Source organism: Alligator mississippiensis, chromosome 1, assembly GCF_030867095.1.
Source record: "Alligator mississippiensis isolate rAllMis1 chromosome 1, rAllMis1, whole genome shotgun sequence".
Lineage (NCBI taxonomy): Eukaryota > Metazoa > Chordata > Crocodylia > Alligatoridae > Alligator > Alligator mississippiensis.
The window spans coordinates 475536879-475607976 of NC_081824.1; the positions used below are offsets into that span (position 1 = coordinate 475536879).

The following is a 71098-nucleotide window of genomic DNA, read 5'->3' on the forward strand; positions in this document are numbered from 1 at the left end:
ATTGAGTCCGACCCACTGCCTAGGCAAGAAAGAGTGCTGGGATCAGATGACCCCAGCCAGATGCCTATCCAGCCTTCTCCTAAAGACTCCTAAGGTAGGGGAGAGCACCACCTTCTCTGGAAGCCCATTCCAAATTTTGGCCACCCTTCCCGTGAAGAAAGTTTTCCTGATGTCTAGCCTAAATCTGCTCTCTGTCAGTTGTGACCATTGTTCCTTGTTACCCCAAGAGGCATCCTGGTGACCAGAGCATCTCTGGTTCCTTGCTGCGCCCCCCCTAATGAATTTGTAGTTGGCCACAAGATCACCTCTCAGCCTTCTCTTGTGGAGGCTGAAGAGGTCCAGAGCCTGTAAACCCTTCACCGTACAAGTGGCTCTCCTCTGGACCCTCTTGAAGCTGTCCGCATCCTTCTTCAAGTATGGCGCCCAAAACTGGACGCAGTACTCCATCTGGAGTCTGACCAGTGCCGCATAGAGGGGAAGTGTCACCTCCTTGGTTCTAGTTGTCATGCATCTGCTGATGCACGATAAAGTGCAGTTAGCTTTGCTGATGATTTCGTCACACTGACGACTCACGCTCATCTTGGAGTCCGCTAGGACTCCGAGATCCCTTTCCGCTTCTGCGCTGCTGAGAGGGTCATTTCCTAGCCAGTAGGTGCGCTGGATACTTTTACGTCCTAGGTGCAGTACTCTGCATTTGTCCTTGTTGTACTGCGTCCTGTTGTGTTCAGCCCACTTTTCCAACCTGTCCAGGTCTGCCTGCAGTCATTCCCTACCCTCCAGAGTGCTTACTTCACCCCACAATTTGGTATCATCTGCAGACTTGCACAGAGGACACTTCATGCCCACATCCAAGTCACTGATGAAGACACTGAAGAGTACAGGTCTGAGGACTGAGCCCGGTGGGACCCCACTACCCAGATCCTTCCAGGTCGATACCGACCCGTCTGCTACCACTCTCTGGGTGCGACCCGCAAGCCAATTTGCCACCCACCAGACCGTGTAAACATCTAAGTCACAGCCTCTTAATTTATTTAAGAGAGTGGGATGATATACCGTATCGAAGGTCTTCCTAAAATCCAAAAAAACAACATCCACCTCTACTTCTGCATCAGCATTTTGTGACCTGGTTATAAAATGAAACCAGATTAGTCAGGCATGATCCACCTGCTACGGATCAATGCTGGTTGCCCTGCTGCATTATTTTTCCCGCTGGACTCCCACAAATTTGATCCTTAATAATCTTTTCAAAGACTTTTCCAAGGATGGAGGTGAGGCTGACTGGCCTATAATGACTTGTATCCTCTTTCCTCCCCTTCTTGAAAATGGGGACCACGTTGGCCCTTTTCCAGTCCTCTGGGACCTGACCCGAGTGCCACGAGTGCTCAAACAGCCGTGCCAATGGTTCTGCAATGACACCGGCAAATGCCTTCAGTACTCTCGGATGCAGCGCATCTGGGCCTGCTAACTTAAACACATCCAGTCCATCCAAGTGACTCTGCACCACGTCAGCGCTGACAGTTGGTAGGCTGGTATCCCTCTGATCCCATCTAAGAACCTGTTAGGAGACTGATCTTGACCCTTGTTCAAGGACACTGAGGCAAAAAACTCATTGAATAGCTCAGCCTTGTCCCCCCTGTCTGTCACTAATTGCTCGTGTTTCTTCAGTAGGGGTCCTGTGCTGCCCTGCGCCTTCGTTTTGCTCCCTACATACCTGACAATAGACTTCTTGTTGTCTTTAATTTGTGTTGCCAGCCTCAGCTCTGTAGTTGCTTTGGCCTTTCTAACTGCCACCCTGCAAGTGCAGGCCAAGTAGATACACTCCTCCTTGGTAGCTTCCTCCTGCTTTCACCACCTATATGCCTTCTTTTTTTTTTTGCCCTTAGGCTCTTCTGGATGTTTGTGTTTAGCCAAGGAAGTTTTTTGGCCCCTTTCTCCCCTTTCCCTCGCACTGGGATCATCTCCCTCTGTGCCTGAAGGATCACTTCCTTTAGGAACGACCACTCTTCCTGGACTCCCATCTTGCCAATACTCCTCTCCTGCAGTGCATCGCTGGTTAAACTGAGCACACTGAAGTTAGCCTTCCTAAAGTCAAGCACCTCCATCCTATTATTATCTTACCCACTCGACGCCGTATGATAAATTTGATTGAGTGAGTGGTGGTCACTGTCCCCAAGGTGACCACGAATCTGTAGCTCCCCTACCAGGTCATCCCCCATAGCCAACACCAAGTCCAGTGGGACCGTATACTTCCTGCGTTAGGTGAGCGGTTGGATTTGGCTGACTGCTCTTCCCAGCAGATGTCAGGGTAGTTTAGGTCCCCCATGACAACCATGTCCCTAGACTGTACGGCCTCTGAGAGCTGCTGCAAGCATTCCCAGTCTAGCTCTGCTCCTTGATGTGGTGGTCTGTAGCAGACCCCCATCACCAGGTCCCTTTCCCCTTGACCTCCATGTGTCCTCACCCACAATGCTTTAAGTTTCTCTTAAGACTCCCTTCTGTGCACTCACCTGAACACGGTCTGAAGCCAATGATGCTGATGCGCAGTTCAGACTCCTCCTGCTCTCCCTTCAACTAAATAGGGATGGGAGAAAACCCCTTCCCACTTCCCTACAGCTGGCCCAGGTCACCTTATTGCTGCTGCTGGCTCCTTACCACTGAACAGGAGCCAAGGGCACACGCATGCTTGCTTCAGCATCCCAACTAAAAGTCAAATGCTGTAGGGGAGACCAGAACTCACAACCTTGGCATCATTTCCCAGTGTTGCTTTATAAGTACCACATGCTAACCCACTGCACCACCAGAGCTGAGCTGAAAAACTTTTTGTCACTATTTTAGAGCATTTGTTTAAAGTAATTGTATCTCTGCTGTTGGCTTTTGGATTTAATAAAGACATTTGAACTGAATTACTGACACGCTCAATCAAATTCTAACAAGATACAGGGCGCATCTACATGTGTCACTATGGCAACTTTACTGTGCTGTGTGTGTGGCACATGATTATTTTTAGCCGCTACTTCACCGTAGTGGCGCGCTATACCAGGGGAGTGTGTTGCAATGGGGATGTAGCTGCTGTTTGCATGTAGATGCCCATGGATGCTACATCGCCAATTTTGTTTCTTATACTGCTATTTTTCCAAATGTTTCTAATAAATCAGAGAAAACTAGGGTTGAAAGGGGTTCCAGTAACTCATCTAGTCCAACCCCTTGCTAAAAGCAGGACCATCCTTAATTTGATCTTGCCAGAGATTTGTTGAGCCAGGCCTTAAAATCCTCCAAGAGTCCACCACCCTCTAGATAAGCCGTCCCAGCACTTCACCAGTCTCTTAGTCAGAAAGTTTTTCCTAATGTCCAGCTTGTTCACATCCCTTCTGTAGTAGGGGGCACAAAACTGAGCACAGTACGCCACATGTAACCTCACCGGTGCAGAAAAGTGGGGAATAATGACTTCCCTCAGTGCTGACAACACTCCTACTAATGCAGCCCAGTATGCTGTTAGCCTTCTTGGCAACAAGCACACACTGTTGGCACCTATTCAGCTTATTGTCCGCTGTAACCCCCAGGTCCTTTTCTGTGGAGCTGCTGCTTAGCCAGTTGGTCCCACGCCTGTAGCGGTGCATGAGACTGTTCTGTCTTAAGTTCAGGACTTTGCACTTCTTCTTCTGGAGCTTTCCCTTCTTCCCCTGCATGGCTGGTTTTGGGCCTGGCCATTCTTCCTTCCATGGGACTGCCGTGGGGACGGGCATGCCCCCAACCTGCCGCTGTAGTGGGGCCTTGTCAAGCCCCTTGGGCTCGGGTTGAGGCTGACAAAGCCCCCTTTCTGCGCTGTCTTGGGGCTGGCGTGCCCCCTGCCTCCCTCTGCACAGATGGATGGGGCCCTGGCATGCCTTTGTTTAGAGCGATGTTTGAGCACCCCGTGGTTTGAGCACCCGTTTGTGTAGAGTTATGTTCTACCTGTGATGATCCAGGAAGTATGCAAGAGGCAAGGATTTTTGGGTGTGATCACTTTTATTGGACCAACTGAATGGTTGGAATTAAGTTAGACAAGCTTTCAAACGCAAAACGTTCTTTGTCAGTGTTTTAGAGCAGTTGCTTAAAGCAGGTGTTGTCAACCTGGGGTATGCCTACCCCTGGAGGTAATTTGAAAGGTCCCAGGGAATGTACAGGGGCGGGCGCAGATGTAGCACACCTGCTGCCTCACAGGAGCAGGGCCAGGGCGGAGGGAGAGCGGGGCCCACAGAAGCTGCGCTGCCGCTACTCTGCCACTCACCGTGCCCCTGCTCTGTCTGGCCCTTGCCCCCCCCCGCCATGTCTGACCGCTCGCCACCCCCACCTGCTCCGCATCCGGCTGCTCCCACCCCCCGGGGGTACACTTTTTAGTCACTATATATCTGCTCTTGGCTTTTGGATTAATTAAAGACATTTTAGCTGAGTTCCTGACACACTCAATCAAACTCTACTACAACATGCAATGTTGTTCTGGCTTTTGAAGACTTTGCCCAGAAAGCTGTGCTTTTTTATTAATTGCTGATCATTTTACAGCTTTTAGAGAAAAAGGAAATTAGTTAAGCTCTTTCTGAGTAGTGAGATACTCTTATGTTTATTAAAAACTTAATGAACTTTGGGACAATAACCAAATAATACCTTTAAAATATTTTTTTAAGTTATGAATTTATATTAGGGGTGTACCGATAGAGATTTTTGGGGCTGATATCGATAGCTGATATTTAAGGAGGCATATTGGCTGATACCGATCTGGTTTCCGATACAGCTACCTCCAGCTGGTTAAGTCCAGTCTGGTGGAAGGGGAAGGAGAAGGAGAAGGGGAAGGGGAAGGGGCGTTGCGGGGGTGCAGATCAACGCCGCCTATGGTGAGGGAGGAGGCAGAGGGAGGTGCTGCCCAGGCGGGGTGGAGGGGACGGAGCCACGACTCGTGATGAGGGGCCGGCTGTCACTGCTGCTTGCAACCCGGGAAGGCACCGGGGGGACATGTGCCCCCCTGGATCTGTGTGGGACGGGGCAGGCTGCAGCCAGGACCGCGTGGGGCTCTTCTCGGCAGGGGCTAGGCTTGGAGTGGGTGCCGGCAGCGCTGGGAGGATGCTGCATCCAGCCCAAATTTTGCCAGGGCTCTGCTTCCAGCGCCACCACCGCCAGCCACTCGGTGCAGCCCTGGCTCAACGCCCCACCTCCACCCACGCACCAGGAAAACCTGGGGCTGCATTGGGCTGCTGGCAGCGGTGGCACTGGGAGCACAGCGGTGGTGAAATTTGGGCTGGATGCAGCATCCTCCCAATGCCACCGACACCCTCTCCGAGCCCAGCCTCCACCGAGAAGAGCTCCACGCAGCCCGGGCTGCAGCCCACCCTGCCGTGCACAGATCCAAGGGGCACACCCCCCCCGCCCATGCCCTCCCAGAGTGCAAGCAGCAGTGGGAGCCGCCTCCCCCCACCACAAGCTGGAGCTCCCCCTCTCCACCCTGCCTGGACAGCGCCTTGCCCCGCCCCCTCCATCACCAGCGGGAGCCTTGATCTGCCCCCAACATGCCCCTTCCCTCCCCTTACACCACACCAGACTTGCCAGCTGAAGGCAGCTCTCCACGCTGCCAGATGTGCTCCTTGCTTCCTGAGTGCTGTGCTTCGACCGCGCATAGCACAGGCATTTATCAGCCAAATTATCAGCCCCATCGGGCCGATATCCGATACAGCCAGTTTTCTTTCTACTGGTACCGATCCGATATCAGACCAAGGTATCAGTGCACCTCTAATTTATATGATTGCTCACAGTGCTGCTAAGTGGTGCAAATCACAAGCTCTCTTATTGTACCTGTAGGCTTTCATATATGACTGCAAAGTTGCTAACTTTTCTTATATACAAAAAACTAGAACTCTGGGTTCCAAAATGATACCTTTTATTAGACCAACTGGAAAATGGCAAGAAAACTGTCCTTTTCTGCAGGCTTTCGGGATCAAAGTCCCTTCGTTAGGCTCTGGGAAAAGAGTAGATGTTACAAGATGGTAAAACGTCCCCATAGGTAGGAAAGAAACTTCATTTTTGCACAGAGGGAGCTGAAGATGGAGGGCCGTCCCTCTGGGTCCTTGAGAACGTCTTTGTGAGCTGTGCTGAGTAGCTCTTTGATGTGTAGGAACTTTTCTTATAACCTTTCAAGTAAAAATGCGAATTAAACAGATGCTTGGCTTGCATGTTAACATCCTATTTGTCAAAGTTGTAGTTCTTGTGCTGCTCCTTCTCCAAATTTTCCTCATAAAGATTTTTCATAGTCAGCTATTAATTAGTACTGTGTTCCTCAGCTTTTTAGACTGAAGACATAGCTTGGGAAATTCCAAGTCTTAGCTTCTACTTTTTTTTTACTACAGAAAAATAATGGCAATTTTCTGTTGCAACCAACTCAGAAAAGCCAGGACAGGTCAGAATGTCTTTAATATTGAATTCCTGCTGGAAATCTCTGACTTTACCTTATGAATATGGGGCCTACGTCGCTCGCAGGGGCTTCCCCCCGACTCTGTGATGCGAGTGCAGTGGTGGTCACCATTTTCACGGTGGCGCATGGCAGGCCCCCCCACACCTCTGGCTGAAGGGCCCCGGGAGTCCCAACCCATGGCCATCTCTCAATCTCCAGTGAGGGGCAGGGCTTCCAGGGCCCCTCAGCCAATTGGAGACGTGGGAGGGGCCTGTCATGCTCAGCAGAGAAAATCTCAGTCCAGCTCCCCCTGCTTCCCCCCCACTCCCCCCAGGACCAGGGCTTCCAGCCCGTTTCCAGCTCCCTCCTTCCCCTCCCCACAGCCCTGCTTGCTGCCAGGGTTTCAGCTTGGGCTTTTTCACAAGGCACCTACCAGATTCATGGTTTCTGCGAAAGTCCTGAATTTGGTAGACCCCTACTTCTGAATCCTGTTTTCCTGTCTGCCAGCACTAAGGGTGAGTGTGTGGCACCCTACGGCTGCCTTTAGAGGAACTCAAGACACCTTGGTGGAGAGTCACTGAATTAGAAGTTTGGGTATTTTGGCTTTCTTTAGCTATGGAGCTGTTGGGTTTCTCCCCCACAAAGTAAAGATGGCATAATGTGTTTCAGGATTGCTGCACAGTTTACCACTGAACCAGATTTTTGTTTCATAGTATTCCCCCAAACTAAAAACCTGTAATGGTATAGCTATACCAAGATATTCTGATCAGGAATCAAGGACATCTTTAGTGAAGATTAAGGAATATTTTTAGGCCTTGTGTTTGGGGAAAGAAAAACAGTTTATCTTATAAGATGCAGTTTTTCATTGGGACCTGAAGTGTCAGTTGTAGAAGTTTTAATTGAAATAAAATGTTCACTGCCTTAATGTTCCCTTCGTATTTGCCGGTATAAGCCGATTACCCTTCTAACTGGCTATTGCAGCACATTGGCCAGTTCACTGCCTCTAATTATCTGTCAGTCTCCTCATCTCAGACTGTAATTTAAAACTGGAAATAACGTGCTGAAGCTGCGGTAACGTCTAATAGTTAATTGTTCTGTATTAAGTATAATTCCTACCTTTGTCTTTATCACAGAAGGGAATGCAGTAATTGCCCTCTTCAGCCTGATAGTGCTTTTTTCTTGTCTGAAAAACTGTATTAAACAGAAGTTGGTAATTTTTATATAACCTGCAGCGTGCTAATGAAAATCTTTCGATAGAGCGAGTGGCCTATTCCCTCTACAGAGGACTGTATATTTTACCACGAAGAACTATTTTGCGCTTTTGTTTGCCATGACAATAAACTTGTGATTAGTAGGAACCAGGCTTTGGTGTTCCTCTTTTGAGCTTCATATTCAAATAGCAGGTATTTCAGTATGTGGGAAATGTTGATGTCTCTGGGTAAGCCTGCATGGTGCTTGAACTATTTTACTGCATTTCTTGTATCCTACAATGAGAATTCCTCTTCACACCTAGTTCACAGTTTTCCTCTGTGCCTCCAAGCAGACTGTTTGCATTTACATGGAGTCAGAGGCAAGGATTTTTTGTGCTATCTTTAGTATAGTTGGGAGAGCTGTTGGACAAGGTTTTTTGGACTTGAGGAAAGACACTTGATGTCTGAAAGCTTATCTAACAGCTCTGACAACACTAGAGTTGGTTTGATGAAAGACATCACCAAAAAAATCATTGCTTCTCCTGCTGTTGGAATGATGTTGTAGCTGTGAGGATCCAGGAGGTATGTGAGACCAAGGGTTTTTGTGGGTGATATCTTGAAGGATGCATTGCATTTGAAAGCTTGACTAATCTATTCCAACCATGCGGTTGGTCTAATAAAAGATATCACCCACAACAATCCTTGCCTCTTGTACACTTCCTGGACCTCACAACTACCTTAAGTATATAGGGTTTGGGTGTGTCTGCTTACTCTTTTGAAGACAAGAATGTATACCTACTAGTGTATGCTTAACTGTTAGTAATTAGTCACATTCACTTTTGCTTTCAAGTAACAGTTCAAAAAAATCAGAATGTATTAGCTGAGAGACTGCTCATTTTCAAATAAGAACAAAAAATAATCTTGTATTTTAACTTTTTCCCCCTCCAGATATGTCAGTTGACCAGTTTAATAGTGGATGGGATTCAGTTGTCCTTTTGGTGATACCAAGCGTACATTAGGTTTGAGTGTAACCTCCTAAATCCCTGTTGTGCTGTGCTCTTAATTAATAGCTCCACCAAGGTTTTGGTGTTAACGTGCAAGACTATTTTATCAACCTTTGTTAATTATAGAGTTCTGAAATTGTGCTCTGTCATGATTGATACTTTCAAAACTGTACATGTATTATTGATGAAGTACTAGCAGTAAGATGCACCGATAAAGATGTTTTGGGCCGATACCGATGGCTGATTGTAGACCATCCATATTGGATGATACTGATCCAATTGCCAATATGCAGCCTGGCAGCTTGGAGAACAGCATTTGGCTGGTAAGTCTGTGGGGGTGAAGGGGTGTTGGGAAGGAAAGAGGCATGGGGGCGCAGATTGAGGTCCCCCGCAGTGAGAGAGGGAGTGGGTCTGGGGCAGGGGCAGGCACTGCCCAGCTGAAGTGGGGCAGGACGTGAGACGGAGCCGCAACTCATCCGAGGGTGGCAGGGAGGGAAGGGGTGGCTCCCACTCCTGCACGCGTCCCCAGGGCGGGCTTGTGTCCCCCGGATCTGTGCGCGGGGTGAGGGCAGGCTGCCGCCGGGGGCTGGGCTGGGCTGAGGCTGCGCTCAGGCCAGGTGAGAAGGACAGTGGCGGCAGCAGCAGCATTGAAAGGGGTAGCTATGGGTGGGGGAGCTACAGCCACCCCATAATTTGCCATAGCCCCCACTCCCAGCACTGCCGCCTGCCATGCCCAAACAGAGCCACACTGGGAAGAGCTTGGTGCAGCTTCCAGCCCCCAGTGGCAGTGGCAGCAGCAGCCCAAGGATGCAGCTAATGAGGGGTTTGGGCTGGTGAGACAATGCACTGAGTTATCAGCTCTTTCGAGGGATTCTAGCTGTTCTCAGTGCAGTTCTGACAAGTCTGGAGTATTATGGTTATGCAAAGTAATATTTTAATCAACCTTTTGAAGTGTCCAAGGAGCTGCTTCAAAATTATGGATATTTTCTGATGTGAAAAATATCTGTTAAACTATTTAACTTTTTAACTGTGACTTAAAGGTTGTGGTTACTGTATATGTCCATTCTGATCTTTAAAAAAAATGAGAAACACAAAGTCTGTGAGAGATTTATTAGGTCTGCTGGACTACCTGGGACTATAGGGGGCAATTAAGGAAGAGAGAGGAATAAAAAGAAATAAAACAACTTCTGCTCATCAGTTCTCATCCCAAAGGATGTTGAGGTTTCTGTTACTCCTTTTAGATAATATGGAGGAGATGAGTTTGGAGATTTTGGTGCCAGGAGATCAAGTGCTAGAATAAAGTCGTGTATTAAAGACCATTAAATCACTAGTACCATGTAGCATTCATTCAGGAGCTGTAAAGAATGAAATGACTGAGCTTGTCTTGCATTTAAAAGCTTGTCTAACTTGATCTTAACTACACAGTGGATCCAGTAAAAAATATCACCCTAAGAAACTCTTGCCTCTCTCCTAAGAAAAATACAGTCTCATTAAAATCACCTATTATAACAGAGGGTTGTAAACTATACCGTACTTTTAAAACAGGGCTGAATGGTGGTCGTGGCGATTATAAACCCATAATCCATAGGCGAGTGCTATCTTCAACTGTTTGAAGAAGTAAACAGATAAAAAAAGGGGGACAAGCCAGTGCAGATTTTGTAACAGGAAACAATTTGTCTCTAGTCTTTTAGATCATTTGAACAAAACCGGTGGATGAAACTGCAGTGGAAGAGTTCACCGAATGAGAGAAAATGAGGGTTGGAAGGGACCTCAGGAGGTCGTCTAGTCCGAGCCCCTCATGAGGTGCAACTCCAGGTGTGCTTTGGCCCTCCTGATTTCGTCCCTGCATGCCAAGCAGTACTGTTATGCTCCTTCCTAGTCGTTGGTCCAACTTTCTACTTCTTGCACGCTGCCTTTTTGTGTTTTAGCGTGCTGAGAGTTCCCTGCTAAGCCGACCTGGTCATCTGCCATTCTTGCTAGTCTTTCTGCGCGTTGAGATGGTTTATTCCTGTGCCCTCTGTCAGGTTTCTTTAAAATACAGCCAGCTCTCCTGGACTCCTTTTACTTTCCGATTGGCCTCCCAGGGGAGCCCACCCATCAGCACTTCCTGAGTGAAGGGAAGTCTGCTTTTCTGAAGGGCGGGGCTCGTACCCTGCTGCCTGTCTGCCTCCTGATCCTGAACTCAGTCATCTCGTGGTTGGTGCTGCCCACGGTGCCATTCACTGATTGATTCCCCACCAATTCTTCTCAGCTTGTCAGCAGGAGGTCAGGAAGAGCATGGCCCCTACTTGGCCTCTGCACCGCTTGCACCAGGAGGTTGTCCCCAGCACTCTCCAGCACTTTCCTGGTGTGCCTGTGCGCTGCTGTATTGCCTTCCCAGCAGATGTCGGGGATTGAAATCCCCCACGAGAACCGTGGTAAATCCGCTAGCTGGTCAGGCTGGCAGACGGATGCCTCCTTCCCCTAGAGCAGAGAGTATCCAACCACCCCCACCCTTCACTTCCTCTTGGTGGCAGTGGTCTCGACCCTCCCTCTCTTGGAAAGGCTTGGCCTGGCCTCTGCCACCGATGGAACATGCTCCTCCTCTGCTGCTGGGGCTTCACGTCTCTTCTCCAGGCAAACCGCTGCAGGTGGGCGTGAATATTTCTCCTTGCTGCAAGAGGTCACAAGCTTTCAGCTTCTGCCTTCCTTGGCGTTCAAGTCCTCTTCCTTCTCTAGTGCCGCCCTTGGCAGTCTTGTCACCACAGTAGAAGTATCCTCAAGCATCAAATTGATGAAGTTGTCATGGTGGAGGATGCTTTGGAGCCTCGCCACCTCCTCCTGTAGCTCTCTCGCCTGCTTCCCGAGGGGCACCACCTGAACGCGCGGCTCACATCACAGGCTCCCCCATCTCGCTGTCACTGAAAGGAACCTGCCAGTGGCAAACCCCGTGGGGTAGATGGTGAGCGCTCCTGCCTGGGTGGACACCTCACAGGTAGGAGCCCAGAGAGAGCTGGCAGTGGCAGTGGCTCGGGGATTTTGATGTCTTCCAGGCGTGTCGCTGGGTTTCTTAATCCGCTCCCTCTCTCTGCTCGTCCCTCTTTCCAACCAGACCTTTCCTAGCAAACTCCCTTGTAAACTGGGCTCTGTGAGGCTCCTTGGTCCCAAAAGCTTCCCTTTCCCCTGCTAACCCGCTTCCTCTCTCCAAGTTTATGGTGAAGGAAGGTGAGAGAGTTTCCAGATAAATTACCTAGCAAACGCCGCCTCCAACTTCCCTCTCACTCTGGACTCCAGTTAAGCAAGGAGCACAAGAACTGGTCTAATTGCTGTGTTTTAGTGACTTACACTAAATAGATGTAGATTAGGTACTCTCAATTAAAGAAAGAACTTACATTAAAGGCTCCCCTTTAAAGAACGGGGGGCAAACTGACCTGTGAACTAACTTTAAAAAACATAATATTTCTATATATAAATAGATACATGTCTATATAACTGTACCTCTAACACAGTGGTTCCCAAACTGTAGGTCACGAACCCAAATGGGCTTGAAACATCAGCGGGATGGGGTGGCAGGGGTGGGGGGCTATGGGTGGGGAGCGAGGGGTCATGCTGAGGAATGGGGCCATAAATGGATCGTGCTGAGGAAAAGTTTGGGAGGCACTGCTCTGACAGCCTGCCTTGTGACTGCCGTGGTTCGCTTGACAGTCCAAACCACACTTTTACAGTTACACCGCTCTTAGTCTTGTTACAAAGACTGTACTGTGCAGTGTGCACACCCGTCACCGTCACATTGAAACCTGCAAACTGACTTATGAACTGTTTGCAAACTGCCCCGTTTGCTGCCCCTGGTCACGCAGAGTCTCCTTTTCTCCCCTCCTGGCCCTTGTTAAGACTTTTGTCAGACAGAGGTAGCAGTCCCCCAGCTTGCAGCACTCCCAGCTCCTTAGAGCACGTGCCCAGACGTACACGCAGCCCCAGCTCACTTTCCTTCCAGGGGTTCGGGTCAGGTGCCTGGCTCCTCTTCCCTCGTCTCCTTTGCCCTGTTTGCTGCCCCTGTTCACCTTGTTTCTCTCTACTGAGCCTTTCAATGTACCTCAGTCTAACGTTTATCTTTAAATTCTCTTTTATTTAGAGCCCTTGCTTTCTGTAAGTGCCTTCGTTGCATCCCAAGAAGGAAAGCTGCTGCGTCATTGAACCAGTTCGTCTCCAGTGTGCCACCCTGCCCAGATTTCTTCCAAGGAAGGAGTAGTGGATGTGATCTCTGCAAAAAGAAAGCTTGTCTGGTAAAGAGCACTTTTCCTCTTTCAGTAGCTTTTGACATTAAAGCAATGAACTATCAATACCATATTTTATGTACTTTTGACAAATGGGCTGTTTACTTGGTTCTGTCTGTGCGGGATATGCAGATTGAGGACTGTCCTGTGTCATACACAAACATCTGCGACCCTGGGTAGAGTATGTAATGCTGTAAACGTTACAGTCCACGTGCTTGCACAGAGCATTGCATAGAAACTAGAAGAGTTTGTGCCAGAGCCAGGGGCACAGGAGTGGCTTTTTAAGAACTGTCCTTATGTCTGTTTCTTTTAGTTTGTAGAGGTTAAAACTTTCTGAAACATTATGCAAAGCTGAGGTATTGCACCCCTGCTAATACAGTATGTAAATATTCTCATTACATTTGGGGGGCATATTTCACCATTTTGACATATAGCAGTGCTATAGTAGGGGCATCACAAAGAGCAGTCTTTATCTGCAGCAATGATGAATCACAAAGCTATGGGGAGAAGTGGACATGCCGGAGGGCAGGGAACAGCTGCAGGCAGACCTGGATAGGTTGGACAAGTGGGCAGAAAACAACAGGATGCAGTTCAACAAGGAGAAATGCAAAGTGCTGCACCTAGGGAGGAAAAATGTCCAGCACACCTACAGCCTGCTGGGTGGCACAGAGGTGGAAAGGGATCTCGGAGTCCTAGTGGACTCCAAGATAAACATGAGCCGGCAGTGTGACGGAGCCATCAGAAAAGCCAATGGCACTTTATCGTGCATCAGCAGATGCATGACAAATAGGTCCAGGGAGGTGATACTTCCCCTCTATCGGGCGCTGGTCAGACCGCAGTTGGAGTACTGTGTGCAATTCTGGGCGCCGCACTTCAAGAAGGATGCGGATAACCTGGAGAGGGTCCAGAGAAGGGCAACTCGTATGGTCAAGGGCCTGCAGACCAAGCCCTACGAGGAGAGACTAGAGAAACTGGACCTTTTCAGCCTCCGCAAGAGAAGGTTGAGAGGCGACCTTGTGGCTGCCTTTAAGTTCATCACGGGGGCACAGAAGGGAATTGGTGAGGATTTATTCACCAAGGCACCCCCGGGGGTTACAAGAAACAACGGCCACAAGCTAGCAGAGAGCAGATTTAGATTGGACATTAGGAAGAACTTCTTCACAGTTCGAGTGGCCAAGGTCTGGAACGGGCTCCCAAGGGAGGTGGTGCTCTCCCCTACCCTGGGGGTCTTCAAGAGGAGGTTGGACGAGTATCTAGCTGGGGTCATCTAGACCCAGCACTCTTTCCTGCTTATGCAGGGGGTCAGACTCGATGATCTATTGAGGTCCCTTCCGACCCTAACATCTATGAATCTATGAATCTATGAAGCAGTTATATTTCAGACATAACATCGTTCTTTGTAAAAATGGTCCTCACTCTCTCTAGGCTAAAACATCACGGCCACCTGTGAAGTTTGTTATGCTACAATCAAAACTGCAGTTGAAAGGGATTTCTTCTTTCCTTTTATTTCTGTTAACTTACGGAGGAGGAAATAATTTCAGTTCACTTTAGGAATCGGTCTTTCCTTTGCACCTGTTTTTCCTAAGTTAGTCTTTGGAACAATACCGGCTCAATTATAGTGAAGTAATATCATGCATTTTGAGCTTGTGGAATCCACAGACCGCGTAATTCTCTGCATTTCCTCCCCCTTCCTTGCATCCCACTTTTTGACAGTGTCCTTCTGCTGGAGCTATGCTGGAAAACCTTGCAAGCTTGCGTGTGCGTGTGTGTGTGCATGTGTGTGCGTGTGCACACATGCTGCATGCAAAATCCTACACTTTGTTTAGTCTGCAGAACCTCTTCTGTTAGCTAACGCTCCAGGCTCCGCAAAGGTGCAGTGAGAGAGGAGCACTAGTAAGTACCTAAGGCAGAAAGCAAACAAGGGCTTTATCACTGGTCTTTAACTCCTATCAAAAGGGGAGGGAGGGAGAAGTCATTTAAACATGAGGCTTGAATGAAAATTAGCATGGATTAGTCACAGTTGTCCCAGGAGTCCTGTTATCTCAGGTCACAGGTACTTATGGTAGGGAGTGGGGTACTTTACCTGTAGGATCCCCAAGTGAAAGACTCTTGAGGGAGCCAAGAGGGGGAGGAAGAGTCCTGGGTCTGTTTTTAGCCAAAGGGAATTCCCCTTGAGGCATGGCAGGAGTAGTGTGTTTCTCCCTGTCTTTTCCCAGTGGATGAGCTCCTGGGCAGTTCATGCATGGAGGAAGGATGACTCTCTAGCCTGTTCCCCGCAGGTAAACGGCAACAAATTGAACTGATTTGGAGAAACAAGTGGGTTACGTCTGAGCAGCTTCCTTGCTTGCTAGTCAGTTGGCTGAAGAGTGGTTGATGCTGATGTTACTTAATACTAGATTTACCCTTCTGTGGCCCCTGGCAGAGAGATCGGGGCATTCATCCTCCACTTTGCACAGGCTGGAGGGAACAACCTGGCTCCCATCTTAGTTTTGAAGAACTTCATTGCTGAAAAATCAAATGCGCACGTGTTCCCTAAGGAACGTATCCATTCAAAGGCATGAAATATAAACGTATATTGTTACGTGCAAATGCTTTGCACAAGTACATTTGCTGGATGCATTTGGTATGTTCTTCAAGCAAGTAGTGTCGTTAGCTGTTAAATTCTTGACTCCTCTGTTAGGCTTGGGACACAAATTACACACAAGCTGGTCTGAGAGATTGGAAACAGGTTCAGATCTGGAACACAACAGAAGGATGGTGCACATAAGACACCTTCAAGATTGCCGAAACGGGTTTAAGATAAGCCTGGATGGATGTAGTATTAGACTGAACTGATTTAGATTAAACTGGTTTATTGTACTTCTGACCCAGACCCTCTCCAGATTCATATTAACACATAGTCCCCCAGCATCCCTGGACCTCTGCCAGCCTGAAAGGGAAAAACCATCTTTGCCCACGTTTTTCTCCATTAAAAGACAATCCACTCTTAAAGCTTGTTGATCCAGTTTTAAAGTTTGTTCGTGACCCTTTCATTGACTAAGTCAATCAGAGGTTCATAAGCTTTTGTAAGCTAGCTCGCTTCATACCCCTTTCTTTTTCCTCCCTTCCCTACCCTTTGTTTTCCAGTAACTGCTCTCTGTTTAGAACCGCTGCTTCCTGAAACGTCTTGTTTGACAACAGAGCCGTCCAATTTCTGAGTGGCTGGGGCTGCAGCCCCCCTATCCGCATGCTGTAGGGGCTGCATGCCCACCAGAGCCGCCTCCTGCACGAGCTGAAAGGGGTCTGCAGGACCTCCCCAGCCACAGACTCCCTTGCACCAGGACTGTGCCGCCCTGCCTTGGCCCTAGTGCACAAGGGGTGGCGGGGGGAAGTGGGCACGCAGGAAGCAGATGCTGGGCTAGGGAAGGGGATTTTGGTGGCAGCAGCAGCAGCGAAGCGATGGGGCAAGCAGACTCGGGACTGGGAGTTTGGGAGCTGCACGCAGCCCACAGGCCGCCAGTCAGATGCCCGTAACTGGTTGGCTTTCCGTGGTTTACTCTCCTTATGTGCTGTCCCTATATTCATTTTAGTTCTCGTTGAGTTTTCCTTTTCTTACTCCTTTTTCGAAACATCTCCTAGGTTGATCCTGACGGTAAAACAAGCGTACCCGTTAAGATGTCTGCGGGGAAAGTATCCTGTTTTCATCTACGCAGCCTGGTGAGTTCCACGATTTACATTTGAAAAGTACCTCTTACAGCACATGTCCTTAGAGCTGATTTTTTCTATTATATGATAAGCTTCTCATGGCTTTTCCCTCCCCCGATACGTGTGAAGTGGGTCTAGACTTTTGGGGAAATCGCATGTTTTTCTGTCGGCAAACCACAGGGCGGGTCAGCACTGCTACTTAGGATGCCGTAACGTGCGACTTCTCGGAGCGTGTGACAAAGCGTTCCCGTTGACGTTACACGGTATTTAGTATTGCCAGCCCCACAACCATTGCTAGTTGTGTCTTTGCATTGCTGCTGCGGCTGTTGCATTGGTTAGCAGCAGCCCCTGAACTGACAAGCTCCACACGTCTTCAAGGCTCCCAGGAGGCAGTTTCCGGACTGGCGTTATCACCGACCGACCACGCTGGGCATGGCTTATGGCGCTAGCAGTGCCGCGGTGCTTGCAGCGGGCATGCTGACAGCCTCTTATCCCACGGAGGGCTCCTGACAGTCGGTCCGCTCCCGCTGGGGATTTAACAAGGCCTTGGTTGGCAGCGCCTTCCAAGACGGGCAGTTTTCCTGTGCGGGGACAGCCTCCCGCGTCCATCCCGCGTCTCCCTGGACGGAGCAGGGCCGGGCAGAAGCCACGCGCTGCGGTTCGGAGGAGAGCAGTGCCGGGGCAGGGTTCAAGTCAGGATGTCGTCGTCACGCTGGGGCGTTTCTCCACCTTCCTGCCGAGAGCGTCTCGTCTCCGCTTCCTGTGCTCCAACAGCCAGCGCGGAGGCGAGAGAGGCAGGGAGGCGGTGAGGGGACGGGAACATGAGCAAGGCAGATGCCAGGGCTGTGGGCCCCACAGGGGGGGCGGTGTTGCCGAAGGGATTTTTCCCTGGGGCCGGAGGCTGCTTGTGACAGCCGAGGGAGCGGGGCTCTCGTCTGACGGTCGGGTGCGAGCACGCTGGAGCGATTCAAACGAGGCAAAGCACAGGCTCCGCGCCCCAAACTGGAAAGGTGTCGCTGCATTCGAGTTGTTCCTGCGCAGCGTTGAAGCGTGTTCACGCTTGGTGACGAAGCTCGTTCACCCTGCGTGATGAAGTACGTTCACACGCAACAGCGAAGCACGTGGACACACAACGAAGTGTGTGCACACAAACAGCGAAGCCTGTTCACGCGCAGCAGCGAGCGGTCTAACTGTTGTTAGGCGTGAGCTCGCTGAGAGCAACCGAGATGAAGCAGAGGAGAGGCCCCACACGCCAAACTGGAAAGGTTTTGCTCTGGTTCAATCCTCAGCTTGTTCACAGGCAGCAGTTAAAGCGTGTTCACGCTCAATGATGAGGCGTGTTCAAATGCAATTAGGTGCGTTCACACTCAGCGATTTAAGAGCATTGAAACGCGTTTACACGCAGCGTTTAAGCACATTCGCATAGACGAGTGACACGCCTTCCCTTCCTCCTCAGGGATTAGAGCTTAATAGCAGCTGCCCCTTTGAACCCTGCCCCTGGGGAAGGACTCCCAGCGTGCCTGTGTGCCGCTAAGAGAGCTGTCGCTGGGAGCAGGGCCCCGCTGGACTGGAGAGGGTTGATGTGAGACGCTGCCATCGTGGGGCTGAGGCTTCCTTGCAAATCTGGCGCCTCTGTCTCCGGTTGGCAGCCAGCGAGAGACGGGGGCAATGAATCTGGGCATGCCTCTGGACTGCCTGGGTGGGCAGGGGCACCGCGGTGCCTTGCACTCGCTGGGCAGGAGACGTTGCGGGAGGGGTGTCGTGCAGGTTCACGGGGCCAGAGGATGCTGCGGATGGCTGCGGTACATGGCGTGCGCCTGGAAGGGGCCTGCGGTGGCACGCTCCAGTCCTTCCCCCGATGCCCGGTGGGTGCGGTGTGCGGGTGGTGGTTGTTGTTGTTCTCCCCCCGCAAGCTGTGAGCGTGTGTTGCTGAATCCTGTTGCTAATAAAGATGAAGCTGTTTGCTGTCCCACCAGTCGCTCTGCTGAACGCTGACTCGAGGACAGAAGCCCAGGGGCGTGGAGGTCTGAGTGAGTACCCCGTCCCAGGGACCCCGTGGCCAAGGCCAACACTGTATGGTGTCAGAAGTGACCTGTCAGAGTAGGCAGACCAAAGGCTCTCTGCAGAAGCAAGCTTGCATACAGTTGAGCAGAAGGAAAGCTGCCATAGCACTTTGCAAAAGCAAAGCAAACCATCGGTGCAGTTTGCTCCACAGGAGGGCCATCAAGCTGCAAAGGGCAAAGTTTGCAAACGATGCGGAAGCACACGCAAGCCTAGATCCTGCCCAGCTTTTGGAGAAACCTGTTACAAATGCTCTGGAGCGAACCACTTTGCAGAAATGTGCAAATCAAAGGGAGAGGCTCCAAAATCTGCAAAAGGAGTCAGTACCCTCTGTATGGGCGCAGTGTCTGCCAAGCAGCACTCACCGACCGTTGATAAGCAGAGTGCCTGGGATAGCGCAGGTATAGCACAGGAGTTTTGATACGTTACAGTCTGCCTGGCCACTGACTTCCCAGCCCAGCCCAGCCCCTGGCTTCTTGACTTTTCATCCCATCCAGGAAGAGCACACACCAAGTGCTGAAACCTCCTTAGCCTGACGAAGGGTTTTTGAACCCAAAAGCTTGCTTAATAACTATTCTCCAGCTATTTGGGTTGGTCTAATACAAGATATCAAATTCACCCAAGGAACCCTGTCTGCCTACGTCCTTAGACCAACACGGCTACAACCTACACCCCTGGTATAGCCCAGTGATGACCGCTGGCTTGCCAGCTTGTTTGAAGTTAGATACTGGAGCAGAGGCAAACGCTATTCCAGTAACTGTAGCAAAGGCTTTGCAGGGAAAATTGCAAGGCTCAAACTCATGTTACATTAGTCGCATTTGGCGGTGCACCCATGAAACCAAAAGGTGCAGGCATTGCAGGCTGCAAATCTGGTGCTAATGAATCTGATGTACCTTTCTACCTAACCGACAATAGTGACCCACCAAGACCTGGTAGGGTGGCTTGCACCACGTCGGACCTCATCAGACGAGTCCACGGAATGGCCCCAACAATACCCGCAACCAAGGCGGACCTTCTCAAACTATGTCCGGACGTTTTCGAAGGGGTGGGCCAATTTCCCGGTACCTACCACATCTGTGTCGACCCGGCAGTACCACCAGCGGTGCACGGGTGTAGATCAATTCCCTGTGCAACCCTAGGCACGTAGAAGACTGCCCTCAAAATGCTGGAAGCTGTGAGAGTCCTTACGAAGGTGACTAAGCCCACGCACCCTGGGTCAATAGCCTTGTGATGGCACAAAAGAAGGGTGGTTCGCTACCGCTTGGTTTATACCCGCGAGACCTCAACGAGGCAGTATCGAGGCAGCACTGTTCTATTCCCGCTGTAGAGGATGTGCAAAAGAGCTCGTCAGGTAAAAAGCTGTTCACCGTTCTTGATGAAGAGGACGTCTACGGGCAAGTCAAACCGGACAAGGAATCAGCCGAGCTGCGTACCACTTCAGTCGCCTTCCCTTTGGTGTCGAGTCGCCTAGCGAAGTATTCCCACAGAAGAACCACGAGTGCTTTTGGGGACGTTCCAGGAATCCACATGGTCGCAGATGAACCGCGTTCCTACGTAGTAAAAACTCCCAGCAGTAATGTCTACAGGAGAAACAGAAGACACTTAAGGAAAGATCAGTCCTCAGTAGCAGCAGCAGAACAAGTTGACGCGCCCCAGGAGACGGCAGCAGAACAAGAAGTAAAACCAGATCACCAAGAGCAAGAGTTTCGTTACGTTTCAGAGGATCCACCAGTACCCATGGAGACACCTGATGGAACCACGGAAACTAAGAGCGAATGGGAGGTGAGGTTGCCTGTGAAGTACAAGGATTATGTAATGGGATCCAGACCCCTTTGGTGAGCCAAGTGCTAGCAACCTCTAGCTCTGTGGTCCTGAAATGTTCCCAGTTAAAGTAGCCGCTGAGGGACTTTCAACTACGGGAGAGGGAGCTCCCAGAGTGCAGAAGGGGGATGCGGTCCACAGCGTGTGCCTGGAAGGGGCCTGCGGTGGCACGCTCCAGTCCTTCCCCCCGATGCCCAGTAGGTGCAGTGTGCGGGTGGTGGGTTGTTGTTGTTCTCCCCGCAAGCTGTGAGCGCGTGCATTGCTGAATCCTGTTCCTAATAAAGATAAAGCTGTCTCCCATCCCACCCGTCTGTGCTGAACGCTGGCTCAAGGACAGAAGCCCAGGGGCATGGAGGTCTGGGTGAGTACCCCGTCCCAGGAGCCCGGTGGCCACGGGCAAAGACTATAACGGCTGTGAGTGAAACAGACTCCTTGCAGACGAAGTAAATCAAAGGCACGTGAGCTTTTGTAAGCTAGCTCACTTCATCAGCAGGGATCCAGGTTTTCTCCAATTATAAAAAAATCCCCAGTTTTTATATTTTTATATATAGAGGGAGAGAGAGAGGGAGAGAGAGAGAGAGAGAGAGTGAGTGGGGTTTCATTTTAATCATAATGGGAAAATGTGGATTCAAGGTTAGTGTTTTTTTAACTGAAAATTGGGGAATTGTTTTTCATCAGAGGCCCTGTTCATCGGCTGGTCAGACGGGAGTGCCGGAAGCAGCACTTCTGTCTCGAGCGGTGATGAGAATGGGAGGGGAGGAAAAAGCAGGTGCCGGCAGGGCCTGCGGTACCCTGCAGGTGTCAGTCAGCAGGGCTCGCGGCCCCGCTTTCTTTGTCCTTCCCCTTCCCTCCCCTTTGGTATTCCAATCCCTGCTTTCAGTTTAGCATCATTGCTTCCTCCAGCTGCATCTCAGCATCCGAGGAAGCAAGCTGCTGCTTGCGAAAGCTGATGCATCCCTGGTTTAGTGACTCTAGGAAGGGCAGATCCGCACTGCAAATCTTCCCTGAATCCAGGCTAGCGCGGCCAGTTCCTCTCCCTGCTCGGATCCTTAAAGGAGCAGGCTGAAGGCAGGCCCTTAGGTCTGCAGGCCAGAGTGAAACCTGATGCCACGGCATATCAGAGTACGGTGGATGCTCATACTCTGGTTACTTGACGAAGCCGCGCCTTAGAAATGGGTGCTGTTGATTACTTAATATGTGCATTGTGTTTTTAAAAGACTTTCAGAAACGTAACGTGTTTTCCAGCAGGGCTGTCCAGTTGTTCAGAAGCACCTCTTACACCTCATCTCCGTAGACCTCGTACTTTTATTTATACCATAGGCTTTTTGTAGCTTTTTTGGTTTTTTCCCTATTTCTGAATTGGGCCTTGACTTTTGGGGAGACCAGATTTTTCTGTCACGATTTGTGCTCAGCAGATAAGAGGGTGGTCAGCGCTTCTCTATAGGATACAGGAAAGTGCGACTTTTTTGAACGTATAACAAGGTGTTCGCTTTGACGTCACGCAGTATTAATACCAGCCCCGCAATACTATACTGGCAACTATAGGCCAGTCAGTGTCACCTCCATCCTCGGCAAAGTCTTTGAAAAAATTATCAAGGCTCACATTTGCGAGAGCCCGGCAGGAAAAATTCTGCTGAGGGGAAACCAGCACGGGTTCATGGCAGGCAGATCGTGCCTGACTAATCTAGTCTCTTTTTATGACCAGGTTACAAAACACCTGGACGCAGGAGCAGGGGTTGACGTCGTTTACTTAGACTTCAGGAAGGCCTTCGATACGGTATCCCACCCTGTACTGGTGAACAAGTTAAGAGGCTGTGACTTGGATGACTGCACGGTCCGGTGGGTGGCGAGTTGGCTAGAGGGTCGCACCCAGAGAGTCGTGGTGGATGGCTCGGTTTCGACCTGGAAGGGTGTGGGCAGTGGGGTCCTGCAGGGCTCGGTCCTTGGACCGATACTCTTTAACCTCTTCATCAGCGACTTGGACGAGGGAGTGAAGTGTACTCTGTCCAAGTGTGCAGATGACACAAAGCTATGGGGAGAAGTGGACACGCCGGAGGGCAGGGAACAGCTGCAGGCAGACCTGGACAGGCTGGACAAATGGACAGAAAACAACAGGATGCAGTTCAACAAGGAGAAATGCAAAGTGCTGCACCTAGGGAGGAAAAATGTCCAGCACACCTACAGCCTAGGGAATGACCTGCTGGGTGGCACGGAAGCAGAAAGGGATCTCGGAGTCCTAGTGGACTCCAAGATGAACATGAGCCGGCAGTCTGACGAAGCCATCAGAAAAGCTAACGGCACTTTATCGTGCATCAGCAGATGCATGACGAGCAGATCCAAGGAGGTGATACTTCCCCTCTATCGGGCGCTGGTCAGACCGCAGTTGGAGTACTGCGTGCAGTTTTGGGCGCCGGACTTCAAGAGGGATGCGGATAACCTGGAGAGGGTCCAGAGAAGGGCCACTCGTATGGTTAAGGGCTTGCAGGCCAAGCCCTATGAGGGGAGACTAGAGAACCTGGACCTTTTCAGCCTCCGCAAGAGAAGGTTGAGAGGCGACCTTGCGGCTGCCTATAAGGTCATCACGGGGGCACAGAAGGGAATTGGTGAGGCTTTACTCACCAAGGCGCCCCCGGGGGTTACAAGAAACAATAGCCACAAGCTAGCAGAGAGCAGATTTAGACTGCACATTAGAAAGAACTTCTTCGCAGTTCGAGTGGCCAAGGTCTGGAACGGGCTCCCAAGGGAGGTGGTGCTCTCCCCTACCCTGGGGGTCTTCAAGAAGAGGTTGGATAGGCATCTAGCTGGGGTCATCTAGACCCAGCACTCTTTCCTGCCTAGGCAGGGGGTCGGACTTGATGATCTATTGAGGTCCCTTGCGACCCTAACATCTATGAATCTGTGAATTGTTGTTATTTTTGTTGCTGTGGTTGTGACGTTTGCTGGCAGGTCCTGAACTGGCGAGTTCCGTGAACCTTCGAGGCCCCCAAAAGTCAGTTTCTGAACTGGTGTTATCGCTGACAGCGCTGGGCATTTCATGGGCCCTGCTTACCGTGCAGGCAGTGCCGCGGTATTTGCAGCATACAGGGAGACTGGCAGCCTCCCGTCCTGTTGAAGACTTCTGACTGTCAGTTCCAGCTGTGTATTTAACGCGCACTGCGTTGACACCGCCTTCCAGTAAGCACAGGGTTCCTGTGTGGGGTCGGTCCCCTGCTCGTGTCGCGCGTGCTCCTGGAGGAAGTAGGGCCGGGCAGAGGAGAGGGCGGGCGGCCAGAGGCACGTCCCCTCGCCAGGGGAGGGTTCAAGTCAGGATGTCGTCTTCACGTTGGGGCGTTGCACTGCCTTCACGCAGATCCTGCGTGTCTCTGTCTCTGTCTCGGTCTCGGTCTCGTCTCCTCTCCTCACGCAGCCAGCCAGGAGGCGAGAGGCAAGGAAGCGTTGAGGGGGCAGGAATCTTTGGGATACACGAGCGAGGGAGACGCCAGTGCCGAGGGCGGTGTTGCGAGAGGGATTTCTCCCCAGGTTGCTGGGCCCAGAGGCTGCTCGTGACAGCCGAGAGGAAAGGGGCCTTTTCCAAAGGGGAGCAGCAGCTCCGTTGGGACGGCGGGGTGCGAGCACGCTGAGAACGCCTCAAATGATGCAAAGCGCCTCAAATGAGGCTCCGCGCCCCAAGCTGGAAAGGAGCTGCCACTTTCAAGTCATTCTCAGCTCGTGCCTGCACAGCCGTTAAGCGTGTTCGCTCAGCGTTCGCTCTGTGCGATTAAGTGCATTTTCACGCAACAGGGATGTCCACTTACACACAATTAAGCGTGTGCACAGAAACAGTGAAGCGCAATCACATGCAAGCCTGTTCTAGTTGTTAGCTGTGAGCTAGCTGAGAACAACTAAGACGAAGCAAAGGAGAGGCGCCGCAGCCGAAACCGGAAAGGAAGATTTTGCTCTGTTTCAGTCGTCCACAGCTCCTTCACAGGCAACAATTAAGGGTATTCCTGTTCCACTACCGGTGGGTGGGTTCGCGCTCAGTGATTAACAGGTGTTCAATCACAACTGCAGACACTCACACTCTCACAGGCAACAATTAAGGGTGTTCCTGTTCCACTACCGGTGGGTGGGTTCGCACTCAGTGATTAACGGGTGTTCAAGCACAACTGAAGCACAATCACACTCTCACAGGCAACAATTAAGGGTGTTCCTGTTCCACTACCAGTGGGTGGGTTTGCGCTCAGTGATTAACGGGGGTTCAATCACAACTGCAGATACTCACACTCTCACAGGCAACAATTAAGGGTGTTCCCGTTCAAATACCGGTGGGTGGGCTTACACTCAGTGATTAACGGGTGTTCAAGCACAACTGAAGCACAATCACAGTCTCACAGGCAACAATTAAGGGTGTTCCCGTTCAAATACCAGTGGGTGGGCTCACACTCAGTGATTAACGGGTGTTCAAGCACAACTGAAGCACAATCACAGCCTCACAGGCAACAATTAAGGGTGTTCCCTTTCAAATACCAGTAGTTGGGCTCACACTCAGTGATTAATGGATGTTCAAGCACAACTGAAGCACAATCACACTCTCACAGGCAACAATTAAGGGTGTTTCTGTTCAAATACAACTGGGTGGGTTCACACTCAGTGATTAACGGGTGTTCAAGCACAACTGAAGCACAATCACAGTCTCACAGGCAACAATTAAGGGTGTTCCTGTTCAAATACCAGTGGGTGGGCTCACACTCAGTGATTAACGGGTGTTCAAGCACAACTGAAGCACAATCACAGTCTCACAGGCAACAATTAAGGGTGTTCCTGTTCAAATACCAGTGGGTGGGCTTACACTCAGTGATTAACGGGTGTTCAAGCACAACTGAAGCACAATCACAGCCTCACAGGCAACAATTAAGGGTGTTCCCTTTCAAATACCAGTAGTTGGGCTCACACTCAGTGATTAATGGATGTTCAAGCACAACTGAAGCACAATCACACTCTCACAGGCAACAATTAAGGGTGTTTCTGTTCAAATACAACTGGGTGGGTTCACACTCAGTGATTAACGGGTGTTCAAGCACAACTGAAGCACAATCACAGTCTCACAGGCAACAATTAAGGGTGTTCCTGTTCAAATACCAGTGGGTGGGCTCACACTCAGTGATTAACGGGTGTTCAAGCACAACTGAAGCACAATCACAGCCTCACAGGCAACAATTAAGGGTGTTCCCGTTCAAATAGCAGTGGTTGGGCTCACACTCAGTGATTAATGGGTGTTCAAGCACAACTGAAGCACAATCACACTCTCACAGGCAACAATTGAGGGTGTTTCTGTTCAAATACAACTGGGTGGGTTCACACTCAGTGATTAACGGGTGTTCAAGCACAACTGAAGCACAATCACAGTCTCACAGGCAACAATTAAGGGTGTTCCCCTTCAAATACCGGTGGGTGGGCTCACACTGAGTGATTAACGGGTGTTCAAGCACAACTGCAAACATTCACACTCTCACAGGCAACAATTAAGGGTGTTCCCGTTCAAATACCGGTGCGTGGGCTCACACTCAGTGATTAACGGGTGTTCAAGCACAACTGAAGCACAGTCACACTCTCACAGGCAACAGTTAAGGGTGTTCCTGTTCAAATACAACTGGGTGGGCTCACACTCAGTGATTAACAGTGTTCAAGCACAACTGAAGTACATTCCCACTCTGCCACTAAGCACGGTGGCACCGACCAGTGACCTTTGCCCGGGTCGTCCGTGGGGGAATCCGGTGTCGGGGGGGTTCGGGGCTCCTCCACCAGCGTGGGCAGACCCTCGGGGGAGGCATCCAAGGGACCGCTGGGGTCCTGGGGTCATTGCCATTCAGGGCCCGCTGTCGTCACCAAGGGGCCGTGAGGGTCCAGAGGGGTCTGTTATCACTCGGGGTGCTCCGCTGTCGTCCGGGGGGTCCTCCGCCGGGGAGGCGGGTGTCATCAGGCGGGGTTCCGGGCTCCAAGAGTCTCTCTGCCTCCGGGGGTTGGTCGATTGTCGGGGTCCCGACATCGTGGGGGGTGCGTCAGGGTTCGTCGCCGTCTCGGGTTCACTGGTCCCCCCTCCTGGGAGGGTCCTCCGAGATCCGTAGTCGGCGGTCCACCCTAGCTGGGGTCTCCTGACGTGCCTCAAACGTTCTTGCCAGTGGATCGGGGCGTCCTTGGGACCTGGGGGTGTTGACCCACGTTCCGTCCTCTGAGCCCTGGCGTTCGCCTAGTCCGACTGCGGGGGGACCCAAGGTCTTCGGCTACTAGCCCAAGCCGGGGTTTTCACGTTATCGGGTCCGGCGAACCGTGAGACCCTTCGGCTACTCACCTGAGCGGCACGGATGCTTGTGCAACCGGCGCTCGTTCGGACGTACTGGCGGCACCGCCTTCCCTAGCCCGTCATGACTGACGAGACCCCTTGCTGCAGCGGAGGAAGGAAAAGCAAGCTGCTACTCAGCTCACTTTTTGCTGCAGTTATTCCGGCAGTCTGCCGGCCTGGGTTGGTGCTGGTCCTGGAGAAAGTGCAATAGCAGGCCAAGCGCGGGGGAAAAAAGAAGCGGTTCTCCGTGTTTTCAGCGATTAAACAGGGTGTCTTGCCCTTTTTTAAAGGAGCGACGTGTTGGAAGGAGCAGCGTGTCTGAAGTCCGCCTGCCCGCTGGACTGCCGAGGGCCCTGTGCAGCACAAGCCCCACCCCCCAAGCAGCTCCCTGGGAAACGGTGAGTTCTGCTTTTTGACAGAGGTGCGCCGCTCCTGGAGGCGCTGCGATAGCAGGAGCTTCAGTTGTGGTTGAACGCCCTTAATCACCGAGTGGGAACCCCGCTAATTGTACCTGAACAGGAGCACCACAACACAGACACGCTGCTCCTTCAGAAGCTGCTTGCCCTGTTTCCCCTGAAGCTGCTGGCCTGGCCTGGCCTGGCCTGGCCTGCTGCGCGAACGAGCCGAGACCGGTCCCAGTACGGCCAGACGTGGCCCATTTTAACACGCCTTCCAAAAGACAGAACTTGCCATCTCGTGCTGTGCAGGGCCCTCGGCAGTGCAGCGTGCAGGCGCGCTTCAGACACGCTGCTCCTTTAAAAAAGGGCCAGACACCCCGTGGAAGACTGCCTGCGCCTGCGCCTGCTCCAGGGGAGCAACAAAAAGCCTGCGCTGGCAGGCAGTCTTTCAAACACCCTGAATTGTTGCCTGTGAAGGAGTCGAGGACAATTTAAATGGAGCCAAGCCTTTTTAATCTGGGTGTGGAGCCTCTCAGTTGTTCACAGCTAGTTCACACCCAACCACGAGAACAATGCTTTTGTGTATGGCCACCAGCCACGAGGCGCCAGGCAAGCTGTTGTAGGGGGCAGTCTTGAATATGAGCCTTTGACCAGCAGACGGGGTTTGTGCGTCTCCCCTGCCCACGGGGGGCGCTCCTCCCACCGCACCGTCCATCTCCCCCTGCTCCAAGGCCACGCGACGACAAAATGATGCATGCGCTCACCACGTAGTTGGTGTGTAGCGCATCATGCTCCAGAAGCCTCGTCTTGGTGTTGTGGCGGCCTCTGGCTCTTCCCAGGCCTTCCAGCTTTCAGTTCTGGCTCGCATCTGACCTCTGAGACATACTGTACCGTACCGTACCGTACCGCCTGTGTTCAGTTTGTTTCGTTTTGCTTCATAACAGTGTGACGACAACATCCATGGCTTTCTGGCATCCTAAAGCCCACGATTTCTGCTGCGACAGAGGATTTCCGCTGTAACAGAGCTGTTCGCAGGGGGTCACCAAGCAGGCTGCCCCTGACAACCCCCTCAGCTGCACGCTGCTGACCGCGCTCTCCATGCAGGTGCAGGCAGAGGGACCGCTTTCCTCCGGGCAGCCAGCCACCCCGCCATCTTGAAGGCTTCAGGCGAGTAGTAGCCTGCCTGCCAGACTGCCGGGGGTCCCTGCCCAGCACCAGCCCCCCCCAGATGTCTCTGAAGAAGCGACGAGATCTACTTTTTGACAGCAGCAAGTTCTCCCCGAGGGGAGGTGCACCGCTCCTGGAGGCACTGTAATACCAGACCCATGCGTGGAGTGGATGGAGCAAGCTCCGAGTCCATCTCCCAGTTCCAAAAATCCATTTAATATAAAGTCCTCACATCGAGGACATATCAGATATTAAACTGATACGAACAGACTGACTTTTATTAGTAGATGGTAAGGATGGATCCAAAAAAAGATGACAAAGCCGATAGGGAAATACAGAACACCCGGGCGAGGGACTAACAATAAAAAGGATGGGCGTGAGGTTGGGAACGCAACTAGGTTACATGCGATACAAAGTTAGCCAACTAAGCCCGGGGGTAAGGGGAGAGGGGAGTGGGGATGGGGAGGGAGGGGGGGGGTTTGCGACGCTGAGAGAGAAAGAGGATAGAAACACACATACCCGTGACAATGGTCCGCAATGGTGGGAGAAGTGGTCCGAAGATGAATTGTCTCAGTCTAGATATAGTCTATCGCGGGGGTCCTCTTCGGGTGGCGCTGGGTCGTCGTCCGTTGTTGATGAGTCCTCTTGAAGCGAAGGTCCGTCTGTTGCAGAGGGGGGCGGTTCAGGCGGTCCCCTCTGGGTCCGGTCCCCTCTGGGTCAGGTCGCCGGCGTAATTGTTGCGGACGGCGTCCTTCAGGAACCTCTCCAGGAAGGTCCTCGTGCGGGGCGTCACGGTCACGGAGTCGGCGTGCGGGGCTGGCTGCAGGGAGACTGCCAGCTCCCTGCGTTCCTCGGTCCAGGTCCAGGCGCAGCCGATGCGCTTCCCGAGGCGGCGCGTGGTGTTGCGGGCTCGGCTCCACAGCGAGGCAAAGTCCCCACCGTCTCGGCTGAACTCGCCCTCCAGCGAGCCGCTGAGGAAGGTGGCCAGGTCACGTCCGGTGGGTTGCCTGCCGATCCTCTTGCGGGCGGTCTCCTCCAGGGCGCTGGCGGCGATGATACTTACCGTCGCGTCCGGGCAGGTCAGGAGGCGGAAGGCGTGGGTTACCACGGCGATGTCGCCGAGGTCTCCCATGCGGGGCACGTTGGCACCCCCCTGCCGGTAGGGGATGTGCAGGACCTCGTTGCTGGCCCTCAGCGGTAGGTGCAGCCACTTTTTGAGCAGCTGTCGGATCTCGGCGTCCGCCTTCTTGAGTGGGGTCTTGGGGACCGCCGAGCCTCTCAGGACAAACGCGACGCGGGGGTTGAGGAAAGTGTTCACCGCATCGATCTTCTGCCAGAGGGCCAGCAGGGACGAGTCCAGTTTGTGTGCATCCTGTACGATGCCGTTGATGGTTTCCTCCGGCGTCTGCCTGGCCCGGTGGCCGGTGGGTGTCCCCAGGTGGCAGTAGGCCTCTCCGTCGCGCAGGTGCTGCATCGCCTGGCCCTGGATCGTGAGGGTGGAGTGCAGGACGCGGCTCTTCTGCTTCCCGTCGACGTGCAGGGAAGCGCGCTTGGCGATGTTAAAACGCAGGCCCATCCACCTGGCCGCCTCTGACGTCACGTCCAGCATCTGCTGCAGCTGGGTGGCGTCGGGGGCGAGGAGCACGAGGTCGTCGGCGTAGGCCAGGACGCTCAGCTTCTCGCCGTAGAGGTCGAGCCCGCCGGGGCCGCCTGCCACGGCTCGAAGGAGCGGTTCCATGGCCAGGTTGAAGATGATGGGGCTGAGGGGGCAGCCCTGTCTCACTCCCGACCGGATGGGGATCTCCGCGGTTTCCCCGTCGGTGGCGCGGACGGTTGTGGTGCAGCCGTGGTAGAGCTCGCGCACCAGGTTGGTAACGCCGTCCGGCAGGCCCAGCTTGTGGAGGGTGTCGAAGATGTGGCGGTGGGGACGGACCCGAAGGCGTTGGAAATGTCCAGCCACGCCACCACGCACGGCTTCCTGGTCCTCCGGGCGTTGTCCAGGGCCATCTGGAGGGTGAAATTGTGCTCGTAGCAGCCCTCCGTGGACATGAAGCCCTTCTGGCTTCGGCTGATGGCTCCGCCGGTCACTGCCCAGTCGGTGATTCGGCCCGCCAGGCAGCCGGCGTAGAGTTTCGCGACGGTGGAGCACAGGGCGATGGGTCTCCAGTTGCCCGGGTCGTTCGGGTCTCCCTTCTTGTGGATGAGGACCGTCATGGCCCTCTTCCAGGTGGCGGGCATGCGCTGGAACTCTCTGCACCTGTTGAAGAGAACAGAAAGAACAAGGCAGCCCGGGTCACATTTTTTAAGGAGACCGTACCTGATCCCGTCCTTGCCGGGGGTGGTGTCCCTGGTCCTCTTCAGGCGGGCTTCCACCTCCTGCGGCGTGAAGGCATCCTCGAACCCCTCTGCCGGGGGCACGGGGGTCAGCGCTTCGACGGTCGCAGGGCGTGGGGTGGCGGCATCCGTTGGAGGGTTGAAGACCCTGTTGAAATATCTGAAGAGAGCCTCCCAGGGGACCTGGCAGAAGGCCGAGGGTCCCTCCAGGATCTCTCTCACCGCCTTGGGACGGTTGGCCCGGTACAGCTTCTGCATCCAGGAGGCTGCCGCCGGGTCATAGCGCTGGTGCCTGTGTCGCCTCTGCGGTTGGGGCCTGTGATCTTGTTGCGTCGCCGGTCTGTTGTTGTTTCCTCGGGGTTGGCCGGGCCGGGCGGCTGCCGAGAGCTCCTGTGTGAGCCGGGCCACTGAGGCCTCGAAATCCTCGAAGGTGGTGGCCTGGGAGAGCTCCTCCAGCCAGAGGGTCTGCCATGGAGAGGGCATCCTCTGCTGTGGGGAGGGCTCCGCACCGGGAGATTCCGGCACGCTCGGGGGCCGGAGGCCACCCGGCGGCTCGGGAATCCTCGGTGGGACGGGGGCCTCGGGTGGCCCCGGGGGTCCTGGTGGAGGACTGTCCTGTCGGGGCGTCGTGTTCGGTCGGGGGTCCCTGGGTGGAGTCCTGCACGGTGGCGTCGTTGGGACAGGTCTCTCTGTAGGGCAGTCCTTGGAGGTCTGGTCCAGTGGGGTTGTCGGTGGGGTGGCCGGTCAGGCAGGTCTCCGCGCCGCGGCTTGGGTGTGCCAGGCCGCGGCGGCGGACCTCACCAGCGTGCCGGGTCTCCTCTCTGCTCCGTGGCCTTGGCATACCTTTTGATGATTTTTGAGGAGCTTCAAGGCCTCGTATTCGGTGCCGCAGAGGGAGCAGTAAAAAGCTAGGCGCAGCTGGTGGAAGCGCCATAGGTGTTTGTTCATGTCGCCGTGCGACCTGTACTGTCTCGGTGGGTGGCAGGTCGGGCAGAACAGCTTGTTTGGAAGAGGGAAGGGGAGGAACGTGAGTGCCGTCACGTCTGCTCCTTCCCCTGGGTCGTCCGTGGGGGGGTCCGGTGTCGGGGGGATTCGGGGCTCCTCCACCAGCGTGGGGAGACCCTCAGGGGGGGCATCCTCGGGGCTGCCGGGGTCCGTGGGTTGTCTCCCTTCAGGGCCTGCCGTCGTCACCGAGGCGCCGGAGGGGTCCGCTGTCGCTCGGGGCGCTCCGTCTTCGTCCGGGGGGCGTCCTTGGGCTCCGGGGTCCTCCGCCGGGAGGCGGCTCTCGTCAGCCGGGGTTCCGGGCTTTGAGAGTCTCTCTGCCTCCGGGGGTCGATCGATGGTCGGGGGTCCGTCGCCGCCTGTCGGAGTCCCGACATCGTGGGGGGGTGCGTCGGGGTTCTTCGCCGGCTCGGGTTCGCTGGTCTACCCTCCTGGGAGGGTCCTCCGGGATCCGCGGTCGACGTTCCGCCCTAGCTGGGGTCTCCGTGCCTCGAGCGTTCTCGACAGTGGATCAGGGCGTCCTTGAGACCTGGGGGTGTTGCTCCACGTTCCGTCCTCCGAACCCTGGCGTTCGCCTACCGACCGAGGGGGACCCAAGGTCTTCGGCTACTAGCCCGAGCTGGCGTTTTCGCTTTATCGGGGTCTGGCGAACCGGAACACCCTTTGGCTACTAACCTGGGAAGCACGGTCGCTTGCGCAACCGGATACCCTTTCGGACGTACTGGCGGCACCGCCTTCTCTAGCCCGTCATGACTGACGAGAACCCTCGCTGCAGCAGGAGAAAGGAAAGCAAGCTGCTAGTCAGCTCACTTTTTGTTTCTACAGTTCCGGCAGTCTGCCGGACTGGGTTCGGCGCCGGTCCTGGAAATAGTGCAATACCAGGCCGGGCGCGGTGCGAAAATAAGTGTTTCTCCGTCTTTTTCAGCGATTAAACTGATAAGAACAGATTTTTTTTTTTTTTTACAAAGTTATTTTTATTTACCTATGATTAGTTCAAAACCATTATTTCATTATTAAGAAAAATACTTTTTATAAAAATCTAAACTATTCAAAGAAGAAAGCAGCAATTAAAGAAAGTCTCTTTCTTTCCTTTCTTTTCACATTGGTTTCTTAAATGACGTGGAAGGAAAAGCACGCTTAGGAGATCCGGGCTCCTCTTCCTTGTCATGGAGACGTTTTCTCATTGTAGTTGGCACTTTTGATGCCTGGGAAGAATCCAGAGAGAACCCTATTTGCTTTTGTAGTTGTTTAAACGTATCCTTCACAGCCTCATCTTGAAGCCAGGGATGCCCTAAGGCTTCTTCTGTTGTAAGTCGTTTATTTGGGTCCACAACCAACAGCTTCTTCACGAGGTCCAAAGCTGTATTAGACACATGCTTCCATTCCTTTGGAATAAATGTGTATTTTCCTTGAGTGATCTGCTCTTTCAGAGACAGTTTAGTATTTTGTTCATTGAAGGGAGGATATCCACATAAGCATACAAAAAGAATAACTCCTAAACTCCAACAGTCCACAGCACGGCTGTAGCCTTCTGTCCCAAGGGAATTTAGAACCTCAGGGGCAAGGTACGTGGGAGTGCCACACAATGTTTTCATAAGAGAGGTTTCTCCAAGAATCTTGGATTGTCCAAAATCTGTAATCTTTATAAGGCAATTTTCTTCAGAAGATGAAAGTAACACATTCTCTGGTTTGAGATCCCGGTGTATAATACCATTGTCATGAAGGTACTTTACAGCCAACAGCATCTGATAAAAATACAGCTTGCAGGTAGCTTCTTTCATCTTGATTGGTCTTGACACTGTGTCATATAATTCTCCTTCTTCCATCAATTCCAAAATAATGTAATAGTCTTCTGCTTCAAAGAAGTTTTTAATCTTGATTAAGCAGGGGTGATTTATTTTCTTCAAAATCTCTATTTCTGTATTCACATTGAACACTGGATCTGCCTCTCTCACAGCAGCTGTCATAAATCTCCGTTTATTGATTATCTTTACAGCAACTTTATTAAACGTGGCCTTTTCAAACGCCAGTTTGACTTCACCACAGGCACCACTTCCCAAAGTTTTTGACATGATATATTTCTCTCTGAATTCTCTGGGATACCCCGACTGATCATCCACCATAAGATCTGAAAATACAAACACTTTGTTACTCTGTACAGACAGTGCAATTTCAGAATTGTGGGTCAGCGGCAGCCTTTTCCCTCTTCCTATAAGCTCTTTATTTACAAAGGTCCCATTCACACTGTGATCTTCTATGTAGGCAACGCAGGAGTTTTGTGGTCCCGTTTCCTTGAAAATTCGGAAATGCTTCTTGCTGTAGTTCTGGTAGAAACCTGTCTCGGACAGCCCTATCCTAGAAAAGCTGTAGTCACAGCTTTTGTCTCTGCCAAACCAACACTCGTCATTCACACAGTCTGACATCGCTGCTCTCTCAGGGCGGTTACAAAGTCCAACGGCATGTGGACCCGCTCCCCTGTGGGCAGCTTGGCTTACACTGCGCTGCGCCCTGCGTAGTTGATGAAGCCTCTGCCAATGGCCCAGAGGCGCCCCCACGGCCGCGGGGCCGGCTCCTCCGGCTCCTGGTCCTCGGGGATGGGGGGCAGCTCCTGCGTGGGCACCATGTCCAGGGAGCTGAGCGTGCCCGAGCTGGAGGACGACTGGCTGCTGCCCTGCGAGCTGCTGGACGACGAGTCCGTCCCACCCTGCGAAGGCTGCGACTCGCCGCCCGCCGCCCGCGACATCGCCGCTGCGAGCGGCGCGACCGGATAAGAACAGATTGACTTTTATTAGTAGATGGTAAGGATGGTAAATCCAAAAAAAGATGACAAAGCTGATAGGGAAATACAGAACGCCCGGGCGAGGGACTAACAATAAAAGGATGGGGGTGAGGTTGGGAACACAACTAGGTTACATGCGATACAAAGTTAGCCAACTAAGCCTGGGGGTAAGGGGAGAGGGGAGTGGGGATGGGGAGGGAGTGGGTGTTTCGCGACGCTGAGAGAAATAGAGGATAGAAACACACATACCCGTGAAAATGGTCCGCAATGGTGGAAGAAGTGGTCTGAAGATGAAGTGTCTCAGTCTAGATATAGTCTATCGCGGGGGTCCTCTTCGGGTGGCGCTGGGTCGTCGTCCGTTGTTGATGAGTTCTCTTGAAGCGAAGGTCCGTCTGTTGCAGAGGGGGGCGGTTCAGGCGGTCCCCTCTGGGTCCGGTCCGGCGGCTGTTCTTCTGCTGGGGTCCGTGTACTGGCGGTGGCCCGTGATGTGCTCCACGTAAATGTCGCGGGACCACCGGATGGTGTCGGACACCATGAGGCAGCACATCAGCTTGGCGTAGCGGCGGGAGACGCGGCAGGCACGCAGGACGCTCTCGTTACTGGGGTCCCAGGCTCCAAGCGTTCCCACGATGAGCGCGTCGACCGTCACGTCGTAGCCGTGACCCCTCAAGGTGTCGGCCAGCGGGGCGTACTTCTCCCGCTTGCGAGCCCGGGCGTCGGTGAAGGCTTGGCGCCGGTTCTCGAACGCGATGGTGACGTCCACGATGATGATCTTCTTGGCCTCCTCGTTGGTGATCGCGATGTTGGGGCGCATCTGGCTCTCGGAGCCTGGGACGGTGCGGTTGACGGAGACCTGCCCCGCGGCGGCCGGGATGGCCCTCACCAGCCGGTCCTGGACAGCGTTGCGGCGGAGCTGCCAGGCCCTGGCGTGCGGCTTGCAGCTGCACAGCACAGGGGGAGGGTCTCGGCCGCGTAGCCGCACCGTCGGCACCTCTTGTCCCGGTGGCCGAAGCGGACGGCCCCGTTGAGAGGCAGGCAGTTGAGGCGGGCGCGGTGGAGGACGCGCCAGTCCGTGAAGCGCGTGAAGCTCCCGCTAGGCATGAAGTGGTTGCTGGCGTCCCACTTCGAGGTGACGTCGAAGACCTTGCCCTGGTCGGGTTTGGCCCTCAGGTCGCCGGCGTATTTGTTGCGGACGGCGTCCTTCAGGAACCTGTCCAGGAAGGTCCTCGTGCGGGGCGTCACGGTCACGGAGTCGGCGTGCGGGGCTGGCTGCAGGGAGACTGCCAGCTCCCGGCGCTCCTCGGTCCAAGTCCAGGCGCAGCCGATGCGCTTCCCGAGGCGGCGCGTGGTGTTGCGGGCTCGGCTCCACAGCGAGGCAAAGTCCCCGCTGTCTCGGCTGAACTCGCCCTCCAGCGAGCCGCTCAGGAAGGTGGCCAAGTCACGTCCGGTGGGTTGCCTGCCGATCCTCTTGCGGGCGGTCTCCTCCAGGGCGCTGGCGGCGATGATACTTACCGTCGCGTCCGGGCAGGTCAGGAGGCGGAAGGCGTGGGTGACCACGGCGATGTCGCCGAGGTCTCCCATGCGGGGCATGTTGGCACCCCCCTGCCGGTAGGGGATGTGCAGGACCTCGTTGCTGGCCCTCAGCGGGAGGTGCAGCCACTTTTTGAGCAGCCGTCGGATCTCGGTGTCCGCCTTCTTGAGTGGGGTCTTGCGGACCGCCGAGCCTCTCAGGACGAATGCGACGCGGGGGATGAGGAAAGTGTTCACCGCGTCGATCTTCTGCCACGGGGCCAGCAGGGACGAGTCCAGTTTGCGTGCGTCCTGCACGATGCTGTTGATGGTTTCCTCCGGCATCTGCCTGGCCCGGTGGCCGGTGGGCGTCCCCAGGTGGCAGTAGGCCTCTCAGTCACGCAGGTGCTGTATCGCCTGGCCCTGGATCGTGAGGGTGGAGTCCAGGACGCGGCTCTTCTGCTTCCCGTCAACGTTCAGGGAAGCGCACTTGGCGACGTTAAAATGCAGGCCCATCCACCTGGCCGCCTCCGACGTCACGTCCAGCATCTGCTGCAGCTGGGTGGCGTCGGGGGCGAGGAGCACGAGGTCGTCGGCGTAGGCCAGGACGCTCAGCTTCTCGCCGTAGAGGTCGAGCCCGCCGGGGCCGCCTGCCACGGCTCGAAGGAGCGGTTCCATGGCCAGGTTGAAGATGATGGGGCTGAGGGGGCAGCCCTGTCTCACTCCCGACCGGATGGGGATCTCTGCGGTCTCCCCGTCGGTGGCGCGGACGGTTGTGGTGCAGCCGTGGTAGAGCTCGTGCACCAGGTTGGTAACGCCGTCCGGCAGGCCCAGCTTGCGGAGGGTGTCGAAGATGTGGCGGTGGGGCACGGACCCGAAGGCGTTGGAAATGTCCAGCCACGCCACCGCGCACTGCTTCCTGGTCCTCCGGGCGTTGTCCAGGGCCATCTGGAGGGTGAAATTGTGCTCGTAGCAGCCCTCCGTGGACATGAAGCCCTTCTGGCTTCGGCTGACGGCTCCGTCGGTCACCGCCCAGTCGGCGATGCGGCCCGCCAGGCAGCCGGCGTAGAGTTTCGCGACGGTGGAGCACAGGGCGATGGGTCTCCAGTTGCCCGGGTCGTTTGGGTCTCCCTTCTTGTGGATGAGGACCGTCATGGCCCTCTTCCAGGCGGCGGGCGTGCGCCGGAACTCTCTGCACCTGTTGAAGAGAACAGAAAGAACAAGGCAGCCCGGGTCACGTTTTTTAAGGAGACCGTACCTGATCCCGTCCTTGCCGGGGGCGGTGTCCCTGGTCCTCTTCAGGCGGGCTTCCACCTCCTGTGGCGTGAAGGCATCCTCGAACCCCTCTGCCGGGGGCACGGGGGTCAGCGCTTCGACGGTCGCAGGGCGTGGGGTGGCGGCATCCGTTGGAGGGTTGAAGACCCTGCTGAAATATCTGAAAAGAGCCTCCCGGGGGACCTGGCAGAAGGCCGAGGGTCCCTCCAGGATCTCTCTCACCGCCTTGGGACGGTTGGCCCGGTACAGCTTCTGGATCCGGGAGGCTGCTGCTGGGTCGTAGCGCTGGCGCCTGGGTCGCCTCTGCGGTTGGGGCCTGTGGTCTCGTCGCGTCGCCGGTCTGTTGTTGTTTCCTCGGGGTTGGCCGGGCCGGGCGACCGCCAAGAGCTCCTGTGTGAGCCGGGCCACCGAGGCCTCGAAAGCCTCGAAGGTGGTGGCCTGGGAGAGCTCCTCCAGCCAGAGGGTCTGCCATGGAGAGGGCATCCTCTGCTGTGGGGAGGGCTCCGCACTGGGAGATTCCGGCACGCTCGGGGGCCAGAGGGCACCCAGCGGCTCGGTTCCTCCCGGCGGCTCCGGAATCCTCGGCGGGGCGGGGGCCTCGGGTTGCCCCGGGGGTCCTGGTGGAGGGCTGTCCGGTCGGGGCGTCGCGTTCGGTCTGGGGTCCCTGGGCGGAGGCCTGCACGGTGGCGTCGTTGGGGCAGGTCTCTCCGTAGGGTGGTCCTCGGAGGTCTGGTCCGGTGGGGTTGTCGGCGGGGTGGCCGTTCTGGCGGGTCTCCGCGCCACGGCCTGGGTGCGCCGGGCCGGGGCGGCGGATCTCACCAGCGTGCCGGGTCTCCTCTCTGCTCCGTGGCCTTGGCATACCTTCTGGTGCTTCTTGAGGAGCTTCAAGGCCTCGTATTTGGTGCCGCAGAGGGAGCAGTAAAAAGCTAGGCGCAGCTGGTGGAAGCGCTGTAGGTGTTTGTTCATGTCGCCGTGCGACCTGTACTGTCTCGGCAGGTGGCAGGTCGGGCAGAACAGCTTGTTTGGAAGAGGGAAGGGGAGGAACGTGAGCGCCGTCACGTCTGCTCCTTCCCCTGGGTCGTCCGTGGGGGGGTCCGGTGTTGGGGGGGTTCGGGGCTCCTCCACCAGCGTGGGGAGACCCTCGGGGGGGCATCCTCGGGGCCCCCGGGGTCCGGGGGTCGTCGCCGTTCAGGGCCCGCCGTCGTCATGAGGCGCCGTGGGGGTCCGGAGGGCTCCGCTGTCGCTCGGGATGTTCCGTCGTTGTCCGGGGGGCGTCCTCGGGCTCCGGGGTCCTCCGCCGGGAGGCGGCTCTCATCAGCCGGGGTTCCGGGCTTTGAGAGTCTCTCTGCCTCCGGGGGTCAATCGATGGTCGGGGGTCCGCCGCCGCCTGTCGGGGTCCCGACATCGTGGGGGGGTGCGTCGGGGTTCTTCACCGGCTCGGGTTCGCTGGTCTACCCTCCTGGGAGGGTCCTCCGGGATCCGCAGTCTATGTTCCGCCCTAGCTGGGGTCTCCGTGCCTTGAGCGTTCTCGACAGTGGATCAGGGCGTCCTTGAGACCTGGGGGTGTTGCTCCACGTTCCGTCCTCCGAACCCTGGCGTTCGCCTACCGACCGAGGGGGACCCAAGGTCTTCGGCTACTAGCCCGAGCTGGGGTTTTCGCTTTATCGGGGTCCGGCGAGCCAGAACATCCTTTGGCTACTAACCTGGGAAGCACGGTCGCTTGCGCAACCGGATACCCTTTCGGACGTACTGGCGGCACCGCCTTCTCTAGCCCGTCATGACTGACGAGAACCCTCGCTGCAGCAGGAGAAAGGAAAGCAAGCTGCTAGTCAGCTCACTTTTTGTCTCTACAGTTCCGGCAGTCTGCCGGACTGGGTTGGCGCCGGTCCTGGAAATAGTGCAATACCAGGCCGGGCGCGGGGCGAAAGTAAGTGTTTCTCCGTCTTTTTTCAGCGATTAAACTGATAAGAACAGATTTTTTATTTTTTTTTATTTAATATCAAAATGTTTAATCGTCTCTCTACACCATCTCCTTTTGACAATATTTCACAGAAAAACAATATCATACATAACACAATCGTAGGGGACACCCGTCCCCTTTCCAATCACAATTTCTCCACCGTTGTATCACTGAATCCTCTTTATACATAACCATTAATTCACTCCATGACAATACATTTTTGCTCTTTTCTCATACAGGTTCTTGGGACACTTCAAACATTTACAATACATTTCCACATTGTACACAGTCTTTTCACATAGTCTTGTATTTTCCTCCATTTTATTTGCATTTAACTTGTTTCCATCGTTCTTTATTTGTCACACACAATTCACCTTAGTTTTATCTCATTACCACTGTTTTCCCAGTGTTTCATTTCCACCTTTCCCCTCTTTTCCCTAATTCCCGACGCTTTTCCTTGCCCTATTTCCCGACGCTTTCCTTTCCCTTCTTTCTCTCTTCTTCTTTTCTTTTCCCTGTCCTTACCCTATCCCGGCCGGCTGAAATAATTCCTGCCACCGAACGCCTTGCCATGCCCTACTCATCTTGCCCTTTTCTCCTTGTCCCTTTATGTAGTCTTTAATCTCGTAGTACCCTAGCTGTGTGCATTCCCTTTGTGTGAAGTATACCCCTTTCCCTACTAACAAACATCTCGTTTTCCATAATGCCACCCTCATCCCCATCAAGACCACCCGTACTTCCCATTGCCTCTCTCCTTGTTTTACCAGTCTGTAAACTGCGCTTTCATATGACACCCCGTGCCCACCCTATTGCCCTTAGAAATTTCCCTACTCTTCCCCACACCCTTCTCGCGAACGTGCACTCCCAAAAGACGTGATGCACCGTTTCTTCCTGTGTACAGCACTCCCGTGGGCACTCCGCCGATCTCACCAGCCCCCATCGGTGTAGTACTTCCCTGACTGATAACACCCGCCTCACTATGCACCACGCTATGTCTCTATGAGTCCCTTTCCACCTTGCGTCTTCTATTCCCTTCCACACCTCTCTCACCTGCTCCCATGCCAAATCCCCCACGTCTGTCAACACATCTTTCTCCCTAATTGTGTTGAAAATCATCCTAGCTTTCTGTAGTCCTTCCAGCCCCAATTTGGCCAAACCTTTTGCCCTGACGAATGCCGCCAACCTATCCACATGCTGCGATGGTTTCCCTGCCCATATCCCTGTCCACCTTTCACCAAATACCCCCCATGCCCTCAAAACTCTGCCTCCCCAGTACTTTGCCCATTTCCCCGCTATTTCTTCCCTTTTCCGTGCTTCCCTGACTAATGCTGCCACCCCGTGCCCATATACGAAAGTTTCCACCTCTGGAAAACCCCATCCCCCTAGCTCCCCCGCTTTATAAATCTCCCTACGTGCTACCTTTTCTCCCTTACTTCCCCAGAAAAACACACACAATTCCCTCTGTATCCTCCTCGCTTGCCTCCACGATGGGGGGTATACCCACCCTACAAATAGCAGGATCGGTAAGATCACTGACTTGATTAATTTTACCTTCCCTGTCTTTGACAACCCTCTCCCTCCCCATATCCCCAACACCTTTCTAACCTGCCCCCACACTTCTCCCCACGCTGTTTCCCCTTTTCCATCTTTCTCAAAGCTTATCCCTAATATTTTTAGCCCTCCCTCTACCACCTGCAACCCATATTCCTCCAGACCCTCCCAGTTCCCTATGCCCCATATCTTACTTTTCCCTTTATTTAATCTTGCTCCGGCTACCCTTCCGTACTCTTCCATATGTTCCAGCGCCCTCCTCACTGACCTCCTGTCCCTCGCCAGGAATGTTACGTCATCCATATATAGCAGCGCTTTCACTTCTCCTCCTCCTGGTATCTTTATCCCTTGAATTTGGTCGTCCCGTCTTATCTTCCTTCCTACCGCCTCTATCCCACACACGAAAAGCCCTGGTGACAAAGGGCACCCCTGCCTTACCCCTACCTCTATTTTAATCTCCTCTCCCAAGTGTCCTTTTAACAGCACCCTGCTGAAAGCCCCCCGATACACTTCCCTCACCCATCCTATGTAGTTTCCCGGGAACCCCATCTTTTCCAGCACCGTGAACAGATACTCGTGCCTCACCCTATCGTACGCTTTCTCCAAATACAGGTTTCCCACCACCATATTCCAGTTCCTATCCCTCACATACTCTATTATGTCCCTCACCACCCAGTGTGTTTGTGTTATCTTTCTCCCTTCCACCGCGCACATCTGTTCTTCCCCTATCACCTGTGCCAATACCCCCTTCATTCTTTCCGCCAGCATTCTCGTGTACAGTTTGTAGTCCACGTTTAATAACGTGATTGGCCTCCAATTTTTCAAACTCTTTTTCTCCCCCTTCTTATATAATAATACTATCACCCCTTCTGCAAACCCTTGCCCTACCTTTCCCCTTTCCATCATCTCTTTAAATACCTCCTTGACGTCTGTTCCCAACCACCCCCAGAATTTTCTGTAAAATTCCCCCGGTATCCCATCCACCCCTGGGACTTTATTCGTCTTCATTCCTTTCAGACACCCTTCTATTTCTTCTACTGTCACCTCTCTTCCCAAATCGTCCCTTTCCTCTTCCTTTAATTGCTGCATTTCTTCCTCTTCTACCCTCCTTTCTTCTTCTTCCGCCTCCCCTTTACTGTACAGGTCCCTATAGAACCTTGTTACCTCTTTTAAAATCTCCTTCTGCTCCTTTACTACCTGCCCCCCTTGCGTCATTATCTCCCTCATTTCTTTCTTCCCATTCCGAACCCTCTTTGCAAAATATCCACTCCACTCCTCTCCTTCCTCTACCCATGGTGCTCGTGCCAGAAATATTCTCTCCCTTCCTCTTTGTTCAAACCACTCTTCCACCTCCTTTCGGGCCGTCCCCAGTTCCTCTTTTACTTCTTTTCCTGCTTCTGCTTCCTTTACTAATCCTTGTACTCTTTGCTGCTTCCGTAACAAACTGCGCTGTCGCTGCTTTGCCCGTTTCCCCCCTTGCTTTTTAAACCACTCTTTGATCCTTTCCTTCACCATTACCCACCACTCCCACCTGGTTTCAAAATATCTTTTCAACGTTCTCCATCCCTTGTATTCTGCCACAAACTCCCTACATACCTTCCCCTCTTCTAGGTCCTTCAGATTCAACTTCCATACTCCCTTCCCCTGTGCTCCGCCCTCCCCTTGTCCTGTCTCCACTCTTAATATGTTGTGGTCTGAAATTCCCGCTTCCCTTACCTCCTTCTTTTGCACTCTCAATCCTTCTGACACAAACACAAAATCTATCCTCGATCTTTTCCTCCCCCCTGGCTCTATCCTTGTCCAAGCAGTTTCACCCTTCCAAATATCTTTTAGCCCTTCTTCCCGTGCCCATTTCCCTAGCAATTTCCCTGTTCCATCCAGTTCTCCCTCACATTCTTCCCCTACCCTATCCCCTTTTTCTATGATACAGTTAAAATTGCCCACTATGATTCGGTGCCCTCCTCCCCCACAACACACCCCCAGTTTTTTAAACAAAACCATCCTCTCTGCTTTCACCGCCGGTGCATACACGTTCCAGATTGTGACTGTCTGCCCTTCCCATTCCAGCACCATCTTCTGTACCCGTCCCTCCACCAGCACTTGCACGCTTTTAACTTGTAGCGGCATCCGCCCTTCCCTAATCAAAATTCCCACCCCCAGGTTTTTGTTCCCTCCAGCTCCCGCCCACCAAGAAGGTCCCCACCGCCACCGCTTTCTCAACCAGCTCCACTCTCTTCCCCACCCTATCCCACACTCCTGCACACACAGCACTTCTGCGTCTGTTGTTTCTAAAATCTTCTTAATGTCCTCCCATCGCTGCTTCCTCAATAGACTCCTCACATTCCACGATATTATCCTTAGTGTTTTCCTCATTTCCTTACCCGTGGTGACCTTTCCCTTACTTCCCCTTTCCCGTCCCGTCCTGCCTTGTCACCCAGTGACCCCATCTCCCTCATGCCGGTCATGTGAGCCAGGTTAGCGATCGCGGCCAGGCTCAAATAACCCTCCGCTCCCTCGCTCCCTTCCCCCTCCCTTCCGGGCTTCATTCCTCCATTGTGGGTTCTCTTGGGTGTTTCGTCCCCGCTCCTTTGTCTCCCACCCCTTTCTTCTTCTTCCCATCTCTTCCTCCCTTTTCCTCCCTTCTCCCCTTTCTTTTCTCTCTTTAGCTTTTTCTCTGTCCCACACGCTGCCTGCCCCAGCGGGATATCCTGGCTCCCGTCTGAGCATGCCACATCACCCTTTGTGGCTGGTTGTGACCCTGCCCGCTTTCCCTCTTCTCTCCCGCCCTCAGGCTCTCTTTCCACCACGATTTCCATCGTGGAAGTTGTCAATCTGTCCAGCTCCTTCAACATTTCTAACCCTGTCTCCAATTCCAAACCTTCCCCTGCCTCTGTTTCCTCACACACCGATTATTCCCGGCTCTCCGAGACCTCATTAGCAGACATTGCTGACTCGTTGTCTGCCTCCATCTCGCTCTCTTGTGCTTCTTTTTCCTCCTCCCTTCTTTCCTCCTGGTTTTTCGCCCTATTCGCATAGGAGTAGGGACACGCCCTATATGTGTGCCCCTCTTCCCCACATGTGATACATTTTATTTGTTTTTTGCACTCACTCGCCCTTTGTCCCATCTCCCCACATTTAAAGCACCTGGTTAGTGAGCAAAACGCTGCAATGTGCCCCCCTTTCCCACATCTACTACACAGCCGTGGCTGCCCGAAATAACTCACATAGCCCCTGTGGGGCCCTATGTAAAAGTTGGGAGCGATATGCTTTACCCCTCCGAAATGGGGGTCCTCCATTAGTCTCACTCTCGCTCTCCAGGACCCTGTCCAGATCTTATACTTATCCAGTACTCTCTCCACCCACATCACACTCTGTACTTGTCTCTCCACCCATCTCTCCACGTCCTCTTTTTCCAACTTATCATTAAACATTCTCCAAAAGAGGACTCGCTCTCTCTCTCTCTTCTCCTGTTTCGAACCGTAGCCCTTTTAATTTACCTTCTTTCGTTAGCTTCCTTTGCCTTTCCCAAAACTCCTCATAAGCTTTCCTGTTCGAAAAAGTTAACCCCCATACTTTATAATTTTCATGCGCGATCACAACACTCAGATCCCGCGGGTTTAAGCCAATGTCTCTAAACAACACTTTTTCCATAAACTCAGTCCTCGTGAGCCGAGTTGCTCCTTCAAAGCCCTCCTTCAGTAGAAAAACTTTTGCTCGTAGTTTCACTTGCCTTTGGGGGTCTTCCTTGCTCCACCATGGCTCCTGCTGCTCATCCTCTGACTCAGCCGCTCTCCTCTTCTCCTTCGATGTCTCTCCTCCACCTATCGTCGCCTGCTCCCGGTGATTCCCTTTCTCATCTGCCGCCAGCTCTCGCTCCTTCCAGCTGCTCTCGTCCTGCTTCCGCTTCCGTCCCGCCACCACCCTCGTCCACATGCTCTGCTCCCTTTCGATCAGCTCGCCATTCTCCCACACCATCTCCGTTTGAGGCTCCATGGCTCCTCTCTCGATCTGCTCCACCGTCGCCTGCTGCTCTGCTCTCATCTGCTTCGCAGCACCACTGCTGTCGCTACTCGATCTCCATTTTCCTCCTGGGGCTGGGAGGCTCGGCCCAGCTGCCGCTGCTTCGCTTCTGCCGCCGCCGCAGCAGGAGCCTCACCAAGAGACCAGATTGACTTTTATTAGTAGATGGTAAGGATGGTAAATCCAAAAAAAAAAAAAAAAAAAGATGACAAAGCCGATAGGGAAATACAGAACGCCCGGGCGAGGGACTAACAATAGAAGGATGGGGGTGAGGTTGGGAACGCAACTAGGTTACATGCGATACAAAGTTAGCCAACTAAGCCCGAGGGTAAGGGGAGAGGGGAGTGGGGAAGGGGAGGGAGGGGGAGGTTTGCGACGCTGAGAGAGAAAGAGGATAGAAACACACATACCCGAGACAATGCTCCGCAATGGTGGAAAAAGTGGTCCGAAGATGAAGTGTCTCAGTCTAGATATAGTCTATCGCGGGGGTCCTCTTCGGGTGGTGCTGGGTCGTCGTCCATTGTTGATGAGTCCTCTTGAAGCAAGGTCTGTCTGTTGCAGAGGGGGGCGGTTCAGGCGGCCCCTCTGTGTCCAGTCCGGCGGCTGTTCTTCTGGTGGGGTCCATGTACTGGCGGTGGCCCGTGATGTGTTCCTACACTTGATCTTAGCCAAAAGGCCGAGAAGCGATACCGTGAGCCCCTCGGAAACCTTGGGGCCTCCATGGGCAGCCCCCCCAAACACACCGCAAGCTGCCACGGAGGCCCCTCCGCTCACAGTCGTCACCTGCAGCTTCTGGCACCAGAAACCCACACGGAAAAGTCCTTCCGCAATATCTCGTGCCCAACAGGTCCAAAACACCACCCCCCAAACCCCCACGTAGCCCAATGGCCCCCCCATTCATGCCCTCTCAACACTGCCCTGCCTCTCGCCCCTCCTCACTGGCCATGAGAGGAGAGATGATTTGCTCAAAGCCTGAGCGAGCGCGATGACGACAGCATCTCGCGGGGCGTTCCTCCAGCCCTGCTCTCCCCGCCAGCTACAGCACAGCAACAGCAGCAGCAGCAGCAAGCCTCTGAGCAGAGACGGGTACACTGGGAGCCCTTGTCAAAGGGGCGGGGATCAAAAGGGCAGCTGCTGATCCCTGAGGGGGAACAGGCTCTAATCCCCGAGGGGCAATGCGCTTCACTGGTCGGTGCCACCGTGCTTAGTGGCAGAGCGGGAATGTACTTCAGTTGTGCTTGAACACTGTTAATCACTGAGTGTGAGCCCATCCGGTTGTATTTGAACAGGAACACCCTTAATTGTTGCCTGTGAGAGTGTGATTGTGTTTCAGTTGTGCTTGAACACCCGTTGATCACTGAGGGTGAGTCCACGCACAGGTATTTGAACAGGAACACCCTTAATTGTTGCCTGTGAGACTGTGATTGTGTTTCAGATGTGCTTGAACACCCGTTGATCACTGAGTGTAAGCCCACCCACTGGTATTTGAACTGGAACACCCTTAATTGTTGCCTGTGAGACTGTGATTGTGCTTCAGTTGTGCTTGAACACCCGTTAATCACTGTGTGTGAACCCACCCGGTTGTATTTGAACAGAAACACCCTTAATTGTTTCCTGGGAGAGTGTGATTGTGCTTCAGTTGTGCTTGAACACCCATTAATCGCTGAGTGTGAGCCCACCCACTGGTATTTGAACGGGAACACCCTTAATTGTTGCCTGTGAGACTGTGATTGTGCTTCAGTTGTGCTTGAACACCCGTTAATCACTGAGTGTAAGCCCACCCACCAGTATTTGAACGCGAACACCCTTAATTGTTGCCTGTGAGAGTGTGAGTGTCTGTAGTTGTGATTGAACACCTGTTAATCACTGAGCGCGAACCCACCCACCGGTAGTTTAACAGGAACACCCTTAATTGTTGCCTGTGAAGGAGCTGCGGACGACTGAAACAGAGCAAAACCTTCCTTTCCGGTTTCGGCTGCGGCGCCTCTCCTTTGCTTCGTCTTACTTGTTCTCAGCTAGCTCACAGCTAACAACTAGAACAGGCTTGCACGTGATTGCGCTTCACTGTTTCTGTGCACACGCTTAATTGTGTGTCAGTGGCCATCCCTGTTGCGTGAAAATGCACTTAATCGCACAGAGCGAACGCTGAGCAAACACGCTTAACGGCTGTGCAGGCACGAGCCGAAAACGACTTGAAGGTGGCAGCTCCTTTCCAGCTTGGGGCGCAGAGCCTCTGCTTTGCCTCATTTGAGGCGTTCTCAGCGTGCTCGCACCCCGCCGTCCCAACGGACCTGCTGCTCCCCTTTGGAAAAGGCCCCTTTCCTCTCAGCTGTCACGAGCAGCCTCTGGGCCCAGCAACCTGGGGAGAAATCCCTCTCGCAACACCGCCCTCGGCACTGGCGTCTCCCTCGCTCGTGTATCCCAAAGATTCCTGCCCCCTCAGCGCTTCCCTGCCTCTCGCCTCCTGGCTGGCTGCGTGAGGAGAGAAGACGAGACCGAGACCGAGACAGAGACACGCAGGATCTGCGTGAAGGCAGTGCAACGCCCCAACGTGATGACGACACCCTGACTTGAACCCTCCCCTGGCGAGGGGATGTGCCTCTGGCCGCCCGCCCTCTCCTCTGCCCGGCCCTAATTCCTCCAGGAGCACACGCGACACGAGCAGGGGACCGACCCCACGCAGGGACCCTGCGCTTACTGGAAGGCGGTGTCAACGCAGTGCGCGTTAAATACACAGCTGGAACTGACAGTCAGAAGTCTTCAACGGGACAGGAGGCTGTCAGTCTCCCTGTACGCTGCAAATACCGCGGCACTGCCAGCACGGTAAGCGGGGCCCGTGAAATGCCCAGCGCTGTCAGCGATAACACCAGTTCAGAAACTGGCTTTTGGGGGCCTTGAAGGTTCGCGGAACTCGTCAGTTCAGGACCTGCCAGCAAACGTCACAACCACAGCAACAAAAATAACAACAATTCACAGATTCATAAAAGTTAGGGTCGCAAGGGACCTCAATAGATCATCAAGTCCGACCCCCTGCACAGGCAGGAAAGAGTGCTGGGTCTAGATGACCCCAGCTAGATGCCTATCCAACCTCTTCTTGAAGACCCCCAGGGTAGGGGAGAGCACCACCTCCCTTGGGAGCCCGTTCCAGACCTTGGCCACTCGAACTGTGAAGTTCTTCCTAATGTCCAGTCTAAATCTGCTCTCTGCTAGCTTGTGGCCATTGTTTCTTGTAACCCCCGGAGACGCCTTGGTGAGTAAAGCCTCACCAATTCCCTTCTGTGCCCCCGTGATGACCTTATAGGCAGCCGCAAGGTCGCCTCTCAACCTTCTCTTGCGGAGGCTGAAAAGGTCCAGGTTCTCTAGTCTCTCCTCGTAGGGCTTGGTCTGCAAGCCCTTAACCGTACGAGTGGCCCTTCTCTGGACGCTCTCCAGGTTATCCACGTCCCTCTTGAAGTGCGGCGCCCAAAACTGCACGCAGTACTCCAACTGCAGTCTGACCAGCGCCCAATAGAGGGGAAGTATCACCTCCTTGGGTCTGTTCGTCATGCATCTGCTGATGCACGATAAAGTGCCGTTAGCTTTTCTGATGGCTTCATCACACTGCCGGCTCACGATCATCCTGGAGTCCACTAGGACTCCGAGATCCCTTTCTGCTTCCGTGCCACCCAGCAGGTCATTCCCTAGGCAGTAGGTGTGCTGGACATTTTTCCTCCGTAGGTGCAGCACTTTGCATTTCTCCTTGTTGAACTGCATCCTGTTGTTTTCTGCCCACTTGTCCAACCTGTCCAGGTCTGCTTGCAGCTGTTCCCTGCCCTCCGGCGTGTCCACTTCTCCCCATAGCTTTGTGTCATCCACAAACTTGGACAGAGTACACTTCACTCCCTCATCCAAGTCGCTGATGAAGAGGTTAAAGAGTATCGGTCCTAGGACCGAGCCCTGCGGGACCCCACTGCCCACACCCTTCCAGGTCGAAACCGACCCATCCACCACGACTCTCTGGGTGCGACCCTCTAGCCAACTCGCCACCCACCGGACCGTGCAGTCATCCAAGTCACAGCCTCTTAACTTGTTCACCAGTATGGGGTGGGATACCGTATCGAAGGCCTTCCTGAAGTCTAAGTAAACGATGTCAACCCCTCCTCCTGAGTCCAGGTGTTTTGTAACCTGGTCATAAAAAGAGACTAGATTAGTCAGGCACGATCTGCCTGCCACGAACCCATGCTGGTTTCTCCTCAGCAGAATTTTTCCTGCTGGGCTCTCACAAATGTGAGCCTTGATAATTTTTTCAAAGACTTTGCCGAGGATGGAGGTGAGACTGACTGGCCTATAGTTGCCAGTATAGTATTGCGGGGCTGGTAATATTAATACTGCGTGACGTCAAAGTGAACACCTTGTTATACGTTCAAAAAAGTCGCACCTTCCTGTATCCTATAGAGAAGCGCTGACCACCCTCTTATCTGCTGAGCACAAATCGAGACAGAAAAATCTGATCTCCCCAAAAGTCAAGGCCCAATTCAGAAATAGGGAAAAAAACAAAAAAGCTACAAAAAGTCTATGGTATAAATAAAAGTACGAGGCCTAAGGAGATGAGGTGTAAGAGGTGCTTCTGAACAACTGGACAGCCCTGCTGGAAAACACGATACGTTTCTGAAAGTCTTTTAAAAACACAATGCACATATTAAGTAATCAACAGCACCCATTTCTAAGGCTCAGCTTCGTCAGGTAACCAGAGTATGAGCATCCACCGTACTCTGATATGCCGTGGCATCAGGTTTCACTCTGGCCTGCAGGCCTAAGGGCCTGCCTTTTGTCGCCGCCGAGAGCCACAGCGCGGGGTTCGGGGCCTTAGGAGCCCTAGTCGGTGGGCAGGTACTTGTGACGCTTGGAGAGGAATCAGGTACTGACACGTTTTGGTTAAGCAAAAAGATTGTTTACTTACACTGCTCGTACAGCGCAGGTCAGAAGCTTGCTTCAATTACAGTTGTAAACTAAACTTGAGTCGGGCAGAAATTACAAAGTTTCTTTGGTCGGTCTGCAGAAGTGTTCGGGGTGTTCAGGCCGGCAGTCGTCTTACGTCTCGGGTGGGGGTGTGCTAGGCCCCCTTGGGTCGGTGACGGGGAGTCCTTAGTGGTTGACCAGGCCGCTAAGTTCTTCTCTAAGACACACGTGGAGTTTGCTAGGCTCCACAGCGTGCTCAGAGCTTTCCACGAGGTGTGTGTGGAGTTCTCCAACTTGGGCGGAAACTGCTTCAACCTCTTCTACGGCTAGCAAGCCAATTGCTGGCCGCCAGGTAGGAATGATTTAGAACAGTCCAATAGTGGGGTACTAATTTACATAAGATTGGCGGGCACTTTTTCTAGGTCATTAATATATAGTCACTGGGCTTTGGAGTTTTCCACTCGTGACCTACTTACATGACCTACTTACAAAATGATTGACAGACTGTGCCCTCTGTATCAAACTATGGGATTTTCCACTGTACTATAGGCATATGAACAATGGGTTCTGACACCTTCAGCCTGCTCCTTTAAGGATCCGGGCAGGGAGAGGAACTGGCCGCGCTAGCCTGGATTCAGGGGAGATTTGCAGTGCGGATCTGCCCTTCCTAGATTCACTAAACCAGGGATGCATCAGCTTTTGTAAGCAGCAGCTTGCTTCGTCGGATGCTGAGATGCAGCTGGAGGAAGCAATGATGCTAAACCGAAAGCACGGATTGGAATACCAAAGGGTAGTGTAGTAAAAATGTCTCATGATCCCTTTTCTTTTCCCTATACAGGGCCTCACAGCTGAACTGTGAGATGTTTCTTCTTTCCTCCTGCAGTAGATAAGCAGTGTCATAATAATAAACAGTCCAGGCAACGCTCGCTTTGAGATAAGGTTCAAAGCTTCTTGTTAGAACACAGATTAATGCTTGTTTTGCACATACATTTTGTAAACGTCGTACTCGCTCATTGCCCTAGAGTTACACCAAGACACGGGGTTACTAAGGGGCCCACAGTTCAGAACGCAGGCGGCAGGCCTGTTGCCGCAGTTGCGTTTTAGGACTACGCGTGTACGAAACTTTGCAGAAAAATGTAACCAATCACGTTGGAATCTTTTGTTCAGGTTAGCTATAAAAATGAAACCTCGGGCACGGCTCGGGGTCGACTTTGCTTTGAGCATTGAGCTCCACTGTCAACCTGTTTGCACAAACAATAAACTCGAGTTGGACCCAGCCTGAGTATGTGACGCTCTCCTTGAGGTAAATTGGACAAGCCTCCAGGGGCACGAAACTAGCAGTTTGTGCAACAACAGTGCTGACAGGCGCGTGATCAGATGGCCTCAGCCAACCAGAGGCTACATGAAGCGTGTGACTGCAAGGCCGGCAGTCACAGGCTCCTGACTGAAAATCAGCAGCATATTCTAATTGGCTCAGTAGTTTATAAAAGGGACACAACTCCAGAGCTTGGGGGGGTCCACACGACAGTCGGAGAGGCCTGATCACCCTTTCCAGGATGCCACCTCCCCTAGGTCGAATGTATACTCGATACCCGAACAGAGTGAGCTCTCGTGTGGCAGTTGTTGTTGTTGTTGTCGTTATTGCAATCGCTTTCCGACTGTAACATCACAAACAGTTGTTAAAGAGTTTTCTGTCTCCCTGCGCAAGTTGTAAGTAAAACTTCATTTTGCTATACCATCTTCATTTGGGTCAGTGTCCCTTTCGTCCCTGGCCTGATCGTACTGGAGGGGTGGTTATTCACCCGCCGCAGTTTACCACATGGCGTCATGGACAGGATCTCTGGGGAAAAGGGAGAATGAGGAGTGCACTGACCAATCAGTCCGGCATTGCCCGTGGCGAAATCACCACAGGCCCCCAACCACAAATTCCGATGACTTATGGGCCCATGTGGCGTACCATCAGGCCCAGCAAGATGGGAGGATCGGCAGCCATGTTTCGATCCGCCCGACTGAAAACACCGGGGGGCCACTCAAAGAGCGGGTCGTTACCGGCCTCACTCACGCAGCCCTGGGGTGTCTCCTCGCTAGCCCCGCGGTCCTATACCGACCACCCGATACGGCCGCGGAGGTACAACTCAATCGGGTCAAATCCACCGACACAAGCAATCGTACCCCTGCAAAAGAGTATGCCAAATGTATTAAATATCTAAAAGAGGGTGGCGGCTGCAACACATCTCCTGACAAATTCAGGTGCCCTAACCTCAGCCCCGGAGGCACTGAAAATGAGATCCTGACAGGACTCCGGGAGAGCCTTGAAACCAACGGGCGGGAGGCTATGAAATGGGGAGCAAAGAAGTGGAATAAGGGCAAGATAATTAATGTTTTATTTCACACGGTGACCACCCTGTTGCAACACGCGGCGAACCAAGCCAGCATGGTGGAGACACTGGCTAGGACGGCTGCAGATCAGAGCGCCACACAATCCAAAACGCCACTCCAAGATGGCGCCGCTGAAGAAAAAGAAGGAGTGGCTAAAGCGTCCGAGGCGCGAAATCCCAACGCAGGTGCAGTGAGTGAAAACCCCCTAGGGGAGGGCCTGCGCACTGAAGCGGGAGGGGCGAGTGAAATCACAGAAACGGGAGTGGCAGAGGAGACTCCAACAACCCCGCCTGAGGGACCACCCCCGTACAGCACCCCGCGCCTATACCCTGCCCTCCCTGCGGAGGCAAGCGCACCTGCTCTACAGGTAAACCCTGTAGCGCTGATCAAAACTGTCACTGATGGCACAGCAACCCGCACACTCACCACCTTTCGCACCCGCACTAGGGGGGAGCTTCAGGAACTAATGAAAGAAACCCGGATAAATCCGGGTGAAACACCGGTAATATGGCAAGGGCGCCTGATACTAGAACACGGGGCGGATCTGGTAGACCTCGAGGAATGCATGGCACTCATGCGCCAACCCGCGTGGAGTGGCGGAGCGTGCAGTGATACAACCATGATACTGCGCAACCGAGCCTGGCCAATTCCTTTGTGTGCTGCCACGATCCCAGCATTGATGGCCCAAGCCCATGCCTGGCATGCGGGTCCACCGGGTAACCCCACAGCCACACAACTTTTGTATGCCATAGCGGGAGCAAGCTATTTAAATTGGGACCCCGGGAGGTACCCGTTGAATTTAACTCCTTATCAGGCGAATAATTATTGGCCTCATCGTTGGTGTCACGACCCTGGCGCTGTCCCCATGTCCACGTCAGCAGTAGAGGCCTGCGTGGAAATTTACGGGGGTAATAACACACCCATGTTTCGCTTGCTGCTACATCCATTGGTGGGAGGCCCAATAGGGAACGTCCTAAGCAGTTTAGGAAAACTCACTACGGCACACAAGACAGAAACCACATCTGCCCCACCATCGGAAGCATGGGCAGCAGAACCCTGGGGATCCCCACCTAATAAACCTCGAACTAACTACCCACCGCGTGGACCACCACCAAATCGTACCCCCGAAGAACGCGCTAGGTTCAGGTTTTTGTTAAGCAAAAGTGGTCTAGAAAAGGACCAACTCCGCAGATTAGGGGATGAAGGGCAGAAAATACTAGCACTTCGTCTAGGCTTTAGGCCAAGACCACAAGAGTACGATAAGGGAAAAAACGAGTAGCGGCCGCCAAACCAGGAACCGACGGCCGACCCTTCAATGACGAACGCCCATATGTCACCCTCAACGTTAGCACACCCGGAGGCTCCGATGCAACACCGACACGCTTTTTACTCGACACGAGAGCCCAAGTAAATGTAATAAAGCCCGAAGTCCCACATATTAAAACATCAAGAACTATCTTTGTACAGGGTTTAAACGCTACGGCTACTACAACCTTAGTAAAGTTCAAGATTGGTACTAGAGTTTTACACGGGGTCCAAGGGGGCATCAATATTCTAGGAATCCCGGAGATAAAAGCTTTACATCTCAAAAACCAGATTCTCCTCGTACTGCCGCTGGTCCGTCACCCAAGAGGATAAACATCAGCCCACTTTAACAAACCCGGCCCCATGGCGCTATCAACCGATTCCAACGCGCTCTACACTTAAGAATCAAGTCCAGGCCCTACTACACGACTTAAACCAACGAGGTTGCATCAACCCGATAAGATCATCTACCTATCTTTCGGCGGGATGGGGTATTCCCAAGCTGGGGAAACTAACCGAAGCCCGGTTGGTGGTAGACTACCGGCAAGTGAACCGCCGGTGTAAGCCACTCCAAATGCCCGCGGCCCAAACAATAACTGAAGTCTTAAATGGTATAATCGAGACACAAAGAGGCGGAGAATGGTGGGCCATCACTTTAGATTTAAAAGATATGTTTTATTCAATCCCCATAAATGATCCACAAGGGGTCCTTAATATGTGTATAAGCGGCGAAATGTATAAATGGGAAGTTTGCCCTCAAGGTTACCGTAACGCACCGGCATCAACGACAGTGGCGATGAACAACACCCTTAAGCGCTTCACACATTTCCATCCAGGGGCCGAGGACGTAAAAATCTGGTCCTACGTTGACAACATTGCCATCATGGGAGATCACTGTGCGACGGTCCACAACACCGCCGAGAAGTTAAAAGACCACTTAAGCAATGAGGGATGGACAATAAATACGACCAAATCTATGAAGGAACCGTCCTCAGATATCATCTTTTTAGGGACACGATTCGCAGGTCAGTACCAATGGGGGACGGCACACAACTCCACACCTAAACTTGAGTCCCGACCCATAACTCAACCGGACTTCCAGGGCCTTTTAGGCCAACTAAATTGGTTCCGTCATTACATAACGCCACCACACTTAAAAGTCGTACAATGATTGCAACAACAAATTCGGAAAAAAACCCAGCGAAGGGAACCTTGGAATGACCGAGATCAACGGGCCTTAGAAGCGGTTCTCAACGAAGTTAAGAACACACGCTTGATCGCACCACCTGCTAGCACCCCGTTAATAATTCATGCGGGCTTTACCAGCGAACACATCTGGTTCACAGCCAAGGACCCGGTGACAGAGCAGCCTGCATTCACCGGTCACCGCACACTACAGGCCAACCAACATCGGTATGGTTGTCTAGCAAAAGTTATGCTTGCGACCCAATTGGCAGAACATCTGTCGATGTCTCCAGGTACCCTTGTTGCACCAGGAGGTTCTATGCTGGCCTTACTCAACCCTGGCCAGAGTCACCCTGAGTATCAAGGAACACAAAAGATTTGGAGCACGACCGTTCTGCGGTTTCAATACTATTGGTCAGCGTGGCAAGTCATCGACGGGGAACTGCCCCCTGACGATGAGGATGAAAAACTCAGTATACCTCGGCTATATGGGACTACATCACTAGCCTGGATAGCCTCTGACGGTACATCCCGCAATGGCAGCGTGTATGGCTTTTACTGTGACCCCTGTAAGAACGCCGATCTCCGCTCATCCTCCTCAGATGAGTCGGTACAAGCAGCTGAATTACGGGGATTCCATCTAGCACTCGCACACGCTCGAGACCATCACGATGGAACGCTTCCGGTTCCTGCCATCGCCATGGACTCAGAGTACATATATCGAATCGTCACCGGAGCAGCACAAGCAACGGAGCATCAACCCATCTGGGAAGACATTAAAGATACTTTGCTACGGTTCTCCACACCACCCTTAGTTAAACATACACGCTCTCACCGACCCGATACGGATCCCGTACATGCCATCATCGACCGCCTATTAGCCCATCAAGGACCACCAAGTGAAATAGGCATATTGCAATTAAACCTGACAAATGTGGCAGATGATCAGCCATTGCTGAAATGGCTCCATGATTTCTGGGGGCACCCAGGTGCCGAAAGGGCACGGACTCCCTGGAAGCAACACAGTGATAAAGGACCAAGTTTGCAGCGATGGAAGGAGATAACCCAAGCATGCCCAGCTTGCGCTAAGGAGAAACCAACACATCACAAACACACGCAGGGTGTCTTTGACCCCGCACACTTCACACCGGGAAAGGTGTGGCAAGTGGATCTGCTTGGACCGCTCCCGGGATCAAGACCACCGAACAAAGGACTAGCGATCGTGGACTTGGGAACTCACCAACTTCTGGTCCTCCCAGCAAGGAAAACTACCGCTTCCACAGTTCAGGGATGCTTGCAGCTCGCTTTTGCTCATTGGCAAGTGCCCCATGTTATACACACTGGTGGAGGACCACCTTTTAACTCAAAAGCTATAGAGCGACTTGCGGCAGAACATAACATTCAGTGGCATCACCACTTGCCCTATCATCCACAGTCCAGTGGCGTTGTGGAACGTCATATAGGATTGTATAAGGAGCAGTTAAGATTAAAAGGAAATGGGTCATATAAAAATTGGACCAAACATAACACCGAGGTACTGATCTCAATGAATGCTACAAAGACGCTATGGGAAGAACGCACCCCAGCACCACGCCCACCTTGGAAGCCATGTTATTCTCCTCACGAAGCAGTGTGGCTAACTGTCCCTACAGCCACCTCTAAACATCCGTCCCCAGCACAGGGTGTTATAATTAGGGCCAGAGATTACCCTAATACTTATTTTGTTTCCCTCGAAGCAGTCACACCCACACGCATCGTCTTAGCCCATCATAATTGGCTAAGCCGACAGGGCACACCCTTCCTGTGTATAATACAATTTATAATGCATCACTGACAGATCATGAGTTTTGGGGTTTTTTAGCTTTCTCCGGTGGTGACAACATGTCACGAGGCGACCTCTTCATCATCAGTCTACTCGTGTTCACGACCAAAGCGGCTACAGAGACAAGTGACCCCGATGATCCTCTGCAGCGAAACTCCGTGTTGCAGCTAATAGAAATCTGGGCCAACGCGACTGGACCCCATCCCGAGGGTGTGACGGCTTGTATACCAAAACCAAGTGCAATCAACGGGAATGTGTTAACTACGTATGTCGCTCCCCTTGACATCACCTGATGGTTCCGCGAGGTACAAGGGCCATTGTGTGGGACCTTTATCTGTAGAACCAATGGCCCCATATCTTGCCCGGGTTGTCAGGTAGTGTCTTTTCCCGACCACACAATCACAAGAGGGGAAAAAATGGCGGCGTACTACTGGCCAACAGGTCCTGTAACAAAGAAAAATATCACAAGCTTAAACTGTAGGAGTTAGGGACTAGGGAGTCATCAAGTAGAACCAATTGACTGTCATCACATTCCATGGGGGGCGCGAAAGTGGGGCACAGACGACGATCGGGTCCAAACCTTGCCATGGTCAGCACGGCAATACTCACCTTCGTGGTTCTTGTTTCTCAATAGTACCCCGATGCGGAAAGGGGGATGGGATCTTAACAAAGGAGTAAATCTGACAGAATTTCATGGTAATCACCCACTGTTAAGTGCATTTTTCCCCCTTAGACAAGCGGAAGTACGCTATTTTGAAAACCGTAATTTGTCCCATCCTTACTGCACACCCAGGGTACAAGCATTGTGGTGTAGAAGACATAATTTGCCAACTAACGCACCCCGCGGTCTTATGTGGGCGTGTGATGACGGGTTATTATATACGGCTTTACCCGTTGATTTCGACGGCGCTTGTTTTATAGCGAGCGTGGAACTGTGCCCACCTCTTGCCGCCAATACCTCCAACCCGTACACCCCATGGGTTCGGCATTCTGATTCTAGACAGAGGCTCACTACAACCATCTGGTCGAAAATGACTTATGGTGAGCGGGTGGCGAAACGAATCGAATGGCAAGTAGAAGGCCTGTTCGTATGGTGGGTGGGAATAATGAAAGCCCGTGAAGCCGCTGTCCGCCTAGCTAAAGAGGTAGAAGTAGGGTTCAATGCCACTAACGAAGCCTTGACCTTAATGAATAGGCAGTTACAAGAAACATCACGAATGACCCTACAAAACAGGCTTGCTTTAGACACCATGTTAGTGCATAATGGAGGAGTATGCAAGTATCTAAACTTATCCACCGAATATTGCTGCATATCTATCCCAAATGTTACAGTTCCTTTAATGTCCCAACTCGAGTTAATTCGAAAAGCGGCTAAAGGCGCTAATGCCATAGCTAGTATCAGCAAAGGCTGGCTTGCAGACCTTTTTTCAGGATTTGGTTGGGACTTCTCTTCACTAGCCATGCATATAATCGCTCCGCTGTTAACCCTGCTAATACCCTTATTAGGCATTTTGCTGTGTGTTTGTATTGGTTGTTGTATTTTGAATGCAGTTAAACGTCAAGTAATGACGCTTTCGACCTTTGTGTATACCCAACTGCCTAATGTAAATGAAGAAGAACTAGAACTCGAGGGTGTTTAATCTGGCATTTGGTCAAGGGGGCATGTCTGAATAAAAAGGTGACCAAACGCCAGTCTACATGCCACACCAATGTAAAGCACGAGAGCAAGTTATGCTTGGAGTGTGAAAACCTCATGATCGCAGTGCTGACAGGTGCGTGATCAGATGGCCTCAGCCAATCAGAGGCTACGTGAAGCGTGTGACTGCAAGGCCGGCAGTCACAGGCTCCTGACTGAAAATCAGCAGCACATTCTAATTGGCTCACTAGTTTATAAAAGGGACACAACTCCAGAGCTTGGGGGGGTCCACACGACAGTCGGAGAGGCCTGATCACCCTTTCCAGGATCCCACGTCCCCTAGGTCGAATGTATACTCGATACCCGAACAGAGTGAGCTCTCGTGTGGCAGCTATTGTTGTTGTTGTTGTCGTTATTGCAATCGCTTTCCGACTGTAACATCGCAAACAGTTGTTAAAGAGTTTTCTGTCTTCCTGCGCAAGTTGTAAGTAAAACTTCATTTTGCTATACCATCTTCATTTGGGTCAGTGTCCCTTTCGTCCCCGGCCTGATCGTACTGGAGGGGTGGTTATTCACCCGCCGCAGTTTACCGCAGAACCTTGTCTGCCTATATCCTTAGACCAACGCAGCTACAACCTAAACCCCCTAAAGCTGATTCTTTAACTCTTCTCACCTTCTTGCCCTAAAAGGCCATAAGGCATCTAAAGAAAAGCTACAACTTTGTCTCCCTCATGTCCACTATTTGGGTCATGATATTTGTGCTATGCCTCCATAGTCAAGCCACTGCAAAACCTGACTCTTGTTAATACCTCTGAGCCTTTGCCCTGGACTTCAAAAGCCGAAGCTGCTTTTGCCTCTATTAAACAAGCTCTGTCGCAAGCTCCTGCCCTAGGCCTTCCTGATTATACTAAACCATTTATTCTTTTTTATCATGAAAAAGACGGATTTGCACTTGCTGTGCACATGGAGACAAGCACCGTCCCATTGCTTATTATAGCTCTGCTCTTGACCCAGTTGCAGCCGGACTTCCTCCATGTCTTCGTGCTGTAGCTGCAGCTGCTATTACTGTTGAACTGTCCTGTACCCCTGTATTAGGTTCTCCCCTTACTGTTGCTGTCCCACATGCTGTAGCAGCCCTTTTACTAAAAAGTAAAACTCAACACCTTTCAAATGCTAGATTGACTAAGTATGACAGTTTGCTTCTTTCTGCTGGAAATATTACTTTACCTAGATGCCCTGTTTTAAACCCTGCCTCCCTGTTGCCTACTCCTTTAGATGGTGAACCCCACGATTGTATTGTTGTTACTGCCCACCTAACAATGCCCCGCACTGATCTAAAGGACACCCCCTTGCAAAACCCAAATCTAGTATTTTATGTTGATGGGTCATGTCAAAGAAACTCAAAAGGTTCTCTTGTTGCAGGATATGCAGTATGTTCCCAATATGATGTTATAGAAAGCCATCACTTGCCCAATGTGTATTCAGCTCAAGTTGTTGAGCTTGTGGCGCTTACCAGGGCTTGCACCCTAGCCTCTGGTACCTCTGTTAATATTTACACTGATTCTGGCTATGCCTTTGGTATTGTACAGGATTATCGTCAACTTTGGAAGCAACGAGGCTTCCTCATGTCAAGAAGTGCCAAAATTAGTAACGGGCCATATGTAAAGGCCTTGTTCAATGCTTTACAGTTACCTTCTGCTGTTGCTATTATTAAATGCCAAGCTCACCACAAACCTTATGATAATGTTACATGTAAAAATGCTCTGGCAGACTCCGCTGCCAAAGCTGTGGCTATTTCCACTCCTCAGGCTACACCTGTGTTTTTGTCTATCTCATTTAACCAGTCTCCATTGGCAAGTCTTCATGACGTTGCCCTCCTCCAAGATCAGGCTCCAGAACCAGAAAAATATACGTGGAGACTGGCTGGGTGTTTGTTACACCCTGACCATTTGTGGCGCTCCCCGGACGGCCGCCTGGTTGCCCCAACGGTCCTTCTTCCCTATCTTGCTCGCATGCACCACGGCATAGCACACGTGAGCAAAGCGGGGATGATAGAAGCTGTTAAGCTTGATTGGTTTGCTCCAACTTGTTCATCTGTGGCTCAACAATACTGTTATACCTGCCCTATTTGTCAAGCCCATAATGTGGGAAAACCTAAAAAGGCAGCACATCCCCCACCTTGGGGGCCATTTGTAAATTTACAAATAGATTTTATTCAAATGCAGCAATGTTTTCTTATGAATATGGTCTTGTTATTGTGTTTATGTTCTCTGGATGGGTAGAAGCCTACCCATGTGCAAAAGCTGATACCATCACTGTGAGCAAAAAGTTGCTCAGAGACTTTATTCCAAGGTTTGGTATTCCTTTCTCCATAAACTCCGATAGAGGAACTCATTTTACTGGGCAGATAATGAAAGAAGTCTGCAAAGTCCTGCAAATCCAGCAGAACTTTCATTGCCCGTACCATCCACAGGCCTCAGGCCAAGTGGAACGCCAAAATGGCATTTAAAAAAATTAACTGGCCCAAATTTGTGCTGAGACTCACTTGAAATGGCCAGATGCACGTCCCATAGCCCTTATGAGTATGAGATCTACTGTCAATTGAAACACCGGACTTAGCCCACATGAAATCCTGATGGGAAGACCCATGAGGCTCCCTGCCTCACCACCTGTTGCCTCCCACTTTTGCAATATACATTTACTTGATGATACTATTCTAGACTACTGTGCGGCACTAATGAAGTGTGTTAAAGCTTTTCATTCACAGGTACAAGCAACTCTCCCCAAGGAACCAGATGAGCCGTGCCAGTCCATCCTGCCTGCTGACTGGGTTCATGTAAAAGTCCATCAACGGAAGTCATCGGTGGGACCCCGCTGGAAAGGCCCATTCCAGGGACTCCTGACAGCCAACACTGCAATAAAGTGTCAAGGACTCCAACCGTGGATCCATGCTTCACACACTAAGAAAACATCAGCCCTGCTAGACTTAGAGTCTCCTCCATATCAACCTTGTAATCAGCCTCCACAGACCGGTAGTGAGCCTAGCGCCTGCCAGCAGGAGAGCTCAAGACCAGTAGTGAGCCAAGCGCCTACTGGCGAAGAGGATTTGCCGCTACAAAGCAAAGAGGATTTACCACTACAGAACGAAGAAAATGTACCCCAACGACACCACTATGCCCTTCGGGAAAGGAAAAAGGCCTCTGCCTAGTTCCTGGTTCCCGAGGTGGGGTTGGTTAGTCGTGACTTGGGTATGTCTCAGTCTTTCCTTTTGGATCCTCTTATATGAACTTAAAGACTCAGCAGCTAAAAGAAACTTTGTAAATCAGACTAGACTTCAAAACAGGTCAAAAAGATCACTCCCACACTGGCATGCTCAACAAAATGCTTGTCTTCAACTGTCATATCAATATGGAAAGGATTTAAATGTTTCTAAATATTGGGCATGTCCCCGCTTGCCTCTTAGTACAATGACAGGGGTGCCCATGATTGCTTTCTCCCTTAATTGGACGACTTCTGTGATACATATGTTAAAATAATGAAAAGGTAAAAAGAAAGAAAAATTAGAAGTTAAAAAGCTCTTGGCTATAAATATCTAATATGTTGGGCCAAAAAGGCCCAAAAGCGGGGAAAGTGGAAATAAGTTTCACCAGGCCTCTTACTTGACTAAGAAGAGAGAGAAAGAGAAGAAAAAAGGTGCTGATGCTGATGCTATGTGTTTTAACATGTTCTAAGATAAGGAGAAACCTTCATGCCCTGTTTTGTCTGTGTGCAGATGTTAACCTCCTCCTTTCCGCCGAACCAGAAGCTGAGAACTGTTCCCAAAACATAGTGTTTTATTCTAAATAAGTAAACTGCTTACGTGTGACAAATGAATGATCACCATCTTTGTTTCTCCCCAGGTTGCTTTGTCTGAACCCTGCATGTTTCCTCGCTGTCTAAAGTATAAATACGCTTGTAAATTTGTAGAGGTCAGAGTTCCTTTGAGAACTCTCCCTGTGATCACTGGTATAGTTTTAAATAAACCTAGATGGCTCTGCCAAGTCTAATACAACCACAACGCGAAGTTTGATTTCTTCCACACCAGTTGAAGTAGCGCCTGATGAACATCCAAGTCGCTAAGAGGGAGCTGCCCGAGTAAAGGACGGGGATGTGGTACATGGGAGGTCCCTTGAAGGGGCCAGCAGTGGGATGACCCAGTCTCTCCCCGTGATGCCCTGCAGGTGCGGTTTGTGCTGGTGGGTAGTTGTAGTTCTCCCTGCAAGCTGTGAGCTTGTGAGTTGCTGAATCCTGTTCCTAATAAAGATCAAGCTGTTTGCCACCCACCCGGTCTCAGCTGAATGGTGACTCGTGGACAGACCTCAAAGGCATGGAGGTCTCAGTGAGTGCCTCATCCCTGGGACCCATGCCATAGAGCAAGCACTATCCTTGGGCCCATCCCTGGCACTGGGGCTCATGTGAGGAGCCCACAAGTGTCCTGCTGGCGATTCGGTTGTGCCACAACTATGAGCATGCCCGTCCCTGCTCCCCCTTCCCCATGTGGAGTAACAGAGCCCAGGGAGTGTCCCCCTGAGCTGCACGAGTTCGCCCCGTCCCCTTGCTGGTGGCGGGGGTGAGTGTGGGGCAAGAGGACCATCAGGAAAGTCCACTGCTAGTGACCGCACCGTGCTGGGGAGCTGAGCTGTATCTGAGCAGGGGCAAGAGGAATGGGAGCTATTTCTCTCTGACAGAAGCAGGGGTGGAGGGTTCGGAGGCCATTGTAACTCTGGCTTTGCAGATGGGGCTGAGGCCGAGCTGGGCTCTGTGTTCCCAGCCCCACCCCACCAGGCAGTGATCAGAGTGGGCTACTGTTTAACCGGGACCCCCTGCACCAGGGCAGTCACTGCTGTGACCTTCCAGCCAGGGCGGTCACTGCTTGGGCCACACGGACAAGGACAGACAATGCGCCCAAAGAGTTCAGGGGCTCAGGTCATCTGGGGCCGGAGCATCCCCAGGCCAGGCCAGGCCAGGCCAGGCCAGGCCAGGCCAAAGGCGCCCGCAGCCCCCGCACTCAGCACCTTGCCCGGGTGGGAGGGAGACCCCCGGTTGCCATGGCAAAAGAGCTGTTGTGCCCAGTGACATCACAATGCTCAGCCTCACTCTCAGGTACCGGCTCCTCCCAGTGCTCTCCCGCCCTTCGCCTGCGCCACTTGCCCTTCCTCGTCCTCATGCCTTATCTCTGTTGGTTAGTTAGTTCCTTACTTTAGCAGTTTGTTGGGTAGTTTGTTAGTTCTTTAGGTAGTTTCTCAAAAGGGAACTTTTGGGAGATGTGACAAGCTGTGAGCGGGGGCTGAGGTTGGGCAAGGGCCCAGCACTCGGCCCCATGCCTCGTCCCTGCTCTCGGCAGTCCGGCTCCTCTTTCCCTCCTTCAGCTCAGGGCTGTGTTTCTTTGCAGATGCTCCGGCGGGAGAAGCTGCACGCCGTGCGCCTGCGCTCCAGCAACCTGGGTGAGACCTGGGCACATGCCCTGCCATGGGAGCAAGAAGGGCTGGGCAGCACGAGAGTCCACAGGGCTGTGTGGCTTCCCCTCCCGGCAGGGTTTGGCTAGCAGGCTAAGCCCACGCTGTCCAAGGTGCAATCTGGACAGCCCCTGCCCTGTGCCACCCCCTCCCCCCCAGCTGTCACCCCCTGCTCTTCACCAGCAAGTTCCCTGGGGAAGGGGAACAGGACTGGCCCCCATGGGCTCCTCACACTGGGCCAGGTCCTGGCCCTGCAGCCCCTGCCCATGCCCCAGCCCTGGGAGTCTTCCTCCTGGCAATGGCCCTGCTGCCCTCTGCTCCCTTGCAAGGTGGCGCTCATACGGGCTCTGGGATCCCCATCCTAAAAGTGGTGCTCAGTGCCACCCAGCCTGACGCTCAGCTCTCATGTCCTCGCAGCACCAGATGCCTGCCTGGGCACAGACAGATGGGCCAAAAGAAAACTGCCCCCCATTAAGGGGTCCCCATCTGTCCCCTCCGTTGGACAAGTGCAGGAGAGGAGGGACCCTGCACCCGGTGAGTTTGGGACCGGCGTGAGCGGTGGAGGGACTTGCGTGGTTGCATGGGGAGGGGACAAGGTCCTGCTCCCCAGACGGACTCCCACCCGACCCCCGTGGAGGAAGGCCCTGCCCATGTGGCACGCAGGACTCCAAGGAGGTGCCCCCACGCGTTGTGGCCCAGAGGGGCTAGTCGCCCTGCGCACTGCAGCAGCGTGGGCCCAGCTGATGGGCGGCCCCTTGTCTCCCCACAGGGCCGGGAGCCATGTGGGTGGGAAGCGAGGTGAGGGGCCAGATGTGGCCGCACCCCCCCCCACTGCCGTGAGTCTTTCCCCTGCCCAGGGAGTGGGACAGGCAGCTCTGAGGGTGGGGGTCTCTCCCCAGGTGCCCCATGCCCCTCCCAGCCCCATGCAGCACATGGGACACTGGGGGACAGTCTCTGTCTCCCACCAACTCCAGGGGCCCTCCAAGACTAAGGTAGGGTTGTGGACTCATCCCCCAATTGCAGGGACAGTCCTTCCCGAATATGAGTGTCTGGGGGGACCTGGAGCTGCAAGGTGGGGACTCACCTGGGACAGGGGGTAACAACCAACCCCTGGGATCCCTGGGCCCAGCTCTAGGAGCCCTGCCTGGCCCCAGGGCTCGGGGGGCCACCAACCCTGCATCACGGGGAGATGGGACCTTGCTGCCCAATGGAGCCCATCGCCCCACTCTTTCTTTCTCCAGGAGGACAAACCCCATGGCTGGTACCACCAGCAGCAGGTGAACGGGTCCCAGCGGGGCTGGGGGCTGTGAGGAGACCAAGTGCGCTGGCTGATGGATGCACGGAGGTGTGGACCAGAGGGAAAAGCCTGGGGCTGGGCTGTGGGATGGAGGGCGAAGGCAGGGCCAGGGGAACAGATGGGGCAAGAGGTGGCTCCGTGTGCAGACAGACAGGCAGTGGCATGAGGCCTTTCTAACCCACATGCTTTCGTTTCCTGCAGCTGGAGCTGAAGGCACTAAGGACCCACCTGGCTCAACAGGAGCAGGACGCAGCAGTCCTCCTGTCCCGGTAGGTGTGGGGCTGGGGGGCACCGGGCTGTTCCTGGGGTGCGGCGCAGGGCTAGGGGTTGAAGCCGAGGGCCTGTCCCTGCTTCTACGCGAGTCTCTCCTTGGGGAAGGGCTGTTTTGTGGAATGGCACCGTCAGTCTCCCTGAGCCCACAAATCTGCTTTCTCCCCACAGTGCTCGGCAAAGGGAAGAGGAGCTCCTGGTGAGTTGGGCGGGGCAAAGCCAGCAGCGGTGTGGGGTTAGGGGAGGGAGCAGGCTGAGGCTGAGCTTGGCCAGTTGGGTATATCCCAGAGGACATGAAAGCAGGAAACAGAGTCCTGGCACCTTGCGTGTGGGGACAGGTGGGGCTGCCGAGTGCCTCGGGAGGTGCCGCTGTTGGGTGCCCAATATGCTTGGTGCAGCCGTGGGCATGGTCTGACGGGCTGGGGTGATTGTGGTGCAGACTCAAGTGGAGGAGCTGCAACAGGAGAATCGCGGCCTGGTGCTGGCCCTCCAGGCACACAGGGAGCAGGGCCAGGCTCTGGAGGACAGCCCACAGAGGTGAGTTGCTCTGCATGCCCCTGCTCAGGGAGATGGGGAGTGCGTGTGGCCCCGTGTGCGCCCAGGGCAAGGCTGTGTCCCACTGTGCCAGGCCCTGCACTCGAGGGGCTGGGTGCTGCCCCAGCTCTATGGGTGGAGGGCACTTATGTGCGGTGCTGGGCACTACGTGAGCCTCGTCTGTACCACACTGTGGGACCGGTAGGGTGACAGGTCTGGGTCTGTGCTGCATGGACCTCCCCTGCTTCGTGGCTGGCTGTCCCCTCCCCCATACTCCGCCAGGTTGCCAGCACTGAGCCAGGGGCTTGCATTTTGTCCTCACTGCCACGGTTTTTTCATTTGCAACAGCCTCCTGTGGAAGGGGTCGCGGAGGAGTGCCCGCCCGTTACCGTGGAGGCCAGCACCCAGGCAGAGGGCCCCCGCCACGAGCACGCCGGTACCCAGACCAGGGCCCTCTGCCTGGCCGATGCAGGCTGCCAGGGGGAACCCCTGGCCAGGACAGCGGCGAGCACACAAACAGAGGCTCTCCGCTGTCCAAAAGGACTGGGGCACAGGGAGAGGTTTGATGCTTTTTATACTGCTAGTGTGTGGGGGTGCTGGGGGTGTCACGTGCAGCGTTCCCGCTGCAGGGCAGGCTGGCGGGCTGGGAGCAGGGGTGTTTGCAGGTCAGGGAGTTCTTCGTCAAAGGGCTTGTTGGGCTTGAATTCAGTCCATGATCCATCTCTGACCAGTTGCTTCTTGTGCAATCAGGCGGAAACGCCCCTCCCAGGGGGTTGAGGCTGGGACGCAGACCAGTGCTCCCCCCACTGTGGAAGCCAGCACCCAGGCAGAGGGCCCCCAAAATCAGGACGCCTCTGCACAGACAAGGGCCCTCTGCCTGGTAGACGTGGGCTGTGACCCCCTGCCCCTGTGGACCAAAGCTTTCCAGGGTCCAAAGACGACAAGACAGGGGGAAAGGTATGATGATGTTCCTAGTTTTTTGGGGGGTTTTCTAAAGAAATGTTTCATGCTCCAAGACAAATCAGCCAGCTCCGTGAGTCAGTCCAGAGCCATAAGTGGCCCTACAGCCGGCAAACATGATGCTTTCGCTAGCGTTAGGTTGTGAGCGTGGGATCAGTAGGGGAGCTGAAGGAGGGCTGGAGCCAGGAGCCCGTTCCTGGTCCTGGGAAGGGTCTCGCAGGTTGGGAGAAGGACGAGGTGGGGGCCAGGAGCCCAGGAAGGGAAGAGATGAGTGAAGGGGTATGACTAGTGTGTCTTCAGTAAGTGCCTTGCCCGCAAGTCCCTCCTAGCGCCCTGATTGTCTAGGTGGGGCAGGGCTGGGACAGGGCGCTGCAGGCCTGGGCTCTCTGTGCTGGGAGCCGTCCCTGTTGTGTATGTCCAGACAGCAGCCAGGAACCAGACCTAGGCGCAGGCAGCACAGTGGGAGGAAGAGAGGTGGGTCTGGCAGGACACCCAGGGCCGGTCCTTGGTAAAAGGCAGTGATGGAGAGAGGGGAGGCCTGGGCATGGGGTGGTGGCAGTGGCCGGAGCCTGGGGGCTTGGGGTGAATGGGAGGTGACCAGTGTCTCTGCCTCCCACCTACAGAGCTGACACTGTGGCAGAGGGGAGGAGGAGAAGGTCGGGGGCAGCAAGGAGGTGAGTTTCCCCCCTGCACCCCACCCAGACCCAGGCCTGAGGGGCTGCCCCTCCACCAGCCCACATGATTGGGTGTCCCCCGCCTCCAGGCCGGTCAGGATGACCCGTGCCACCTGCCTGCCAGGGCCCTAGTGCCCTGCATGGACCAGCTATCTCCTGGGTTGGCCCCTCATTGCCCACCTCTGGGCCTCAGGACCCTGTTGCCAGGGGTTCATCCCGGGAATCAGAGCTTCTGGCCGAGGCCAGGCCCGCTGGGACAGAAAGCCCCACATGTTTGAGAGCTACGTCCTGCTCCCTCCTGGGGAGATGCTCCTTTACCCCGTGGTTGTTCCCGGCGGTGAGCGGAAGGACCCCACACTGAGCGTGCCCTGACTCTGCCCTTCTCCCGCAGGTTCCAGCTCGCCTGGCTGCTCCCGTGCTGCTTCACCCTGAGGAGGTGAAGCCCTGCACTCCTCCCCTCCCCTTCCACCCCCGTCGTCCCCTCTCTTCGTCCTCCCCTGCCCTATCTGCCGGAATGGGTCCACGGGATGACAGCCTTGCTGCCTCTGCCTGTCTGAGCATGTAAGTGGCTTCTCACTCCTTGTAGTTTTCTGCAGCCTCTTCTCTTGTGTCCTTGCCTTGGGCCCGCGCACTCCAACAGAGGGGCTTGGTAGTCCTTATGTTGAGATTGCCTCCTCACTCTTATGTAACCTTGTCACAGGCCCCCGCCCAACTCACCTCGGCACTGCCACTCAGCTGGCCTGGTGACATTCAAGCATCCAGTGTCACGGCGAACAGTGAAGCCTCGCCCATTGGCCAAGGGCTTGGCTGCAATGGGTGAAAAGTGGGCTTGCAGATGGAGGCACCCCCGGGAGCTTCTACTGGGACACTGCCAACTTGCTAGATGCTCTCCTCCCAGCCAGGAGGGATCTGGTGGTTTTCCCCAAGGCCAGCATGCCCAGGGAAGCAGTTCACACCCATCTTGCTTCTGCAGCATCGCTGCCTTACTTGGCTGGCCAGGATGAGCCATTTCACTTCCATTACCTGTTGAGCTGTGAAGCTGAACATAAAAGGCAGAAGCAAAATGCTTGGGGTCTCAAATCTCACCAGACACCTAAGAGAGAAGAAAAGACAAGATCGTCATGCCGATGTGTCACCAGGAGTAATGACAAGACCCAGGTCAGTCTGAACTTCACTGCCGGCTAAACTTTTCTGTCTGGTAAAGGATCCAATTTTGCGTCTGGTAACGTACGTTTTATTCAGGGAGAAACTGTTTGAAGCACCTTCATCCAACAGCACATCGGGCTTGTAGTTAATTAGCTAAGGCGGTGTGGGGGAGGAGGTCTGGCTGACTGAATGAATGCGCACGTGTGTGTATTTAGAAATATGAGCCACTGACCAGGTCTGAGACTACGGTTGGGTTCAGCCGCCCCAATTCTGCCTGACAGGGCAGTTTGGAAAGCAAGGGGCCCAACTGGAACCTCGTGACCCAGTGGACAGGGCTTCCCAGTGATTTGGTCTTTTTCTATCTGGCTATTGTATGACTGTATGTGCGTGTGTATTTAGAAAAATGAGCCACTGACCAGGTCTGGGACTACGGTTGGGTTCAGCCGCCCCAATTCTGCCTGACAGGGCAGTTTGGAAAGCAAGGGGCCCAACTGGAACCTCGTGACCCAGTGGACAGGGCTTCCCAGTGATTTGGTCTTTTACTATCTGGCTATTGAATGACTGTATGTGTGTGTGTATTTAAAAAAATGAGCCACTGACCAGGTCTGGGACTAAGGCTGGGTCTAGCCGCCCCGATTCTGCCTACAAAGGTAGCGTCGAAAGCAAGGGGCCCAGCTGGAACCTCGTGACCCAGTGGACAGGGCGTCTGAGTGATTTTGTCTTTTCCAAACCCCTTGTCCCAGTAGCTTCTGCCGAGAGCAGGAGTGAAAGGATCCCTCTTGTGTTTCCCTCCCCATTTCCATTTAATGAGCCGGTGTCGGGTCAGAAGCCTTTTGTCTGGGCGGTGAAAAACTGCGGGGCAAGGCACTGAGCGGCCCAGACATCCTAAATAAGCCTCTCCTACGTCTCCCTGTGTGACTGAAAATGGGAACAAGTCAGTCTAAACAAGTTCCCGTCCACCGTAAGGGGACTCTGGCGTACTTCATGTACACACACTATTCTCCCGAGGCTTGCAAGTACCTGGATAAGTGGAACTGGGATACTAGGGATGATCCCGTGAAGCATTTTCCACAGGAAGGAACATTTGATCAGGATAAAATAGTGCACTTAAGAGGGGCTTTAGAGTCCCATGGATCCAAAACACCACAAAACCAGTGGGACACGTACTTCTATTGGTATGATGAAATGTCCAAAAGGCGACAGAATCGCAAACTAGAAGTTTAAAAGACTCAAGAAAAATTAAAACAGCAGTTAAAAGCTGTTCAGGAGAAATTGGCTGCTCCCCCAAATTACACGCCGGCCACCGCTCCGATGTATCCAGCATTGCCCAGGGCACCCCCACCGCGGGAGCCAGCAGAGGATATCCTTGACCTTTGTTCAAATCCCGCTCTCCTGGGACTCCCACATCAGCAACAACCGGTTCAACATCAGGCTGCAGCCCAGGTCCAAGAAGCCTTACCTCAACCACCGGATGTTCCCTGTCACAACCTCAAAGCAGGAGATTGGGTCTACGTAAAGGTCTATCAACGGAGAAACGCACTTCAGTCCAGATGGAAGGGACCTTTCCAGGTACTTCTGACCACTAATTCTGCTGTTCGTTGCCAAGGTCACCAAACGTGGACTCACGCCTCGCACTGCAAGAAGGTATCACCTCCATTGGACCCCGAAGCAGCTGACTTCCAACCCAGGTTGGGACCTTTCCCTGAGGCCAAGGACAAAGACCCTCAGGACCTCACTCAGGCAAGTGAGGAGCATCAGGGTGCAAGTGCTAGTAACCTCTCCCCTGAACCCAACACCTCAGCCCAGCCGGATTCATCAGTTGAAGAACAAAGATATCATCTCCGGCCTCGAAGAAAGTAAATGCTCCCACTTGGAAGATCACCACCTCGATCAAGACCAAGAGCCGACGTTCTCAGTCCTTTAGGTAACTTGAGCCCAGAGGACGAAGAAAGACTTTGGCTGCCATCCTGGGTTTGGCTGGTAGTGTTCTTTTTCTTACTGGTGCTGGTTATGTTTGTTGTTGAAATTCTTTGTCCCTCCTGTCTCTAAAAATGGCACTGATATCCTAATACATCACACCTGGGTATCTTAGTATCACCCAAGTGGGGTGGGAGAAAAATTTGTACTTGCAGATCTCCCTTACGGTGGCTCAAGCTGGAAATAAAAGGGACTGCTGGATATGCTTTCACAGCCCAGTGTACCTACACCAAGGAATCCCAATGATCGGAGTACCAATATACCTCCAGCAATGGGGAAAAATTAACAGTGGCTTTGTTAGACACTACTCGTTAGCAGCCCATCGGTCCGCTCCTAAGGAACGGAGGGCCACCCCTGCTAACTGGATAATCTCCCCAAGAGTAGAGGCGCCTTTCTGTTACAGATCCAACAACACCGGAGCTTATAATAAAGCCACACCTGTAGGACACTACCCTCATTGCCTAACTACTCTAGATTATAGCCCTAATAGCACCAGTGGAATCCTGTTGGGTAAAGTACCCTCTCTCAATTGTACAGGATTTATGGTCTACAACTTTTCTAAGAAACCTCATGTTACTCTCATTGCAAACAGATTGGAATTTGACATTCACTCCAATTTTACTTCTTGTAATATATCTCGGTCCAGCAGGATAGCAGCCGAACGTGGTCCGTCCTATACGATGCATATCAATCGAAAGTGCCGGATAGGGCACAACACCTGTCCAGATTTGAGTACCC

The 71098-nt window shown here is 53.3% G+C and overlaps 1 non-coding gene and 1 pseudogene across 1 annotated transcript; both read right to left on the reverse strand.

The window, feature by feature from the left end:
- Window positions 1-28429: 28429 nt before the first annotated feature.
- On the reverse strand, window positions 28430-28626 carry LOC132247838 (U2 spliceosomal RNA). Its single transcript, XR_009459264.1, has one exon. It is a non-coding gene; the product is annotated as a U2 spliceosomal RNA (small nuclear RNA).
- Window positions 28627-32595: 3969 nt separating this feature from the next.
- Window positions 32596-34406, reverse strand: LOC132248766 (serine/threonine-protein kinase Chk2-like; annotated as a pseudogene).
- Window positions 34407-71098: the final 36692 nt, after the last annotated feature.